The sequence below is a fragment of the Aristolochia californica genome, unplaced genomic scaffold, assembly GCF_029961685.1.
Source record: "Aristolochia californica isolate CCGP_79_NKW_82.1479 unplaced genomic scaffold, dmAriCali1.0.hap1 SCAF_6, whole genome shotgun sequence".
NCBI classification, from domain to species: domain Eukaryota; kingdom Viridiplantae; phylum Streptophyta; class Magnoliopsida; order Piperales; family Aristolochiaceae; genus Aristolochia; species Aristolochia californica.
Genome location: NW_027182257.1, coordinates 42,017,452 through 42,081,173, shown reverse-complemented (window position 1 = coordinate 42,081,173; position 63,722 = coordinate 42,017,452). Strand labels below are relative to the sequence as shown.

Below are 63,722 nucleotides of genomic sequence, written 5' to 3'. Positions count from 1 at the left end.
AGCTATTCGGTTAATTTTATCCGATTATTCATTTACAATCTATTTGATAGAATTAAATGGGTAAGACTTATTTCATACCTAATTAACCGATTATCAATCATAAATAAGAATAATTCAGTAAAATTTTATTTAAATAAAGGTATATTTGAGATCAAACATGGTTCGAGTTTCTTTTTCTATTGATTTTTTTATTTTTTTAATGATTTTTTTATACATTAGAGTGACATTGTTCTTACACTTTCTATGGATATGATAATGTGATTTTATAATACTTCTTATGTTTGTATAAATTTTAAAATTATTGTATTTTCATTCCATTTACTTGCTCATTGTTCCTTTTATGCTAGTGAGGGTGAGCTGGCCGACAAAAGTGGTGGTGGTATGGGTGTGTGGGTGTAGTTCCTCTTTGATTTTCTTTTATTCCAAAGAATCGTTTCAACCGGTGGTCAAACCCTATTGAATCGAGTTTGTTCAAACCCCTTCACTTCATTGAGTTGATTTTTATAACAATTTACAACATATAAGAAGGGTGCATTAAAAGTTTACTCGACAAATAAATTTAAAAATACAAAAACTTTTAAGACTTGCTTTGACAATCAAAGTTAGGAAGTCTAAAACCGAATTAATGGTATGATCCAATTTTTTAAAACTCGGCTTGGACCGAGTTGAACTGGATCTAACATGGTTAAATCCAAGGAAGGGAAAAAATTGGCCTACCAAACCTTTTAGTAGTTGATTAACTACTGAACAACAAAAAATCAAGTATGGATCAAACCAAACTTCCTCCTCTCTCTTCAAATACACAAACAAGGTAAGCATTGTGACCATTTGCAATAGGATGAGTAGAGTAGAGGAAGGGCCACTTCTTCTCTTCACAAGCATGTAGAAACTTGTGAAAGGCCTCATCCACAACCTCTATGTTTTGAAAACAACAAATGTAACAAGTGGACAAGGATCAAGGGAGCTTTGACCATATGCTCAGACAAAGACAAACACACCATGTACCTTATCTTGGTCTCAGGTTTTATAATTGACTCCTATACTTTGGAGTGCATCCATAGGGTTCATCCATTCTGTAGGAGTTTCATGTTGTAAGCAGTTAAGTGGCATGACCAGTTGATAAACTTTCATAATACAAAAAAAATTCTCACTAGTGTGTGTAGGGTTGACCAAATATGTTCGGTCACATTTTGTACTAATCAAAGCTACCCTACAAATCATCCTAAAAGTGAGAAAAAAGATGTCTCATGTTGCCAATTTCACTTGTCCAAAGCTATTTAGTTGACCATTATTTCTTTGACTAGCATCTGTTGTTCATCTTTAAGGCATGGATCAGCCATTTTAGTAAGTTTAGATATAAGAGCTTAGGGCTTCTCCTTCCCTTTGTCAAATATGAGATTTGCTTGGTTTGAAAGAGTATGAGAGAAAAGAAACAAAAGATTTTTGAGTTGTGGATGATCTCTTATTTTATGTCACATACCCTTGTTTCATTTATTTCATTCTACTCCAACCAAAAAAGGTTTTAATCATACTTTATTATCAAATTGTAGTCCACCTACTTTACGTTTTGCATTTTTGCTTGTTCTTACTATTCTTCTCTCTTAAAATCCCCTCCCCAACCCATCTCAACACATTTGCTTAAGTGATACATGTGAAAGTTTTTGTTAGTAAACCCTTCATACTAGTTACAAAAACCCGTATGTACATATCTCTCGTATCCTATTATATCTTACCGATTATGCATAGCCCTAGATGTGCATATCTTGCATATCTTATTATACCTTATTGATCATGCAGTTGTTTAGTTGGGAGGAATTGAGTCCTCCCTTTAGGGGATATGATGTGCTAAGCCGGCCCTGCTTCAGTTTTGCATAATGGCCTTTGGTTAAATTTGACTTATGCCATTTACTTTCATGTAAACTTAAGTTGTTTTAGTCTTTTCAAGGATTATAAGATGGCAAACCTATTGTTCTCCTTTTTTTTCATAACACTATTTGTATTCAAATAACTTACTAAGGTCACTTGTAGTTTGACTAAGATAAGGTAGTTATTAAATTTGTATTTTACACTTTTATTAGATTTTCTGTGTTATAACGAATATGTATCTTCTTTAGGTCATCGTAAATAGGGACAAGTAGGCCTTGATTATGTTGCTTTTCAGGATTTCTTTCTCTAAGTGCTTTCTTTTGTTTGTTGTTTTTTGTCCAGTAGATTCCTCTCCAAATTTGTTGGCAAAGAATAGACTCTCTATCAGTAAATTTCCAAATTCCCTCGTAAATAATAAACTTAGCAACAATGTTCTCCCGTTTGATCTCATAATACTATAAACCCATGTTTTTAACATATAAAATAAAATTGGATACAAGTAGACATCTGATAAGTGGATTAGCTAGATTGTCTTGAGATGAAATTTGATAAACAATAACTTTCGTTTTCTTCAACACATCTCATATGGAATGATGTTTTTTTTTCTCAATATGTTCAGCCTTAGAGGGATATGTAGAATATTTTGTGATAACATTACTAGAAGGGTTATCACATGATCTATATGGTTATTGTCACATAATTCATTTATGTATCATCTTACCTCTTACATTTCCAAGAAAATGCTCCAACTAAAAACATTAAAATAAAACTAAAAGTGGTCTTTCTAGTGTCTAAACACCTTTGATAATCAAAGTTAGAATAATCGATCATCTCCAACTCATCAACTCGATAAGTGCAAAAATATTATTCGATTCTCCTTAAAAAAATGCATTACTAACCCCTTCCCAATGACTTAAACCTAGATTTGCTTAAAATCAATTTGGAACTCTAACAATATAGACAAATTAGGTTTTATACACAACAAAAGCGAATAGAAAATTATCCAAAACAAAAGCGTAATGATATTTAATCTCATCCAATTTATCTCTAAGTTTTTAAAGACAATACTTCTTTATTATTTTCCTATTAACATCATATGAAACTCTGCCCCTTAATAGGACTAGTCATATTATCTTATCCAAAAGAGTATCGATGTATATTTCTTAAGAAAAACTCAATTTTCTCAAATTTTTATCTCGTACAATTTTAATTTTTAGGACATATGAAAAATTTCCCATGTCTTTTATTTGTAAAATAACTACTTTTTTTTTTATCCTCAATAAGAAGTTTATATTATTCTCAACTAAGAGAATGTTATCGACATATAAAGTGATAATTGCAACCTGATCTATTACTATTCAAGTATAAAAGTACTCTTCCAAATTCTGCACAAAAGCATTTCTAATTTACGAACTATTTTGTCAGTTTCTTTGAAAAAAATATACTTGGTTGTTCATAGATATGTTTCTTTATCTTTCCCTTACAAAAAGTTGTTTTGACATTGAATTGGAACAACTAATAATGATAAAATGTAACTAATTTTTGAATGACACTTATCGATTGAATTCAAACAATAAGAGAAAACACTCCATCATAATCTAACCCCAACTTTGAAACCCTTGACCACCATTTGAGCTTTAAATCTTTCTTAATCATTACTATTCCTTTTTCTTAAAAATACCCAATTGCATTATATGCACACCACTAGTTTAGATGCATGCACAAGTTTTCGAATGATTCTTATGCATTAATATGATTTTTTTCCTTCATTGCTAATTGTCACATATCTACATCAACTTCATTTATCACTTTCTCATATGTATAAGGATGAAGTGGATCCTCATTTAGTCTTGTGCTCTCATAATCTTCACCACCATATAAAAAAACTTTTAAATGAGATTGTCACTAGTTTTTTTTTTCTCTAGTTCATCACTTCACTACCTTAGGATATCCCTTTTACTCTAGATAATATGAATTATTTACACATATCAATGCATAAATGGGTCAAATACAGATTGAATAAAGCACCATAAGATTCAATCCATTTAGGATATTTGAAAATAGGGAATTCAAAATCTAAGAAATATTTGAACTATCCAAAATTGACTCCATCGGATAATATTTGAATTTGGATATTATCTGAAAACCAAAATACGGGAAACAAAAACAAGCATAAGTAATTTTTTATAAAAAATCTTTAGTACAAAAAAGATCCATTCTCAAAGTCTTGTTTAGTGTAACTAAAAAAGAAAAAAGAATCCAATATGGTCTGAATTGATCTTTGTAATTTGTGATTATAATATGCAATCAACAACAAACATCATTTTGGATCTCTACCTCATCTTTTGGCATATCCTCTTCAACCATCTTATACACTTCTTTCGCTTCACTATTGGTTTGGAAAAAGGAAATAATCAAAGAGAAAGATATAGAAGTACTAGAAATTAGAGGCTTCAACAACTTTAATCGCTTATTTGGCTTTACTCACACTCAATTTGGATAATCAAAATAGACACGAGATGAGAGAAAAATGTTACTAGGTTCAACAAGACGATTAAGAAAAATAAACAATAAACTCTACTTGGTTGGATGGTCAAAACATATACATGGAAGTGACTCATAATGGAAAAAAGAAAGCCGAAAAAAAAGGAGAAGAGAACATGAGCATAAAGGAAAACGATCTTTTGTTGGGAGCCCAACCTCTATCCTCAAAGAGGATTTTTTTTTTTTTTTTGCTTAATAAAGATAACCTAAAAATAGGAATGGCATAGGTTGGTTTGGGTCAGGTTTACCAAAAGCTGAACTTGCCCTTAACCCAAACTCAAAAAACTCAAAACCTTGAAACCTACCCCAACCTGATCCCCATCCTAGCAAACCCATTCCCACCTCGTCCTTGTAAATCTTACTTAAAGCTGATGCATCCCACCTGATCCCTGCCCCATTTCATACCCCACCCCGTCCTTGTAAATCTTACTTAAACCCGATGCATCCCACTTGATCCCTACCCCATTTCATTCCCCACTTTGTCCTTGTGTGTCAGGTTTGGGGGAACCCATCCCTGATTCAAAACCCATAAGTCATTTTCTCAGCCCTGTCTCTGATATGTAAGGTGAAACAAGAACTTGGATTGTGCACGGTTGGGTTCCCCATGAAACCTGACCTGATGCCCATCAATACCTAAAAATTGCCTATCCTTTAGGTGGATATGAAGGAAATAAAAAATTTTAAAACTTTAAAATTTTGGAGAATGGAAAATCTTTTCATAACAAAAGGAAAATTTTGAATTTGGATATTTATCGGACTTAGATATTTTAGTTTCAATTCTAATTCAAACCCAAAATGTATATCTAATCATATATCCACAACAGATCCATAATTTTTTATATATCCAAAATTTTGGATTGGAATCCATATTGGATCTGGATAATATCTAGGTTTCTTTACACCCCTAACAAATATTTAAGAGCAAGTTCAAATGAAAAATTCTACAATTTCCTTAAATTTGACATTTCGCCCAAATACTCATCATAGATAAATTTATCTTTAGTAAATTTCACATGCCTACTCTCAATGATAACCTTACTCATTGGGTCATACAATTGACATCCCTTAGAATGTTCAAAGTTTCGAACAAATATACTTCTCTTTGTTCCAGGCATCGATTTGTCCTTAGGGCAAGGAATTAATACATGAACAACACATCCACACATTTTAAAGTTGTTAAAACTAGTATCTTCTTAGACCATACCTCGTATTGTGTTCTATTTTGAAAGCACTCTATTTGCAATATAGGTAGAAAGCATAAAGAGTTTTTCCCTAGGAATATGTTGGTAAGTTATCAAGTGACAACATTGATCCAACCATTTGCAAGAGAAAATTATTCATCCATTCAACAACTCCATTTTGTTCATGCGTATGAAACGTGTTAAACATACGAATTATTCCATTAGCTTACCAAAATGTGCAAATAAATTCAAACAATACTCTAATCCTCTATGTGACATGTATTATTATTTTTACCAGTTACATTCTCTTCCTCTAACTTAAACATCTTAAATGAGTCATTCTTATGTAACAAATATACCCTCACATATATCAAATATCCATCTATAAAGGTGATAAATATTATAATCATTTTGACGTTTCACAATTATATGTCTACAAATATTGGACTAAATAATATCAAGAGTATGGTATTTTTTCAAGTTTTTGATAGAAAAAGGCAATTCTATCATTTTACCTATAAAAAATGCAATTTTTACATGTGAGATACTCATCCTTAAGAAATCTACTTAACAAGCCATGTCTAACCCAATTGGCAATCCTATCCTTATTATCCATGAGGTGAAAATGTATTCAATTTATATGATTTTATACATTGTAGCTTGTTTAGAAAGAAGGGGTGGATTTACATGCCTAACAAGTAAAGATATATGTTTTCATTCTATGCAAATTTATAAGAAGACCGAGAATAATAAATCTATTCTTTTTAGGCCTAAAGAATTCCTATCACTTTTTCTTACATGGAGGTGTAATTGACTCGTAAGTCATATGGAATCCTTATTTGACTGACAAAGCTTCATTATATTTGTTTCTAGAGGGCTGGTCCAATACAAAAAGTCGTTTGCAAGACATGGGAAACGGTTGGGATCAACCGTGTATATTTCTAATACTAATTGTTGTGTTTTTTATGACTGGTGATTAACATCAAGTCAATGTAAAAGAGTATGTATTTACTGTGATTGTAAGTGGTAAACATGAAATACTTTTATATAATAAGATTTACTCTTCAAATGAAATTATACTTTCAAGTATGTAGTTTGCCAAATAACTAATACAACTATAAAAAAAACTACCATATTTCAATAAATAATCCACACATATAAGCTTGTTTAAGTGCTCTTCATGAATGAACAAATTTTTTACTCTATAAAAAAAATTATAACTTGCAAAACACGAGTCAACTATTTGCTTAAAGACTGAACAATATTTTCATTTTAATAATGCAATACATAAAACTTGAACTCAAAATATGTGTGAATTTAACCACAATTTACCATTTGATGGTTTTCATTTTTGGTTTACACACTATGGTTCATTCTAAGAAATGATGTTTTGTATATTTTATAATGATCTAGTTACTAATCCATCTATGCGGGTTTATGACCATGTGTACAAAGTTTAACAACCACATCGTAAGGATAGGTATGAGTAAACACGACAGTTATAGATAAAAGAATTTGTAGGAACTTGAATTATAATAATTCGATTTAGTACAAGACAATTTTTATCGAGTAAATTTTTTATATAATAACTTGTTGAAGACAAAGACTTTGGTATTTACCCTAGAACTGGAATTAGCGTATATAAGAAAAATTCTATAGGTTGATAAATTGTAGTTGTGTAACTAATTTGAATCAATGAAGTATATCGGGTTTTCAAAGAGGGGCAAAATAAGTGTATAGTTCTTATGTTATCCATAACATACATACAACTTTATTCTTTCTTGAGTAAAACCTGTATAAACAATGTAACATATTTATGATTTACATGAAGTTTACTAAATTACATTGCTTTATAGTTTTTAATTTATCAAACGCATAAACTTATTATTAAGATTATCGACATGCATAAATGGTTACTTTGAAGATAAAAGGTTAATATAATTCTCTTATTAGTGAATCAAAGTAATATAATTCTTGAAACGCAAATAACTATTAAACCATGAAACACACACTATCGTAAAACAAACAGAGGAAGATCGACAACTAAATCAATTTTGAGAAGAAAAAGAAATTTGATGGTGTACCAATTACTTCTTTGAGTATTAACTGTGAAGAGTTCTAATTGGTTTGTTCAGACCTTTCACTTCTTAAATCATCCAATCATTGATTCAAAAGCTAGAGAGCCAAACCATTGTGTTTTGGATTCTTAATGCCAACAAAAACAAATATCGAAATATGAATCAGAAAAACAAATTATCTGTTCAAAGTGAAACAATAAACTTCTCATGACACACTATGACACCCCCATAGTGACTTGTGCAAGTTGATTCAACTTCGCATGCATATTACGAACTCGTTTGGTCATCAAATTATGTGATTCAAAGACCAATGAGTTTGTATGCTAGATTAGAATTGGATTCTAATGAAAAATCTCCCAAAACTTTAAAGGGTTATCTTAAAAACTCATAAAACTCAATGAAACACATGTTCTACCATGGTTCAGAGTAATGGAGCTTTAAAACCAAAATGCTCCTCAACTACAACACTTCAACGCTCAAGTGAATACTGGTTAGAAAGCTAAACTCCTAAGCTTCCAAACCATCCAAACCTCATTAAAATCCAGTGAGTATGACTCGAGTTAGCTCGAGAGAAAGTAAGGTGAAAAGCACACTCATTTCATGAGAGTCCACCCTCTCAACCCCCATTTATCCATACCTCTCAATTTCGCACATTTCTATCCGTTGATAACTTTTCATCGGAAGGTTTAAATTTAAAATGAAAATGGTGGAGATCCGAGTGAAGTGCCACTTGACCAATCAGCGCAGTCGTTTTAGCCTGCCCCTCTGCGCCGTCGAGTATTTAACAGCTTATGCTTCTCTTCTCTCGTCACGAACGAAGCTCCCTCCTCGGAGAAGTCTGCAGCGCTCTCTCTCTCGTTTTCTTTCTCTATCTGCCTCGTGCCCTTGTTTCTGGTTGCTTCTCTCGTCTCGTGAAACCCTAGTTTTCTTCACTATTTATTTTCGTCTAATGGCGCCGACCGAAGAAGTTGTGGAGAATCAAGACCTTGCCGCTGATTCAAAGCCGGCTGATGCGGTGGAAGAGAAGCCAACGGCCACAGCGAAGCCGAAGAAGGCGAAATCTACCAAGGAGCCCAAAGCTAAGAAGGCTCCAGCAGTGAAGAAGCCTAGGTCTCCGCCGTCCCACCCTCCATATGTCGAGGTAGGTGATGGCTACTTTTAGTTAGATCTCTTTTACAATTGTGAATGTGTTGAAATCTAAATCTCGCTTTCCTGCTACTGGATACTTCAGATGATCACTGAGGCGATCACTTCATTGAAAGAGCGCACCGGATCGAGTCAATATGCTATCACGAAGTTCATCGAGGACAAGCACAAGGATCATCTTCCTTCGAATTTCAAGAAGATTCTGCTCTTCCATTTGAAGAAGCTCGCTGCAGCTGGGAAGCTGACGAAGGTTAAGAACTCTTTCAAGCTCCCTCCAGGTCGCTCTTCCGCTCCCAAGCCCGCTGCACCTGCTAAGCCGAAGACTGCTGCCAAGACGAAGCCGGCAGCTGCAAAGGCAAAACCTGCTGTATCTGCTAAGGCTAAAACTGCTGCGAAGCCTAAAACCGTGGCAAAGGCGAAGGCTGCTAAACCGAAGACAGCTGCAGCGAAGTCAAAACCCGCGGCTGCGAAGCCGAAGCCTGCGTCCAAACCGAAGGCGACTGCTAAGCCAAAGACTCTCAAGTCTAAAACTGTTGCTAAGCCGAAGCCGAAGATTGCAGCTAAGCCCAGACCAACCAAAGCAGCAAAGACTTCCACCAAGGCTTCTCCTGGAAAGAAAGCATCTCCAGCCAAGCCGGCCGTGAAGAAAACCCCTGCGGCGAAGAAGCCGAAGAGTGTCAAGGCGTCAACTAGATCTGCTACCCAGAGACGCGGAGCCAAGAAAACAAGAAGTTAAAAGACTGGGCTTTGGATTCGCTGGTTGTGTAAATTACTTGGTGTGGAGGGCAGTACTGGGAAAGGTGATGATGGAAGAAGAAAGTTTGTAAAACAAAAAACTTTTTTGCTTTTTAATATTTTCTTTTGTTTGTAGGGAATTTATGATTTAGTTTTTTCTTTTTCCTTAGTGATGGGGATTGTTCGTATTTGTTATGATCCTCTCGAGGGTGTAATGGAGAAGGAGAAAAAGTTCATTAGCAATGCTAATCCCCTCGTTTCAAATTTCGTAAACATCTCTGGTTATCAGTGTTTAATACTAGAGTATTGTTTTAATATCATCAATGCGATTGGTTTGATTTCTGGAACTGTCAAGTTTTTACTCCCGTGATAGCTGAAGTTTCGATGCGCAAGCTTGATCATGATCGTGCTTTGCTCGTTTTCTTTTTTACTTTGAAATTTCTGTGTTATTATACTTTATATCGTGTCGTTTGCTCCCAACTTTTGACGGATCTCTCAACTAACATGTTCCTGTAATGCATACTGATTCGGAAGGCTCCCGCATTTGTGATTGTTTGGGTGGCATTGCGTGCCTGTGATTAGATTTGGTGACATTGCGTGCCTGTGATTGATTTGGTGACATTGTCGTACCTCTTCCTGATTCTACTTCAGAACTTATCTGTTACTTCGTATATATCCTTTTTCTTTCCATTGCTTGTGACTAGTTATCATTTATCAATATAGTTTATCATGCGTAGTTTGGAGAGTGAGTGAAAAGTTCATTGTATGCATCTATAATGTAGTAATATTTGTTTTTCTTTTACCACACAGACTTAAATATCGTCAAGATGTTTTCTTTGAATTGCTTCGATGTTGTTATTGTTGTTCTTGTGCTTCTGTGTAGTTACTCTATTTCCCTTTAAACATATTGCTTATCTATAGTTTTTTCTTGTTTATGTTAGATCCTTCATTGCTGATGTAATTTTTTTTCCTGTAGGGTCGTTGATTTTACTGTTGGAGAGGCTAGGGCTGGGGCTGCTTCGGTTCCATGCAGGTACTCTAAATATGTAAAGGAAATCTGTGGGAATCTCTGACGGCTAAGTTGCATTTTTCTTGATAAAATAAAAGTTACGTTCTAATCAGATTCTTTGTTCTGGAATAAGAAAAAATGGCTCACGTCTTGTTGAAGTTCTATTACTGATCAGTAAGTGGTTTTCAGTGGAACCAAAGCAAAGATTTTGTTTCATCATTTTTTGAGGACAAGTTTAGGTCTAAAGAAAAGTAAGGCAGGACTACTGCGTAGAAGATATCTTTTGGAAATCTCGAGTTGGTAAAATCAATTGAGGCTTGTAAATGGTTATAAACTTACAGCAGAACTCTGAGGAAGGTGGTTTCATGTTGTAGCCGTATTATGTGGAGTATGCAAGATAAGGAATTTAGACATATTGGAAGTAACAATGGTGCAGCAAGGAGAAGCTCATGAATTGTTTTTAGATCTTAGCATGCAGTTATTCTTCTTCTCTCCATAAACGTGGGATGTATTCATTCGAAGCGGTTTTACTCAAATGATCATGATTCGGAGGGTATTTTTGTTGCCACTTTTTATAGCATGCTAGTAATGATTGGTAAACCTATTTTTACAACTGACAGGGCAATTGAGAACAAGAATTTGCAATTACTGTTGCTGGTTGGATACAGTCAAGATTAGCTAATCCTTGTTTGGTAAAGAATAATTGTCACTGCTCTCTAGCTTACAGCATCAAATACCTCCAGTTGTCTGTAATTAAAATGTTCTCATATGATGATTTTTCTATTTTATGTAAGTGTCTCATCAATGCCTGCTTGGACTGGGTGGTCGGTGCTTTTGCAGTCAGAAACGCCGGGACGTGTGTAAATTGGTCAAAACCATGTTGACCAGGCTGGGTTTGCTTTTTCAATCGATGAAACTGTTGACCCCAAGCATGGTAGGGGAAGGAGTCCATGTTGACAGTTGGGGGGGGGGGGACCACATGGTTATTTTTGGAGGGCGAGAGGGCCCTGCCATAGCAGCAATCAAGAGCAAGTGTCCACGGAAATCAGAATTGCTGAGGTGGAGGAATTCTCTCTTTGTGAGGAGTCAGGTGGAGACTTGGCCAGCAATGTCATGATTTGGAGCGTATTTCTGTTGCTAGTTTAGAGTGTGTTAGTGATAATTGAGAAATCATATTTTTACAACTGCAAGGGCAAATTATAGCAAGTATTCAGAATTACTATTGCTGGTTGAATACAATCAAAATTAACAAATACTTATTTGGTAAGGAGTAATTGTCACCATACTATTTTACTGAGGGGCATAAGTTTATTGCACCTATCAATGACAACTTTGGAATCTCCTTCAATGATAAGTGGACTTGAGAATCGGTCTCGGAGGATCTTGAGGCCCTGGAGTAGCCCAACAAGTTTAGTGGAGGTGGAGTCGGAGATGCCCGAAGGACCGGCGAAGGAGAGGAGGAGGCTGCCGTTATTGTCGTGAATTACTCTGCCAAAGCCGGTGGGCCTAGAGCAACCAAAAGGACTGCCTTCGAAGTTAACCTTGACGTAACTGGGGGGACCGCATGGTCATTTTTGGAGGGCGAGAGGGCCCTACCATAGCAGCAATCAAGCACTAGTTTCCCTGGAAATCAGAATTGCTGAGGTGGAAGAATTCTTTCTTCGTGAGGAGCCAAGTGGAGACTTGGCCAACAATGATTTGGAGGGTATTTTTGTTGCTAGTTTAGAGTGTGTTAGTGATGATTGAGAAATCCTATTTTTACAACTGCAAGGGCAAATTATAGCAAGTATTCAAAATTACTGTTGTTGGTTGAATACAATCAAAATTAACAAATACTTATTTAGTAAGGATTAATTGTCACCATAGGGGGCAAAAGTCTATTGTACCAATCAATGATAACTTTGGAATCTCCTTCCATGATAAGTGGACCTGAGAATTGGTCCTGGAAGATCTCGAGGCCCTAGAGCAGCCCAGCAAGTTCAGCGGTGGTGGAGTTGGAGATACCGAAAGGACTGGCGAAGGAGAGGAGGAGGCTACCATTATCATCGTGAATTACTCCGCCAAAGCCGGTGGGCCCAGGGCAACCAAAAACACTGCCATTGAAGTTAACCTTGAAGTGACCAAGGGAGGGGCAGGGGGACCACACGGTCATTTTTGGAGGGCGAGAGGGCCCTGTCATAGCAGCAATCAAGCGCCAGTTTCCATGAAAATCAGAATAGCTGAGGTGGAAGAATTCTTTCTTCATGTGGAGCCAGGTGGAGACCTGGCCAGCAATGTCATGATTTGGAGGGTATTTATGTTGTTAGTTTAGAGTGTGTTAGTGTAATCCTAGTTTTACAACTGCAAGGGCAAACTATAGCAAGTATTCAAAATTATTGTTGCTGGTTGAATACAATCAAAATTAACAAATACTTATTTGGTAAGGAATAATTGGCACTGACTCACTATACTATTTATAGAGGTGGCATAAGTTTATTGCACCTATCAATGACAACTTTGGAATCTCCATCAATGATAAGTGGACTTGAGAATTGGTCCCGGAGGATCTTGTGGCCTTGGAACAGCCCAACAAGTTTAGCAGAGGTGGAGTTGGAGATACCCTAAGGACCGGCGAAGGAGAGGAGGAGGCTGCCATTATTGTCATGAATTACTTCGCCAAAGTCGGCGGCCCTGGCAACCAAAATCATTGCTATTGATGTTATCCTTGAAGTGATCAAGGGAGGGGTGGGGGACCACATGGTCATTTTTAGAGTGCGAGAGGGCCCTACCATAGCAGCAATCAAGCGCCAGTTTCCACGGAAATCAGAATTGTTGAGGTGGAGGAATTCTTTCTTCATGAGGAGCCAGGTGGAGACCTGGCCAACAATATCATGATTTGGAGGGTATTTTTGTTGCTAGTTTAGAGTGTGTTAGTGATGATTGAAAAATCCTATTTTTATAATTGCAAGGGCAAATTATAGCAAGTATTCAAAATTACTGTTGTTGGTTAAATACGATCAAAATTAACAAATACTTATCTGGTAAGGAATAATTGTCACCATACTATTTACACGGGGGGCAAAAGTTTATTGTACCAATCAATGACAACTTTGGAATCTCCTTCAATGATAAGTGAACCTGAGAATCGGTCCTAGAAGATCTTGAGGCCCTGGAGCAGCCCAACGGAGGTGGAGTCGGAGATACCCAAAGGACCGAAGAAGGAGAGGAGGAGGCTATTGTTGTCATCATGAACTACTCTGCCAAAGTTGGTGGGCTCAGGGCAACCAAAAGCGCTGCCATTGAAGTTAACCTTGAAGTGACCAAGGGAGGGGGGAGGGGGGACCACATGGTCATTTTTGGAGGGCGAGAGGGCCCTGCAATAGCAGCAATCAAGCGCCAGTTTCCACGAAAATCAGAATGGCTGAGGTGGAAGAATTATTTCTTCGTGTGGAGCCAGGTGGAGCAATGTCATGATTTGGAGGGTATTTCTGTTGTTGGTTTTAGAGTGTGTTAGTGATGATTGGGAAATCCTATTTTTACAACTGCAAGGGCAAATTATACCAAATATTTAGAATTACTTTTGCTGATTGAATACAATCAAAATTAACCAATACTTATTTGGTAAGGAATAATTGTCACCATACTATTTACAGCTATTGAGAGTTTGTTACACTAGATAATTGTGTTAAGGAATAGTCCCACATGGATTACTGAGTACAAAGATCTTGAGTTTATTAGTTGGAAAAGAGGTTTCCTAAGTTGGCTAGTCATTTTGGGATGGGCATTAGACCCATCTTCACATCGTATCAGAGCAGGTACTCATATGTGGGCCTGTACCTAAAAACTATCTACTTGTAGAGCCACAAAAGAGGGCCTACACCTAAACTATCCACTTGTAGAGCCACAAAAAAAGGCTTCCACCTAAACTGCTTATTCCGAAATTATCTACTTGTAAAACCACAAAAGAGGGTCTACACGTGAGAGGAAGTATTAAGGAATAGTCCCACATGGATTATTGAGTACAAAATTTTTGAGTTTATTAGCTGGAAAAGAGGTTTCCTAAGTTGGCTAGTTATTTTGGGATGGGCCTTGGACCCAATTTCACAAATTGTACAAGTGATTTAATTTTTCACACATGTTTTTGGAATGACATACCTCCAGCTATATGTAATTAAAATGTTCTCTGTGGTGATATTTCTATTCTATGTTGTGACTAGGTTCTTTGGCTCAAAGGTCACGTTGGGGGTTTTATTAAAATGTCATCTGTGGTGACCTTTCTATTCTATGTAGTGACTAGGGTCTTTGGCTCAATGGTCACATAGGGTTTTTTTACTGTGAGGTCTCAGGTTTTTTATTCTATGTTGTGTCGTGTGTGTATGTGTAATCAACATTCAAAAAAATCTTTCTATTCTATGGAAGTAACAATATTGTCAGACCCAGATTATTCTAGCTAATTTGATGCATTTGCTAGATCAGAAACACTGATGCATTTGCTAGATCAGAAACACTGACCTGTGAATGGTCAAAACAAGATTGGTTGGGCCATGTTTATTGGTTTATGGATGAATTGGCTGACCCAGTTTTCTGCAGCTTTAGAGGGGGAGAGTTATGTTGTCAATCTTATCCATTTATCATTGATTAAAACGGAATAAAATTTGTTAATTTTGCCTGATTACCTATTTACTATTTATTAAATGGAATAAAAGTAGGTAAGGGTTATTTCGTACTACCCGATTATGTATGAGTAATTCATAATATTTTTTATTTGAGCTAATGTATGTTTAATACATGATTCAAGTGTTATTTTTTAAGGATTTTGTGATATTCTTTTAGTGATTTTGTCATGCATTAGACATGAGACTGTTCTTATGCTTTTTATAGGATTATGTATTTTTTATAACTTTTGTGAATTTATAAAAAATTTAAGTAATTTTTGTTATTATTCTATTTATTTACCCAATTACCTGTTCTACCATTCTATAAATAGGTAAATAAATAGCATATGGAATAGTATATTCTGTGTAACGGTATATCACATAGCAAATAGGTAATACATAAATGGAATGGCTTATTCTGTTCCATTTACATGCGGTTTACACCCCTAGGGAGGAGCCATTGATGTCTGATGTACTTGCTTGCTCCTCTCTGCTTCAATGTCTGTGAGGGAGGGGCCTCTGCTCACTCCTACAACCAAAACTGAAGGGTGAAGGGTCGAGCTTCTCTGACCCCAATCATTTTACTTAAAAATTTTTAAATCAATTTATCATGTTGATGACCTCATCACTGGTTGAACCACTGGTCGAACCTGGTTGAAGTGGGTTCATCTTGACCTGGTCACTTCACCAGGTCATTGCTTAGGTTGGGTTGAATAACATTGGTATGGAAGGGTTATGGTGCTAATATGTGACCATGAGTATTTGTAGCTTCAGAAATGTCTCCTAATGCCTTGATTTTCTTTCCTCTGCAATCCAATATCATCAGGTTATCTTTCACTTTTGACTTATTATGTGAAATATGACCGTGTTGTGTTTTTGTCTCATAGAAGGTATTTGAATTGTCCATAGGAATCTGTTTTCGTCTTCCCTTTCTGTTGTTGTCAGCCATGATTACAGTGCAGTACTTTTTTGTGGAAGGGTGTATTCAGTAAGCCAGAAGTCAAAGTGGGAAAACATATACAATCAAGGAGGGGGGACTCCTAACAATGAGGGATCGGAGGATGGTCTACTCTATGGCTAACAAATCAGCTACACTATTCACTGTTCGATGAATATGAGTCCAAGTACATAATATTCTTCTCCAAATCTTGATTTTCATGAAAGCAAATCCAATGATGTCAAGGAGGGTCCTTCTTTCTTGAGCACCAGCTAATGAGATTACTGGAATCACTTTCAATATTTATTCTGCCATGAAAAACTACATTCCATGCCTTAAAACCTGGATTTCAGCTGATGGAGAGTATGAAATAGGAGGCCAGAATCTCTCCTCTTGATTCCAGAACATTATGACCTTGCTTTCCTTTTCTTATTGTGCTGCCGTAGTAATGTAGTGTATCTGACTTGAAATCAGCAACATATTTCCTTTGATGATTTGATAATCTATCACCAAATTTTTTATTTCATCTTCGTATGAGCCTATTAGTAGACGCGTGCATTGTAGTCGTGCGTGTTAGCAGTTATTCTTTGTGTGCCATTTTGGACATCTTTGGGTTTGTTTTGTCAACTTATTGTTCTGCTGCTATTTTATCATTGTCCAAGAGTTCTTCTCCAAGAGGATGAAAAACTGGTAGAAAGTTTTTCTCAAAATAGATTGAAATAGTCTAGGCAACTTAAGAGGCGGTTGATATGTTCCTCTATGCTTTGCATGGACTTTGTCATGATAATTTCCCTGGTTTACATGATTCTTGCATGGTCCAGTTCCGTTTTTGCATGTTCTGCATGAACTTTCTTTCCTCGTTCTTACCAGTTAAGGACAGATGCTAGTAAGTTTGTAAGTGGTAAGAGGGCTAGCGTGAAAATTCAAACATTTATCAGTAAAGTCAATATGACCAGATTGATTGCAGACCTTAGTAGGAGTACAAGGTTCCTTGAAAAATGATTCTTCTCTTTGGTGCAGTGGAATTCATTTGGATCTACTTTTACATAGTTCATAGCTTCTCTTCCCGTATGGATTTTTGCATGGATTCTTTGGTTATTTGAAAAAATAAATATTTTTTCTAAAAGATTATCAGGGACTGGTTAGAAGCTTTCATTCAAAACTAGACAATCAGTACAAAGACAAGAAGTAATGCTACTTGATCTTGATGTGCGACAATTTCCTGCATGATTGTTGGCCATTGTTTTATACTGGGAAAATGAGAAAATGAATGGGAAAATGAATGCATGCTGTGTCAAGTCACAAGGTCTAAAATTTGTTTCCTTTATTGTCAAAAGATTGAATTGGGAAAGTTTGTCTGCTCACTTGCTATGAGATAGTAGACGAGCACTTGACTTGGAAAGATTTTCCTCAAACATGGCTTTTTATCTCTTAATGAAGGTTGTCTGTGGTTAACTGATTTTTGAGTTATCTGCATAATTTCGGTGCTTATATAAACATCAAATGGTGTTAAAAAAGTGTTAATGCCTCTTTCCACTTCTCCGTTTCATACCTCATTGCTCGTTCATCTTTCTGCATGTCTCTGGCAATCAAATTATAAGAATGATACTTGTTTGTCTTTGGTCTGGACCACGAGCTAAACAACATTTAATTCTTGTACGTATTGTCTCAGCCATGAAGCTAAGGTGAGATACAGATTATAGATAAATTCCTGTTCAACTGAAGCTTGATATGGTTCCTACAAGGCTGGAACTTCTTGAAATGGAAGGAGAGACACAAGAAAAGTTTCAAGTTTGACAAGGAACAGAGAGCATTTAAGAAATAAGATTCTGTCATTGATGAAGGAGAATTTTAATTGGCCATGTTTTGTTAAGGTGTTGATTATGATGTTTAGTATACCAGTAAACTCACTTGGTTGACATCTTTAGAAAAGATTCAGGATTGGAATCCTGACATTTATTTTTAGAAGAAAAAGATGTAGGATTAGAAAGATCCTGTATTTGTTATTTGGAAAGAGACCTCTTAATTGTGGTCAGTCATTTTGTGATGGCAGTTCGGGACCACGTAGGTACTTTTCTCCTGACGTTCTTCAGCCCCATTAGTGCTGCCAATAATGCTGAAGCTGAAATAGGGTATTAGTCCAAGGTTAGAAGCTATATAAGCAGAGCTGCTAAAAAAACAAAAAGAAAGGCTGTAAAAGGAGAAATTCTCAGCCCTAGTCCTAGTGACAGGTGACTCAGCCATTGTAATCCATCTGGATGAAGGAAAGTGTTCTTCCTCTATGACAATCTGGTTATATATTTGATGAAGTCAAGTTATATCATGGTAGCACACAAATTACTTTCTACAACTATATAACCTTGTTATTGCATTTTTTAAGGAAATGATGGGAATGTATTTTTTGTAAAAATACATCTCCAAGGACCATTAGTGCCTCATATTTCCTGAAAAACACTTTTAAGGCAGAAAATTTGTACTTGGAAAACTTAGTTGAAACAAATTATTTTCTATAACTATAATGTTTTGTTAGTGATTTTGTTTTTATGGAAATGTTGGAAAAGTATTTCTAGTAAAAATATGTAGGACTATTAGTGCCTCATGTTTTCAGGAAAATGTTTTGCCTGAAAATTCTTACCAAGAATCTTTTTTGGTAAAACAATTTTTGGCAAAAAAATTGCTTTCTGCAATTATAAAGCCTTGTTAGTGTATTTTTTGTGCTGCATATAATATCTCAGATGTCTTGGCTAAAGAGAGTGCCTCTAGGCCCTTCTCATCTGTTGTAGCTAAATCCTTTTCTATTCTTGTATCTTTGCAAAGAAATAAAAGCCAAACCATCGTTTGAAGAAAAGTTTTGTGATGGACCTGGATCTAACTTGAACATGATCATAGAGTGTGTAAGGATGTATATGGATTGGTTCGGTGTGGGTTATTTGAAATCCCCCGACCTGGCATCACAAGCCCAAACCAGAAACCTGTCCCTATGGTAACTCTGACAAGGTTGGAAATTCATCATTTCTCCACTCTATTCCTAACCTCCCCCACCCTATCCCTGCTCCATCCCCATGGTAACATCCCTGGCCCATCCTCGTGACAACACCCATCCTTGATTTTTTAAAACACCCTCATTTGTAGTAAGTATATCTTTCTCTCTTTTTTTTAAATGTTATTCATGTATTGCTTTAAGTGGGGAGACTTTAAGTGTCATTTAGTTTTTGGCAAAACTATTTTTGTTTCCTCTAACACTGTCTTTAGTAACCTTTTAAATAAAGTTAAAAGGGCAGTATAGTAGTAAGACTCCACGGGTTGGGGTTAGCAAAACTCGTTCCTGTGTCGAATTTGCATGTATTGTTTCGCCTCTTCCCGGCCTTGCTTGGGGGGGCTCCCAGTTGAACTTCCCCTTATCCTGCACCCCTAAGAGCTAGTATATGTGGTCTCTACTTAAAATTATCTGTGTAGGAGTTACAAAGGAGATTTATATTTGAGGGGCAGTTACAAAGAAGGCTTTACATACGATGGGGGAGTGTTTGAATATTTTCACTTAGATCCAGGATTAGAAAGATCATACGCTTACTGTATAGAAAGAAGTTTACACACTTTGGTTTGTCATTGGAATGGACCTGGACCTAACTTGAACTAATATATCAGTATATTAGGGACATATAATTTGGATGCTGAAGGTGGAGAAGATGCTTCAAGTCTGCTTATCCCTCACAGTATGATATTGAAGATCAAGCCAAATGACTTATCATATAGTCTGTATCAATCTATTTTGGAGTTGTTTTGTCATGTGATTTGATGCTCCTGAGTAAATGATATATGAACCAACAAAATTAGAAAAAAGAATACGTAAGGTAGCCAAAGTAGCTAGTGTACAGGTAGGGACTTAATTACCAGAAGAATAATCTCTACAGGGATGTTGTGGGTAGCCACTGTAAATGTGAAAATGTAGCTTGAGAGGCTCTCGCTGAAGTAAGATGAAATGCCGGCACCAGACAGTACTGTGATTCTTTTCTGGTACTGCATACAATATAAAAATGGTCTGGCAGTGGTTGCTTTTAGTAATACAAAAATGTCTGCACAAGAAGTTTTGATGTACTGACTTGGTTCAGGAGTAAGTCACTAGCCAAGTTTTACTTTAACATAAAAATTGGGCTGACTATGTTTTTTTGTTTTAGGTCCATGCTTGCAAGCAGCCACCCTTCTCTCTTATTTATTAATCATAGCGAAAGATATACAACATTCTGCCAATGCTGTTTGGGATCAGTTAACCCAGAAATTGGAGTTAGAGAATTAGATACATGCCTCATGAGAATGTGCATTAAACAGTAACTTCTAACATCATTTATTTGATTGTATGGATCTTTGAGTTGATTCAATGTAATAGCCTGCTTTGTTTGGATATTTTCTTGTATTTTAAGGCTATCTTTCCATGAATTTACACACGGAATTCTCTGCTTTCTTTTCTGTAGCCATAGGTTTACTGGTGATCTTTTCCTCCATTAAGTAGCTCTCCATTTCACCATTCAATACTCTTGGGAAGGTCTTTGTTTATGGAGTTTTAGTTATGTCGGTCATCTTGGGATCTATTCTGTACATGTTGCATCATCCAGGGTAGAAATCATGGGAGAAAGTATCTAATTTGAATCATTAGTCTAGATAACAGATAATTTGGCTATGTAGGTTAACACTGTTGAGGTGGTGGAAATAAGCGGAGGTGGTTTGCTTGGGGAAGAGGACACAATGAGGGACGTGGTGGTGCTGGTCAGTAAAGACATCGTATACAGTGTGGCAGTACAAGTCATACAATCGATGCCTGTTGGTCTGTGCATGGAAAACAAGATTCGGCAAAAGCAATTCAGCTTCAGGAAATTCCAGGCATTCCAAAAAAATTAAAAGCTAATTTCTTTCATCTTCCAGCACTATGTCAGCTTTATAGGTATGTGCGCCTCTTCCCATTTTCTTCTCCCATTTCTTGGGTCAATGATTGAGGGGCATTTAATTTTTTTTTAACTTATGTGGATTTCATTAATACGTATAATGCAAATAGGCCAGAAAGACAAGCCTAAGATATTAAATACTAGAGAAAGACGAGATGCCCTTCACTTTACCAGCTGATCAGATAGCTATTACTTGCAAAATTTCAGCCCCAATCTAATAGGTCTGTTCCTTTAGCTGATGGTTCATAGCCACAAATTCATGGCTCTGGCTTTTTGCATATCACATTATGTCATTGTCTAATGTTTTATATGTACCTCGAATTCCACTTAGTCTTTATTAGTTAGTCAAATAAAAAAAAAACTTTTAATTGCTCTGTCACCTTCTTTCTCTTCAGTAGCCATCTCTTCCTGCGTTGCAACGTTAAGGTTCATCCTTAAAGTCAGTTTTAAACTTATAATGTGAGTCATGTCAATGAAGGAAGTGTCTTTGAGTGTTCTTTCCGCCAAGGGATGATAGAAAGTCTTTTGAGTCTTTTTTTATCAATATATCTGCTAATAGTCTTTTTTAGGAATATATCTACTATTGGAGATTGTGATTAGGGGTGGCTTAAGTCGAGCCGAGCTCGAACCTGCATATGTTCGAGCTGGGTTTGATTTAAATACTTTGAACTCGAGTTCGAGACCTCTAACCTAAAATTGGAAATCGAGCTTGAGTCCAAGAATTTTTAAATGGTGTTGAGGAGGTAAAAGACTCTCCGGAAGTATTTGGGACAATTGAGGCATTGTTTTGGGGAAGAGAAGTGGCAAGAAGTGAAGGTGGTATATTTTCTTTCTCAAAGGAATTATGTTACAAACTTTGTTTTTGTTTTTTTTTTAGGGGGAACTATGCTGCAGACTTGTTGATTGAAATAAGGCTGGTTGGAGCAAAACTAACTGATACTGTAATTAAAAAGAACATAATCTACTTGTTGAAGAGATTCCATTGTTAAATGACAAGAACAGTAGCTTTGGTTATGTTAAAGTGACAAGCTCTTTCTTTGTATAACCCGGATTATTTTATGTAGGCACCTCAAAAGGCTGTATGTAGAATTTTAATCACATAGCCATATGGAATTGCAAGTTTCTCTAATGTTGATTATACAGTCTCTAAGATAGATTAAGAGATTTGCTCACCAAGGCATTGCTAAGAAGATATTTACCTGATAATTTCTCCTGCTGCATTGAAATAACAGCTCCTATTGAAGCAGCAACTTCGATTTAGATGAATTGGATTTTATGCTCGTAGAAGCGGAGCTGCAACTAATGAGGCCGGATAGTCAGTTAGAAGATCAAATTTCCTGCAACTATTTTGCTTTAGATCCATCCGTTATGATAGTGAAATCTTGTTGCAAGAAAGTTACAGGTGGGACATGGCTTTGGTGACACAGTTTAAGAGTTATCTGAATGTACAATTTGTCAGCCATATTCCTTCGTTGGAGAACGATTTTGTTCTCAATTGTGCCCGCCCCGTTCATTCAATTTAAAGAAGGGAGAAGAAAAGAGGAATGATTGATCTTGAATTTCAACTGGGAGTAGAAATCAGGTTTTGGGATTGTGGACTTAGAAGTTGATTTTCTGTGCGTTGGATGGCTAGCTTGAGTTTCCCTTGGATGGCAGCTCTTGAAGAAGCCAGGACAACGTCGAACCAGATTGAGCCGGATCTGTTCATGGGATCGTCCTGTCCGTAGAGTTCTTCGACTGAGCAGGCTTCCTCGTTCAACAGGCTCACTCTCTTCAAACACTCGATCTCATCGGGGTCGACCAGCAATTGATTGCTTCCGTCTTTCCGTCCAATTTTCTCAAGCCAAAGCATAATCGAGTTAATCAATTGCATGGATCCTCAGGCTTCTAGGGCTGCAAGTGGAAAAAAGAAAGTCTAACCTTCGGAGGGCCTCCCATGCTGTTGGTGCAGAAAAGCCTAGCATTATCAACCAGTAGACAGTAATCTGGGAACGCCATGGCAAAGCTCTTATGCGATTTCAGCTGCGACTTCACCCTGACAGCTCTGCCCATCAGTATCGCCCTCCTGCAATTTCCTAAACAATCGACTAAGCATCACCAAATCACTTCATTGACACCATTTACCTACACAATAACAACAACAGCACGAAAAATTATCACCTGATGCCCCTCACGACCGCAAGGTAAGCATCGCAGACGACTCCGACGAGTTCTATCCTGTAAGGCTTCCTCTTGTTCTTGACCCTCTCTTCTTCTTCTTCTTCCGGGCTTTCTTCCACCCTTTCCCAGTAGTTCTCGACGAAAGTTCCATCCTCGCACACTTTGTATCCGATCCCCATGCGGTAGCGTTGGCGATGAACGTTCCTCGCCATTGCGATCGTCTGTTCGACGAAAGGCTCCCATGAGAGGGTCGAGTCCAAGATCACGTCTCGCCCTTCGTTCAGTGCCGTTACGAGGAGAGAAGATGCTGCGTCTGTTGATGATTGGTGTACCTGTTTAGAGTTTATTGCTTCAATGGTTAACAAACCCGGGAGTCGAAGAATCAGCAAGCCAATTTGTGCGGATTGATGAAAAACGAACGTGCTTGAGTACCAGTTCTGCCGTCTGGAGCATATCATGGTGCTCGCCTCTGGAGCTGAGGGCTCTGTAAATGACGTCTGTCTCTTTGAATGCGTCCGCCTCCACTATAACAGCATTTGCAGCTGCGTCCGACCAGAATGGACTGTACCCACGCAGTCACGTTTGTTAATCATTATTGATGAAAATCAAGGTGCACAATCGCAGAAGTTTATCTTTAGACGATGATCTTACTACTTACTCCTTGAGGATGTCCTTGAGGACGGTGCTCTTCCCGGCGCCCATTCCGCCACCCATTAGCAGAAGCATGGGGCTCCGCTCGCTCAACGCGGCTGGTACCATCACCTCTGTGCATTCAGATTCGTCGTGGGAGGATTTCCCTATTGCTTTCATCTCTTCCACCAGAGTGGAGAACAATCTTTTGACCTTCAGATCCTTTGTCACCTTCTCGAACCGTTGCTTCCTAATCAAATTCATATTTTCATCCTACTTTGAATTTTTTTATAGAAGGAAGAGAAAGAGTAGCTACATATTAGAGAAGATTCTCACCGTGTCGCTGCCATGACAATATCTCTAAGTTTTTTCTGTTTGTGCGAACCCGCATCCAGAATCTGAAGAGAGAGGGGTATGTCACAGAAATTCTGTTAGAACTGCAGAAACAGTTGAAACTACAGAATTTGGAAGAGTTTATTTGCTCACTGGAATTCCTACCCGAGTGATAACGAGGGAAGCATGAGACCAGTGATATGCGAAGTATCCAAGAATGCATCTATCCAGCTCATCTAAAAGCTTCGTATAGAGAGCATCTGCATCCCGGTCATTCGCGAAGAATGAATAAATGTTCTCTTCATGTCCCTTAACTTTCCGCAGATAATCATATGCCAGTTTGCCCAGCTGGGGACACTCGTTCACCCCTGCAAATCCTAATTGTCTAGCTGCAACAAAGGAAAACGATTCGTAGAAGCGATCAGCATAAGATAACTAGTCTCTTTCTTAAATCGAAACCATTAAAAAAGGAAAAGAACCGATGGTCGAATTTTCAAAACGAGCAGAGGACCGAGGAGGTCGGATCGAATTACCTACATAGCTGGAGAAATCTTCAAGTTTATCGACACGTCCGGACTTGGTCAAGACGAGCCGAGGAACGGGTTTCTTGTCTCTCATAGTTCGATTGAGACGTCGACGGAGGTGGATCGCAGTGGCAGCGGCGAGGAACCCGAAGGAAGAGAGTGCGAAGATCTGGAGGAGGATGAGGCTGCCATTGCTGCCATCTATGAAAAGACAGAAAAAAGAGAGAATTTGTGTTGGGTTTCATGGAAAGTCAGTCAAAGAAAAACACGATGTGAAACACGTTGTAAGCTTTTCTCACTCTCGCCTTTCCGCATGAGTGCTGATCCAGACTGTGGAGGCCGTGAATGGGTGAAAGAAAGAGGTGGAACAATTCCACTAATGTGAGTTGATGTGCCCGCACTGGGTCAACAGCATTTTTCAAGGAAGGAAGAATGAGAGAAAATTACATGAATGCCCTTCTCCCTCCTTGTAAGAAAAATATTCTTTATTAATAAAAATATTTTTTAGGAAGAATGAGAGAAAATTACATGAATGCCCTTCTCCCTCCATGTAAAAAAAATTATTTATTAATAAAAGTATTTTTTTTAAAAAAATATTATATTTAAAAAACTAGTTAATCAAATTCTATTTTTATAAAACTCAATATTTTCAGCCCTTCTCTAATGGACTCTTTTAAATACTGGTCCAAGTTGCCAAAATGACATGGTTGGCCTTGTTTAAATATAAATTCAAAAATTATTAAAATGATTTTTATATGAAGAAAGGTCATTATTCATTTTCTCTCTTTCATTAAATACTCTTAAATAAATAATTAAATATGTATATTTTTTATAAATAAATGCAAGGGAAATTAACTTAAATATATTTTATAATTTTATGTTGTTTTAAATAGAATTTTATACTTAAATTATACATGAATTACATGACAATATATGATAATTAGTAAAAAATTAATAGTTAAAGTTTTGAGGAAAATGGGTAATTTTTTGAGGTCCTTAAGGGCCTTGTTTGGAACCGACAGAAAAGAAAAGAAAGGGGAAAAAGTTAATTTTTGTTGTTTGCTAGTAGAAAATCGTTGAGAGAAAAAAAAAATGATAGAGAAAATCACTTTCTCTCACAAAATGATGGAATTTGGTGAGAAAAGAAAAAAAATAGAAACTTGTGAGAAAATTTTAATCATCAAAATTTTAAAATATTTTTAATTTTCATTTCTTTTTTATTTTTCACGTGTATCCAAACAAAAGAAACTATGTTTCTCTTCCATTTTCTCTCTCATTTTCCATGGGCGTCTAAACAAGAGAAATGAAATTTGTTTTCCTTTATTTTATTTTCTCTTTCTCATTATTTTCTTCCTTTAATTTTCCTTCCACTTTTTGTGTTTCAAACATAGGACCTGTTTGGAGCCCATAGAAAATAAAAGAAAAAAAATGAAAGAAAGGAGAGAAAATTATTTTCTGTTTGTTGAATTTAGGATCCCTTTTCTATAATTCTGAGCAAGTGAAAGAAGAAAGAAAAAGAAGAAAAGGGAAGAAGAGTTCTCGGGTAGAGAGAAGAAAAAATAAAAGAGCAAAGAGAGAGGGAGAAAGTAACTCGAGAATGAGATATATAATTTGATGAATTCCGAATTACAACTCCTCTATTTATAGTAGAGGAGGTTGAGTCCTTATATAATTAGCCTTTCAATCCTAATTATAATTCCTCTAATTTTCCAAGGGTAGAGAGAAATGAAACTTATTTTCCTTTATTTTATTTTCTCTTCCTTTTCTTTTCCCTCCACTTAATGTGTTTCAAACATAGGACCTATTTGGAGCTCATAGAAAAGAAAAGAAAAAAAAAATGAAAAATGAGAGAGAAAATTATTTTCTATAGTTTGGCAACAGAGAATCATTGATAGAAAAGAAAATAATTTTATCTTTTTGTTAATAAATTTTCTCTCACAAAAAGATGAATTTTGGATAGAAAAAAAATAAATAAATTAAAATATTACTATTTTTTTTCTTTCATTTTTCACGTGTATCCAAACAAGAGAAATTATATTTTTTTTATATTTTCTCTCTCATTTTCCACCAGCATCCAAACAAACAAAAAAAAAAAAACCTCTTTTCTTTTTCTCTGCTTCTTCTCTCCACTCTCTGTATTCTAAACAGAGCCTAAGTGGATCCAATAAAACTGACATGTCTTATTAAATGAAACACAATACTTCCATATTTGTGTTGGTATACAAACAATAGTTCCTCTGTTAACAACTTACAGTCATATTTCATCACAAAAAAAACAGAGAACAGAAACTTATTTTATATCAGAAAGCCCTATTTTACTTTCTACAAGTATCCAAAAACCAGAAAGTTACAAAAATTCCATTATTCACACACTGATTTTAAGACATCATTTTTACCATGGAATAACCACTACAGCATTTTGGTAACTACCAAACCCACCAAGTTCAAGAGAAAACAAAATAGTAAAATCTTAGAATAATTTTTACACTCTAAAGGCCATGTTTCCATTTCTCCACAAGTTTCATACTTAGATCTTCTGCAGAGGGTAGCTTGCCATCACCTTGCTGCATTGCATGCCACCATGCTAAAAGCTCTTCCTGTAAACACATTAACACCTTAGAAAGGTGACCACAGCAAGGAGAGAGAGAGAGAGTAATAACAGGAAAGATGGGAGATACTTATTTGTTATTTAAATAATCATTGTCACGTATCGTTCTGAACAAAAATAGAATTAGCCAGGTTAGTAATATACCTCAGTGAAGTCTTGGTTAGATACGGAACGACTGTCCACCAAACATTTCAAACCGCCCACATCTACAGAAATGGGAGACTGACAAGTTTCAGAAGATTTTTCGTGGTCTACCCCTGTAAAAAAACCCATTAGTTCAGGGAAAAAAGATGTCACAAAGAAAAATAAACTGCAGGGGCAGAAAAAATTGACCCATCCCAAGAGCATGCACTGAAATGAACTGAACTGAACTGAACAATAGCCAGGTTGATTTGATCTGAAGGTGGTGATCTAATTAATTATGACGTTGGATTTTGGGTGAACAACCATACCCTGTTTCAAGACCAACGACGTGGAGCACCCATGGCCATTAACAAAAAATTAACTGAAAATAAAAAATGAAATCAGAAAATATATGAGACTGGAATCAAGATTTTTCAACACAACTTTGTTCATATGAGGAATTTGTATAATTAAATAAACAGTAGTATGTAAGATAGAAAATCATCAAAGACCATAACTATAAAAGCTTATATCCCTGATAAGCAGACAATTATTTTGACAAAAAAGGAAATAAGATAAAAAATCCTTTTGCTGTATAGAACTATCACTATTTAAGTTTATTAGCATAAGCTCACATATTAAAACTTAACAACTATAATTGTTTTTACTCTTCTATCTTCACAATTGAGACAATTAAATTAATCTAGTTTTAGGATTATCGTTTTTCATTTAAACAGTGTTCTCTATTTCAAGGTAATTGTAGTGCAATATTTATGAGGCTTTGTCTGTAACCATTCTCTTAACTGCATGAACCTAGACCCTACTTAAATCTGGTCCGTCGACGTTGATGTTTTCACTTTTCAGCCATATATATAAACAGGTTGGATTTTGGTTAACCTGATTATGTAAGAGTTCAAGTTGTTCAAACCCTTCCAGACACACTGATTCATTATTGTTGATTCCATAATAACAATAGAATAAACCTTAGTTACAGAGATGCATTTTGAGGAATTAAATGAATCACCTACATTTCTTGCAATTGGTTAACAACTATGTTCAAGAACTAAAAGAACTTCCGCTAGAAGTTTCGTGACTTAGGCAGAAGAAGAAGAACAAGTTTGTGAAGATGAAGAGAAAAGTAAGACAGCTGAACAAGAAAATGAATGGGTAAGAGTCTGTAAAATATACCACATATGCAAGCCACATGGTAATCTGTACCGCTTAGTCCTTCCCCCCACTTTCCAAGACGTAAACGGAGAAAAAAGCCTTCAAGACGCAAGGTAGGTATTGGATATTTTGTCCACCTGTATATTCATAACCAACTCATAAACTGCCTGAATCAACTTTAGTTCAATAGCTAACAGTAAAAAAATCTAACATCAACCATTTATGCACAAAATGGTATGTGTCCTCAAGAAAAGGCGTGTGTAGGTGCCTACAATCAAAATGGTTATAGGTAATATCATGTAGGAAGAAGAACCACTGGAATGATTTGAGAACCACTGGAATGATTTGAGCATTCAACAACACCCCCCCACCCACCCACACACACACACACACACACACACATACACACACACACACACACCCCATAAATCCACATACAATATAACTCATAGAGCCAAAAATTGAGTTTAACATTAGTATTATGATCACCATGTTGCACTTTATCTTTTTTTCTCGGGGGAAGAAAAACTGTGAGTTTGAAAAGAAAAAAAATCTGATCATTTAAATTAGTATGCGAAGAGAAAACTTTAAAAGTGTTTAACTAGAAAAACATTCCTGATGTTCAAAGGAATATAGTCATCACTACCAGAGAAGGGCTTCATTGTTAACTGATGGTTGAGACTACCAAATTTCACTATAAAGAATCAAAATAGTAACCAAAACTCTTGCATTTGCCAGTTTCATATTGTTGTATTTATCACATATCTTCTTCCTTTTCTTAATGAATTTTTTTCTCATTTTGTTTTAAAAAAAAAAGTAACCAAAACTTAACTGCAGGTGCCTTTGCCGAATTACTATGTACCAAACATTATGAAAAAAAAAAAGGAGGAAAAGAAAGTACATAATAATTGCAGATGTCAGCTTTTCTTCAGTCTCATGGCCTTCTCTTAATCTTATATTTCTTAATTTCTGTTAGAAAGCTTGTAATTATGCTAGTCCAACATGATGGACACAAGCAATTCTCAACTTAAACAATCACAAAACAGATTTTTGGAAATTTCAACCACCTCTCTCAAAGGAGTCCCAAATTATTTTTCATGGTCACAAGCTTGCAAAAGATTTCACCAGAGATTTAGCTGATCACCTAACTGAACCTCCTCCTACCATTGATGAAAAAGAACAGAGTTACAAGAAATGAATAAAAGAAGGCACCTTAGTCTTGAGTTAGCTTATTAATAGCATGGAAATATCAGTCTCTAGCAATGTTTTTCATCTCGATACGGAGAAAGCAATCTGGGAAACCTGTGCTAAATTTATACTCTACTACTGATAGCCTTCAAAGAATTTATGATATTTTTCAGGCAATGTATAACACCAAGCAGGGGGATGATTTAAATGAGTACTTTGCTTAGTTCTGGGGTCTATTTCTAGAATGGAAAATGGTGTAGCCATACTCAACAAACATTGCAGTTTAAGAAAAGCAAAGGGAGACCTTGGTAGCTGCTATGAATCTTGACAATCTGAACCCTAAGGGTTTTTCCCCCTTGTTATGAGGTGTATTATGGCAATGTGGAAGAAACGCTTAACATAAAGTCATAAGCATGTGAGGGGGTTGGCATTCAATCCTTACCATCCTCTTGTTTCACAAGCTCTCTCCTCTCATTCTTTCTTTTTCTCTTTGTTTTCTTTCCTTCTCTCCACACTCACACTCTCTCCTCTTTTCTCTTTTTATCTCTCTCAACTCCTCTCACTCTAAGCTCCAATCATGGCTTAACCCTAGAAATTGGCAATTTCCTCCAAGCAAGATTCCCTTGATGTTTAATCCACCTATCTTCATATATTCCAGATGGTAAAGAACAATCCATTTGCCTGGGCATGATATGCATTCTCTGGATGCGGAAACATCAAGATATTTAGAAAGTGTGGAAGAATGAATGCAACTGATTTTTGGATACAATAATCAGAATAACATTAACAGAACCCTCTTATTGACTAACTCATTATATACATAAAGATAAACATCAATAGAGAACATACCTGAGAATATCAATCCGAGACAAACGAAGTTGCCTAATTGCTTCAAACAATTCCCTCGGTACAGCTGGATTCTCCCTCCTTTTAAAGGGTATAGTATGACTTCCTAGCACTTCATGATCCTCAGAACATGACCCATTAGGAGTCGAAACATCAGCACAAACCGCAATGTCCATAAGTCTGGATTTTTTCCCTTGAGAGTCAGTATATGAAGTGACATGTTTATGTAGACAATTATTTTCCTCATGTCCTTCAAGTTTATTTGAAGTTTTTTTAATATGAATGTCCTGACTGCGTATCACTTTATTTTCCAATTCACCTGAAGTTTTTCTTGATGATGCATATGGACAAGCAATTGCCCAATGATTCAGCTGAAAGCAGCGAATGCATAAGCACAACAGATTATCTTCTCCATTATCAAAGTTTAAGGTTTTCAAAAGATCCTCAATATCGGATTCAAGTATCCCAGTGCAGTCCTTCAAGGTGTGATCATTTACACCACAAAAGAAACAGATTGTTGTTTTATGTCCCGTATCATCTTTTGATTTGCAGGGTATAATGTGTCTCAAGGCATCCAATTTCCTTGCAAAAATAGATGTCATTCTGTCCAAACTCTGGAATCTTTGTGAAGGTAAGATGGGGTATAACTTAGATGTGAACTTCTGATCCAAAATGGTTCGTTTAGAGCCACATGTACCAGTAGGAACACCCTCCAAACCATCTTCTTCAACTTTTTCTATTGTGTTGGCCAATATTTCAGATCCATGATGCCCCTCCAAATTGTTCTGCTCCTCACAGTGATCAAGACAACGGTTTGAGTAACTAACAGTATTGACAGCTAGAGTAAGATTTGCATTGCATTGCACTGAATTTGGAGGCTTCTGATTAAACCGAGTCATCCATAGGCTTTCTGAAGGGGTTTGTTTGATGGTTACTGAGGCTGAAGACCTGCCTGTATCAACACCAGCAATATTATTAGCTTCTATACAGCCATCAGAGATAGAATTTTTCCCACAGGACATTTGGGAAGGGGACCCACTTTTCCCAAGCTTTCCATCCTCGTTACAACCATTACAGTTATCTACAGAATTGTTCTCAGCTATCACTGCACCAGTAGAAGAAATATTTGGTATATTTGGAGAAATATCCTTCGAGGTAATATCAGGTTCATGTAATTTATCTTTTACTTCATTGTCCACCCTCCCACTTCCACTGTCACTCAGTACCCTTCTTGTATCATTGATTTGTTTTGTTTCTTCTCCCATTCTCTCATCCTCTGTCCTTAAGCTTGGGCTATACAAAGCCTGGAAAACATTCTCAAAACCAGTTTTTTTGCAGTTTCCATCTTGATTTTTACCATTTGATGCAGAAAGAGAATGATGGTTTTCATATCTACTCTGAGCTGGTCTAATTACAACATCCAAAGAGGGATTCTCACCATGATATAACTTTGGAAGTCTATTAGTCATATTTGATATCCAATTTATAAAAGAGCCACTTCGTCTTTTAATCTTCTTACTTGCACTGAGACACTGCTGATCGATGCTACAAGCTCTCTTCCTTGAAGAAATTATGCCTCCATTATTAGAACTTTCAACACTTACTTTGCTTTCATTCTTCTCTTCCGAAGAACTTTCCTTAATCTCAGTGTCACATAAAGCTTTCCCTTTATCTTTCTTCAGTTTGGAAGATGTTTCCATGAGAACCCTGTCAGCTAATGCAACTGAATAACTTTCCTTGGTCTCAGTGTCGCATACAGGTTTCCCTTTATCTTTGTTTAGTTTGGAAGGAGTTTCCATGAGAACCTTGTCAGCTGGTGCAACTGAGAAGCTTTCCTTCATCTCAATGTCACATATAGCTTTCCCTTTATCTTTCTTCAGTTTGGAAGGAGTTTCCATGAGAACCTTGTCAATTAATGAAAGTACCTTTTTATTCTCTCTGTCTGCATCTCCATTGCTCACATCTAGTTTCGAAGTTTGTACCACATTTTCATTCCAAAACTCCAGCCCCTCGAAAGTTTGATTCTTCATGCTGTTGGCAGATGATGCTCTACATTTGTTCTCTTCTTCACTCAATGGAGCTGTTGGTGAGATATCTGATGGCCTTAGCAGGTGCACATCCACAGAACCAGCATCTCTGTTTTTCTCAAATGGATCACCACACTTCAATTCTGCTTCCACCTTTCTGGCATTTGGTTCCTCTTGTCTAAGCATAAGTAAACCCGAACCCCTTCCATTGCTTAGGCCTGTAAGAAAGCCAACATTTATTTGACACAGGGGGTAGCAAAGAAAATTTCTGTACTTAGTTTCAAAACATCCATACCTGGAGTACTTGTATCAGGCAATCCATCCTTGTCAGTTTTTTCCCTAAAGGTATCAATAGTTTCTTTAGTATCTCTAAAGAAACTTGGAGCCGTCTCTTCGGTGACGTTAATATCTGCCCCTGACACTGTAGAATTCATCTTCATGTCTCCACAAGCTTCTGCAGGAGGAAAATTCTGCAGGATCAGGTGTCTGATTGAATCTTTTTTTTTTTTAATAGACTTCCTGATGTGAGAAAATTTTCATGGAACATGAACACAAAAATAGAACGACTGAGATAAACAAGGATTTATTGAAATATTTCTTACCACACCCACCAACACTCTGCCCTCTCCCTAAAAAAAAAAAGCCCTAAATTAAAAGGAAAAAAGAAAAGGATACACTTACTTTGACAACTACTTGATTGGCTGCATGGAGTGACTGCAAAATTATGAGCTAGCTTCGAACTTGGATTATCAAGAAGTTCATTTCCTGGAGTTGTTGTTGATTGCACTAAGGTTCTTTCAGTAGCTCCACTACTATTAGATACCTTATCAGTAATACATGGGGGTGGTAATACCATCATGCATGCAGATTCGGCACTCCACAAGAAAGATGACATTTTTTCTAATAAACCACAATCAGTACATTTGAGACTCAAACCTTTATGTGGAGTCCATACCAGTTCAGAAAGAGGATTGGTTGTCACATTTACAGTCCTGTCAACCCATGAAATTGCATTTGCACCTGCACCTAAATCCATATTTGATTGATTTAGATCACACAGATCAGCTGAACCTAGAGAAGGTCCCAATTGCGTGATGGGATCTTCTCCATTAACATTGGCTGTATTTTTACTTTGAGGGGAGAATTGTTCAGTGGGATGCTCTGTAATACAAATGGGACTGAGAGCAGTTCTATCCACATGGGCACCCATCTTGTGAAACTGCAAAAGATAAGATAAAATGAGAAAGCAGGACAACATTTGGAAAAAAGGAATAGATGTGCACCTTAAAAGTGAATGTGATTGAAATACACAAAACATCCACAACTTATTGAATAGAGTAAATATACAAGCATGCACCGAATATCATAATGCACGAATGGCTATAAGACCAAATGACAAAGCAGGAGGACATCTTGAAAAAAAAAGTAATAAATGTGCACCTTCAAATAAATGTGATTGAAATAAATGAATTATCTAGAGCATATTGAATAGAATAAAAATATAAACATGCATGGAATATCATAATGCATGTATGGCTTCTAACATACAAGGGCATTAGCAGGTTGGAGTCTCATAAGCAGAGACAAAATGTGACAGAAAGCAAAAACTACTTCAGATTAAATATGACTGCAGTCCAGGCTCAATGTTGAAGGTGCAAAAAACCATTAGGATGGCCGTTAATCTTTTAATTGTGTTTTGATTGGATAGCGTAGAGCCAATGAATGCATATCTCAATCACGAGACAGACAGAAAGCAAACATCTGTTTGAATATTTTATGCATCATGCTCTCTTATTAGACATCTGTTTGAATATTTTATGCTTCATATTTTCTTATTAGACTAGAAATAAAGCATGAACATAAGCCATCATTTTCAACAAAAAAATGTGTACTCCATGCGCACAGAGAAAATGGTCTCAACCATTAACTTCAGGGTATTAGGATCAGAATTGGAGGCAAGGTCCACAGGATGTAAAAAACTCAACTTGACACAGGCATTTTGGCAGTTAGGGGTACAAAAAACTACCACAATGATACAAGAGCAGATGATAATGGTACCCTGAAGACTCTCAGTGAAAAAATAAAATTAACTAAATAATAATAATAGTAAATAAATAAATAAACTATCTAAATAATAAGAGACTAGAAAATACCACGAAAAGTGCAGCAAGGGAGATCAATACTAGAATTATGCTCTGTACAATAGAACTATTAAGCAAGGTAAGAGTGAGACTTGGTCAAACTTTGCTGGTTGTGAGCGACCAAATAGCCATTTTCATGAAGCAAAATTTAATAGTTCTGAATGATCTTCTCAGTATTACAAAGCTGTACCCAGTTATGGTAAATAGTTATACAACTTTGACAGGCATGAGGTACCAACACAAATCAGATACTCATGTACTTGGTTAGTTAATGTCCTCCCTCATTTTGTTATATAATAAATCTTTTTAGGTGTTAAGGTCATTTTTAATTTCTTTGTGAGGCATATAACTTGGTAGATGATTAACGACAACAAGATAGAGAACATGATTATGTTAAAAAGCACCAAATATTTTTGTGTTAAGTGATTTGGTTGCTATAGGTCTTGCAAACATTTGAATTAAGCTTCTTGGTGACTAGTAGTAGTACTTTCCTGGGATGAGGAGGTAGTTCAAGGGGAATGCGTGTGAGATTACAATTTCTCATAACCTGGAAAAAAATGAATAGAAAACACATTACTGACCTATCATCAGCCATTCCAACTTGGTGGGGAAATTGGGCAGCCTTTAGAGGCAGCTAAATTCATAGTGGAATGAACCCTTTCTTCCCAAGTAGAAGACAGTTTAAAACATTGATCATGAGAAAGGATTTCACAAAGGTGATATGAACTTAACTCATCAGTCAGATAGCATGAAGAGACAGCAGGAGAAAGCATCTTACATAACAAGTGCCGAAGGTTGAAACAAGATAATAGCATAGCTTCAATCCAGTAAATTACACAACTGTGGTTCTGGATGTTTATTGATTACATAATTGCTTGAGAACCACTAAAAAATATTCAGTAGTAGAAGCACTCCAATTCATTTCATGAACACAATGATTTCAATTAACAAACAGAAAAAACCATTAGGTAAGAATGAAGTATTGTGGCTTTGTATAAATAAATTGAAGTTAGATATGATGAAATGGTTACAAAATTGAAAAGAAATAGTCTCCAAGAGTCCACAGGGTGTTGAGATTTGACATTGACTCAGGACTTTGCACCAAGTTGGGTCCAAAGGGAGAGGTAATCCATCTGAAACAGACATGCAAATGACTTCAAACATCAAACTATGCTATCAGTATTCCTACTTTAACGTAGTGATTAGTAGCATTTGTTTGACACTGATCTTTGATAAATATATTTTAAGGCTAGTTACGATATAGACTAATCAATCATATATAGCACTTTCATTAACTTTTTTCACTGATCATTGTCACAACAAACATCAGCAGAAAATTAACTGCTCCAACTATCCTTAATCTTTCATTTTTAAAGAGATCAGACTATCCTGTCTGGATTAAAAAGAGCAGCTTTTGGCTGGATTATTTTGCAGAAGTCGCTCCCGCTACAAGAACTTAATTGAATTGTCGGATCTCCCAAGAATGTCTGATTTCAAAATAGAACTCAAGTGATCATTGAACATATTCAACTAGAATAATGCAGCGAAATCCAGAATTTCAAGAACTAGCAATACAAAACCATAATAGAATTTCCGGCTATACCAAACGTCCTAAAACACTGGTAACCCATCCTCCAATCCCAGAAACAGGAAAGGACCAGCGGGCAGCAAAAGACTTTCAGAGAAATAACTGCCAAAAACTGAAATAGAGAAAACCCATCAAAACAAACAACACAATAAAGAAACAGAAAAGCTCGGGAAGTTCTTGCATACCCCTCACTATCGACTCGTATAGTGGGTGAAGCGCTCTTCAAGTCCTCATGGCATCAATGTATGCTGGTTCTCTCTGTCAGACTGTTACCGCATAGACCATTCAGAAAGAGAAATAAAACTGACAAAATACTCGAACAGAAGGGGAACGAGAACAGAGTTTTCCCAGTTCCCAAGCTGCCGAACGCTCTGCACGAGCAGCTATTTTCTGAGGTCCAGGATCTTCCACGTGGACTCCTGTGTACCAGTAACTGCTGCTTGTTCCTTCATATTACCCCAAATGAACCTTGTTTTACTCTTTCAGGTAATGAAAAAGCTTGGAATACGAACTAGCTTTCTTGTGTATATATATTCCAGGGAGGCTAAACAGAGCTGATGTTTCGACCGGTCGTTGATGTTGGGAAAGCAAGCGGCACTAATCATTTCGCCTCTGTGATATTTTTTGATAGTTTCTTTTGGCCGACGCGAAATTGGAGCAGTTAATTTAATTATAGCTTAATCAGCCTTTTGATACACTTCACAGAGATAATTAATCATATCTGACTGCTCTCTTTCAGAAAAAAGGTAACTTTTAGAATCTTTCTCCTAGGGAGCCTAATGGATCAATGAGTTTGACAACTGGGCACCTTTTCTTTCTCTCTCTCTTAAGGCTATGTAATCTATTCAATCATCCACCGGTTAGCCGTCAAAACCATCAGATTTTCTGAGGTAAATCTTCGTGATCTGGGTGTTATATGAATAGATAAATCTTCTATAACTATTGAGCTTCGGCAGCCACCCATGATCAAGTGGATGAGTTGTGAATAGCTGGTTCTCTGTCGTGAACACAAGCGAAGGAGACGTAAACATTGCCTCCTTAAAGGCCAGAAGTCGTACACTTGGTAGTCAATCATTTTCAGCTTGGTGGCAAAGGGTCTTGCAGTACACTGCGTTAGAAGTTAGAACCCTATCATTAAAAATAATGGAATTTAATTTATAGGGATAAAAAAAAGAATAAATGAAGGTTGGTGACGTGAACGTGTGTTCATGAGAGCAGTGACGTTAGAATCCGTGTACATGGAACAGCTTCCTGTAAATGTAGTCGGCATCGACAGTGTGGTGTGAACACTCTGATATTCCCTAGACCCGGAGAAGACTGACTACCTCACAAGGGAATATTAACAGATGGGGACTGACGCAAGCATCAGACTTTTAATGTTTTTGAGTACAAGCTACTCCTGTAAATGGAAAGTTAGCTTAAAGTTGATTACCTCTGCAGATATACGGAGACGTTAAGAGACGGAGAGATCGGAGAAAAACACGATCCATCTGACCTGTTTACTGCTGTAAAAATGCTAAAAATGTAGAAGGTAATATAATGATCACACCGACGTCCCAGCAATAAATACGGCTTCAGATTGTCGAGTGTCCTGTCTGTCCTCTTGTTAATTTCGGATACTGTCAAAAGAAACTTCCTTTTTTCGAGTTATAATGAGGCAAGAAACAATTTGTTGGAACTGGCAAATGAACTCTTCCCTCTGCGAACAAAGCATCGAAGTCTGAACTTTTTCCAGCGGGAGATGAGACGTCTGTCTTCTTCCTTTCGGTAAGAGACAAGAATAGATGCAGTAGTCTTGGGTTCTCGCGCGCCTCGGTAATGCTTCGTCGGAAGCAAGTAACTAACCGAGAAGGGCCTTTTATGGCTATCGGATATACCCTAAAAACAATCATGCATCATCGCCAATTATTTTAACCAGAAATATAGAAGGGATAACCAGGCTTTGCGCTACTACTACTTTGCCTTCCATTAATTGAACCAAACAAACTGAAGCTCCATTTATAGTCGAGAAGGAATTAAGCTTGGTTAAGAAGAGGCATAGTTGGATAATTGAGTGCTGAGTGCTGACACTTTTTCCTCTGATTGTGATTATGAAACCCACCCACTACTACTATGTGGACATCTTTTTATCTGATCTTGGGTCTTGTGGCCAGTTTGAAGCGCTTAAGTGCCACTTGCTCCAAGATCCACCCACTCACTAATGAGCTATTGAGACACAACTCCTAGCCCAAGTCAATCTTCATCAATGTTGGGTTATTTATCTGTTTTGGCTCTATAATCGTATACCAATTTCAAAGCTTGTTGTGAGACACAATTGGGGGGAGGGTCTGGTCTGGCAATGCTGGGGGAGGGCCCCTTGCCCTTGCCAGCTTAGGAAGACAGCTGCAAAGGCAGAGGCTCTTCCCTAATCACCACAAAAAGGGTGTGGGAGGGAAGGTGGTACTGTCCTTTCAAGACAAGAAATTTGTTTGATGGAGATGACCCAAATTGACCTGCAATATAATGCTGGAGGAGAAGATCATTTTCATTATCGTAAACTTATCCCAACTATTTCTCAGTTGGCTGCTACAGGAAGGGATCTCTAATAATAGTCGTGCATTTCAGATTTTAATTGAATGTCTGGATAGGAGTACCTTTTCAATCGAATCAGCTACAGCACTCCTAATGCAGACGAAGGACCAGTGTGGCAGTGAATGAACAATCTTACTTTGCTCTTGTTACTGAAGTTAGTCTAACAAAAGATGAAATTCAAACTATTAGAAAAGTCTATATGGAATGTTAATTTACAGGTTCTGTTAAAGCATTTTCATGCTTTAAAACAAGTGAGTGAGACCTGGTTTGCCTTTATGTGGTAAATTCAAAACCTTTTCCATGATATTCCAAGAGATCATTGAGTGCAGGGTTCACATTCAACTCACACTCAAGAGCCAATGCTACAATTTTTTCTCTGCATCTGCTAGCCCCTACCCACAAGAATTGTTAATTGTCTACCAATAAAATTTTGTATTTCATTTCACTTATTGTGGCGCGAGGGCTCCTGTCTCTTGTTGATATCGTTCAATTTGGAAGTGGAAAAACCATTTTTAGAAGTTTTTAGTGACATTTTTTTTCTTTTTCTTTTCTTTTTTCTGAGAGTTCAGATTCAGTTCAAGACAGTCAGGACCACCTCTCTTAGTAATACCAGAAACAGTTCAATGAATTAAGTAAAAGACAGTACAAAGATATTTGTGTACTACTTTAAGAAAAATAATCATATATACTGAAGAAAAAGGTCATGAATTACAACTTGTCATCCTTACAGGTTAATATCATGTCACCAAAATTGTTAGACAATTAAGTAGAACCAAATAAACTTTCTCCCTTCTACAACTATGGAACTGTCTAACCACAACTATTGCTAAATATGTCACTAAATTGGAGTTTCCTTTGATTCTATTAGGTAATACACTTAACTACAAATATTTAAAATTCTCTTGTGAATGCTTATCCTTCAAGAAAAGATCTACTGTATCCTCTTCCTTTGCTTCTGCTAGGTCCATGGGCTCAGACAAATTAACATATCCTGTCTGCAACAAAGGCTTGTTTCTTTGTCTCTCCCTTAAAATACTATCTGATTTTTTTCATCGGTGTTATGTACTTCTTCCCCAGTGCCAGCATCAGATGCTCCTCTATGCAGGAACCTGCATTGTAATCTTCTTTAAGAATTGCTGTACATGTTTTGTTCTTCAACGAAAGGTAGAAAATGTGGGAATGCTGTTCAAAAGCCCAATAAAACTTTTGTGGGAATCCCAAATACTTCTGTAGACAAAGTAATTTTTTTCTTTCTGCAAAAATGATCAACAAAAAGGCTAAACAGTTCATGAAGAACACCCACCCTTTTCTCTAAAATATCACTGTTTGGGTTAAGATGAGAAGAATCTTCATATGGTGATACATATGGGAGCTCCTGGAACTCTTCCAACCAGTCCGAAATCTTTTGCTTCAGTCTCAAGCCTTTGAAGGAAAGAGAGGGAAAGCCATGTTAGATGACAGTTCCACCTGCCCATTTCTTTTCACAGCATTCTTTTGAATTTGTGAAACTACCTTTGTTTCGTTTTCATCTATAACTCTCATACCTGGAAGCCCCCCATCCATTTCCACAATTTCAGAAGTCCCATCAAGTTTCTTTACAATGTTTTGAAGAAAGTCATTGGATAATCCTAAGTACCACTGCATACCCTGAATTACCTTCATGGAAAGCATCTTCTCATCACTCATCAGCAGCAGCTTTTTTAATCTATTAACAAGATCCAACGATTTGTTACCATAAAACTGCTTGCTCTTCTTCATTGAGATGGATGGCTTCTCTTGTGAGTTGAAATCAAGGGAGATTGTACTTTTCTCCAGTGTATTCTTCAAAGAATGATGGGTATTGCCCGAGGAACCTTGCATCCTTGATGGGAACCTCAAGTTCGTCTCCCCTCTTTGAAATGTCTGAGATGGGAATGGTGTAGCCTGGTTCTTTAACCATACAGGTCTTCAAGGAGATTACTGCTTTCAGTTCTCTTGACTAATTAAGGGCTTCAATGGAGTCATAGTAAGAATCATTCTTCCATTTCATTTTGACATCAACATAGATGGCTTTTTTGATGCAGCATTACAAGGAAGTCAGTGATGGAAAGATGATTTTTCTGATGTTAACCAACTGCGAAGAAAACTTATGGAAGATAATACTCAGAAACCGAAGGGTCTCTCTACCACTTTCAGCTACTGATGGCTCAAACAGTTTCAAGGTACAACTTTGCTAGGATATGAGAAAACAAAGAATCTGAAGGCTGCCTCAGTAGCGTTCTTCTTTCTTAAAAGCCACATGTTGGCTATGATGAAGGCCGGGCGTGGCTATAAGTGCCATCAGGAGTAGCTAAATGCAGGAGGCAAATAACAAAAGTAAGTTGATCTAAGATGAAGACCTCCAGTCGAGCAGGATTCTGAACTTCGGACTACAAAATGTGCTCTAAAAAGACTCTAACTTGTCCAGTTAAATACTTTCATTAACGTCTGTATGATTCATCAGTTACACAGAGCCCAAAATATGATAGCAGACTGACTTCATACCTAGCACAGGATCAAACTTACCACAGAACTGGTTAAGAACTGAATACAAGAACTGTAGGTACAGACATGGTTTCAAAAAGTGCCTTAGATATGGCTATTGTCAAAGAGAAGCAAGCCTGAATAAAGGGCTGCCGTAAATTACACAACCAATTTCGTATATAGCAAATCTCCCAGAATCAGTTACCAACTGCTTGTAACCACTAATTCATTGCTCAAGCCTCAAGCCTCAAGCCTCAAGAGCCAAGAAGAAGGACTACAAAAGAGCTTTAAATAAAAAAGAAGGAATAATGGAATAAATAAAGTCAGAAACTTGCAAAATGCGACTTGTGATCGAGTATAGCACTCATAGTAGTACCCTGTATGTTCTAAAAGCCCGAAGCAAGCACTAGCAAAATTTCGTGAAATTGTTTATCACCTGGTTCGAGGTTGAAGCGGTAGTATAATTGGGATAACTTCTAGAACTCCATGTCAAGTTGGGAAGCACCAGAAAATGGAGGTTAGAATAAAATCTGCAAAAAAAAATTATGCTGAGGCATTGAAAACAGTTAGAAAGAAGTAAAAGAGAAACATAGAGATGCAACCTACGAAGACGAAGAAGATGACAATAGAAGCTTACCAGTGAGGGATTATCCAACGTCGGAGCAAGTGGTCGCTTAGGCGGGCGCTTGTTCAGTTGTTCCTCCCGTCTGCGGGAAGAAATCAGGCAGAGTTCCATCAGATGCTTTAAAACTCAACCCGGGTATCAAACCGGTAATGTCACCGGATCGGGTCGAACCTTGACCGGTCTCAGTATTCATTGGTGAGAGCCCGGCGGTCGAGTGCTTAGACTACAGAGTCTATAGACAAGCAGGCCTCCCCAGGGGCTCTTCTCTCTTCTCCTCTCAGTGCTCAGTCATCGCCTTCCTACATCTTTAAAAATTCTGGCATGTCGTAACCAACTTCTGATTGCTCCGACACAAAGAAATTTTATTTATTTACATATTCTAGAGCCTGAATCTGGAAGAGGCTTTGATGTTACTTAAGTTTGGTGACTCTGGTTCCTTTAGCGATGTTTTTGAGGAAACTGTTAACCGTTTATTTCGCTTCGGATATTTCTGATGTGGTTGTTCTTCTGCTTCTTACCTGCTTCTCTAGCTTCCAGCTTACTGTTTGAAAATTAAAGCTATTGTAAAAGCTTTTAGGATTGATAGACTGCATATTTGCACGGGAGTGATACTGTGGTAATCACCGCCATTCGCACTGAAGTGATGCTAAAGGAGAGCCCTGAGTTTGCTAATTCGATTGAAGATAACGTGGCCGATGGAGGATATGATGTGAATTCAAGTAAGCCATTTTCCAGTATTGTTTTCTTTGTCTTGGTATTTCTAATCGCAGTGGTGTGTTAGTGTTTATTCCCTCTCTCCTCTGTAGTGGCGTCTCGGTGACCTTCATTTTGGAAGATGAGGATTTCACATTCAATTGTGACTTTGAGCGATTTTAATTAAATGACTCTACTAGAAGCAATTAGAAATGACTGCGCTAGAGAGCAAAAATAGATCAAAGATTAGTAGCTAAATACCTCGTTGCTTATGAAATTAACTTGTTCAAAGATTAGTAGCTAAAATACCTCGTTGCTTATGAAACTAACTAGTTCCAGAATGTCTTTGGAATCCCGTGAATCCATCGTGTTGTAATGCATATTCAACTCAATGCAATCTGCCCTGTCCACGCTATTAAGTTTGGTTTCCAAAGTTATTCGCTTTTGTACCAACTGAAGTGTTTGGTGAATGGATGGATCGTCGAGTCGTTCTCAGGCCTGCCCACTGAATCTTTACCTTAAGAAGTCCTGTATCAGTTCTCTAGGTCACAATTTCAAGTCACAGATAACCTGTATAAAGTATACTAAAACCTTCATCATCGTTAAAGGAGCCTTGTCTCGGCCATTTTGTTTTATTTACAGGAATTTTCTTTCTTCATTGTGCTCCTTCATTTGCTACTCCTTTGTTAGTTTACAGGTTAACTGTCATTTTCCCCTGGTTTGGTTCATCATATTTTCAACCTTTCTCTATTTCTCTCACTTGTCCAGTTACTTTACAGCTGACATGATCCTTCTCATTGGTGCATAACTAGGTTTGTGTTGAACATCCATTAGCCATTTCAAATAAGTTTCTTGTGCTTCCTCATCCACGACTGCTACTCGGTTTTTTGATTCTTTGGAAAGATGTTTATTTCTCTTCTCTCAGAGGCCCTTGGTTATGTGTATTGAAAAGCAAGGTCTTATTCATCCGTGAACTTGTTCAAGCCTTTTTGTATCATCAGGCCTTTAAATCCCTCCCATCGATGCAAAAATATCCATGAGCCATTTGAAATGAGTTTCTTGTGCTTCCTCATCCGTCAGTGCTACTCCTTGGTGTTTTATAGGATGTTCATTAATCTATTTATCTATTTTCGTTGGAAGATTTTTTTTCTCCTCTCGGTGACCCTTGGTTGTGTGTATGGCAAAGCAAGGTCTTATTCATCCATGAGCTTGCTCCAGCCTTTTTTAGATCATCAAGCTCTTTAAACTTTGCTGGGCAGTTGACAGTGGATGGTGACACAGTCTTGGTGATAAGCTGGGTAAGCAAAAAAAGCTCCTTCACCATGATACACTTGCTTAATGAAGTTAATGACGTTTTGTCTGAATGGCATATTTCATGGAACCAAAGTCAAGATCAGCAGCTGATGCTCTTGCCCATGCTGGCGTATCAAAAGATTGTTTGGCCTTTGGGCATTCCTATGACTCTAGCTTCAGTGAACCAGATTGTAGCCTTTGTTGTACTCTACGATTTGAATGCTACTCTAATAAAGCTAATTGCTGTTTTTAAAACAAAGCCTCCACCTTATATGGTACGTGCTGTCATGCTCCTGCCTTATGGGTCAGATGCTGTACAGCTGGACATTATGCACCTTTACACACAAGGTCTCAGCACTTGACTTATGGCTCAAGGACTTTCTAGATGGGTTTCTTGTGCTATTTTGCCTTTGGACTCGTGTGCTAATTAGTGCCCTATCCATTCAAACAGAAGGAGTTTGCCGGGCCCAAACAAGGGATCAAAAGAGTACAACAATTATTAGTCCATAACAGCAATGTTAGAGTCCACCCCCTTGCAAGAGATTCAGTCAAAGTGCTTTTTGAGTTAATGAAATGATACTGACATAGGTTACAAATCTATGGATGATACAATCCATAAGGAATTGGAGCATGTATTGGGCACTGAAATATGGGTTACAAGACAATTTTCATATATATATCAGTTGATACAATTGTATAGAAGTCTAAATTAGTTATATAGTGCATATTGGCTGATATGGTTAAAAGTCCATACATAACCAATACATGCATACTCCACACACATACTTAGAAACATAAATAGTTAATTACCCTAGCATGAAATGTGGGTACTCGGTTCACTTTTTATGAACTAATCCACAGAACATACCTCTGAATGCAGAATTTTGCACCTTGGTGGCAGAATTTGGACTTGAACCAATGGATACCTATATCAGTACAAATTGCATCAACATACTCCAAATGGTGAAAGAGAAAGGTTCTCTTAAGGATGCAGCTTCTCTCATGCGCAACGAAAAAGTGTTCTGCATGGCCAATGAATTGGTGGTGATTTACTCAGTTAAGTTGGTTGACTGACTGCTCGTCTGACATTTTACAAACATGACCTTATATCTATTTGCTGTCAGCCTGAGACAATTTAAAAGTGGAGTGCAAGAAACTGTCTTCAGCGGCTGTAAAAGGTCTTCAACATGATATGCTTGCTCTTCTTTAATAAGAAATGATGAGAAGGGGTCATCCCCAGAGTCCACTTTCTTCACTCTTCAGGATTACAGCTGAAGCAGCTCCTTGTAAACTCAAGACAGTCAAAAGTTTGAATCTTGAGACTCCTGAGATTCATTTCAGAAACATAGTAGATTATGGTCATCAGTCTCGACCATCTGATATCAGTAACAAGATTGCCCTTTTCCAGCAAATGCTCCATAGCAAACCCTCACCTCCAACTTCCTATTTTAATGCCATATTGAGCAAGATTGTGAAGGTTAACTGTTTACTAGTTGTTTCACTATGTAGGGAAATGCCTTCCCATGGAGTCTATCCTAATCTCTACACACTCAATATATTACTCAATTCTTTGAGTCAATTACATCACTCATGTTATGGCTTTGCAGTATTTGGGGAAATTTTAAAACGTGGTCTCAGTCCTGACAAAGTCACTTTCAATACACTCATAAAAGCATTATGCATGGAGAAAAAAGTTGCAGAGGCAACGGATGTTTTCACTAAAATTATGGAGAAAAATTTGCCACATGATGTGGTAACATATGGAACACTCATCAAGGGCCTTTGCCAAGTGGGCCACAGTAGACTTGCTCTTAAATTGCACAATGAAATGGCAAATGGTGATGATATCTGTAAACCTGATGTTGTTTCATATAGTACCATCATAGATGGTCTGTGCAAAGATGGCTTCTTTAATGAAGCAATGGAACTATTTACTGAAATGATTGATAGGAGAGTTGATCCCAATGTAGTCACTTATACTTCATTGATTAATGGCCTCTGTGAAGTTGAGAGGTGGGAAGAGGCCACAAAACTTTTCACTGAAATGATAAGCAGAGGGATTGTGCCAGATATAGTGATGTACACCGTCTTACTGGATGCACTTTGTAAAGAAGGGAAAGTGAGAGAAGCATATAATTTGTTAGAACTGATGATTCAAGGAGGGATCGAACCAGATGGAGTCGTTTACTGTGCACTGATGGATGGCTTTTGTCTACAGGGTCTTGTAGATGAAGCACAGAAGATATTTGTGTTGATGAGTGATAGAGGCCACCCGACTGGAGTTGTTTGTTACAATGTATTGATTAATGGATATTGTAGGAGTGGGAGGGTGGATGAGGCTCTGAGTATGTACGAAGAAATGCTCAGAAGTCGAGTTAAACCCACAAATATCACATTCAACACTTTGCTAGGTGGTCTTTGTCAAGTAGGGTATGTTAAAGATGCAAAAGAGCTACTTTTTGGGATGCAAGATTATGGACAAGGTCCTGACGTAGTTACTTTGACAATATTTTTAGATGGCCTTTGCAAGAACCACTGTCTGAAAGAAGCAATGGATTTGTTTAACTCAATTGAAAATTATGGGGTTAAGCCAGATATCAAGATTTTTAATTCAATCATAGATGGCTGCTTCAAAGCTGGGAGGCTGGAAATGGCTAGAGGACTGTATAATGAAGTTTTGGAGAAAGGGTTATTACCTGATATTATAACATATACTATTATGGTCAATGGCCTGTGCAAGGAAGGGCAGCTGGAGGAAGCAGATCATTTGTTCTTGGTGATGGAAGCAAAAGGTTATAAACCAGACGTTATTACATACAATGCACTTCTACGTGGCTTTTGTCAGAAGAATGAAAAGGGTAGGGCAGTGGTGCTGCTTCGAAAAATGGTTCAGCAAGAAATCAAAGCTGATGCCTCCACTGTCCGTTCGGTTATGGATTTGGTCTCAAATAATGAAAAACATCATGACTGTTTTGATCAACTGCCCAGTTTTTTGCCTCCATCTAGTAAGAAGGAAAATGGCTTGACTGTTATTTCTTTAATGCTAGCTCTTGATGACTGTGTGAAGAGTGGTGGTGTCTCCAGCATTATTGATGGACAGATGCTGTGTAAAACCAGCTGAGTTCTCTAATAATATAAGTTCTTCATGCTTTATCCCTAGGGATGCATACTTGTGCATGCTTCATGTTTAGTAGTACCCTTCACTGGGTCTCTTATACCTTCAATCAGTGCTGACTGCTTTTATTTTGAAGTTCAAAAAAAAGTTGATTCAAAACTTCTTACTTTTCAAGAACTTGTAGAGTTTCATATAGTTTCTTTAAAACAAGAACAGACTTTTTAAGTTACGCAAGAGACTTGGAGAACCTCTATCAAATTGCCTTGAGTTCAAATCATTTTATAAATGTCTTTTAGTGGATCAGCTGCTGGGAGGATGGATATTTAAGAACTGCACTACATGTACATCAACTATTAGTAGTCTTTTCCTGTAAAATATTTAAAAATGGTTTGATAAGCATAGAGTGTAATGTCAAAGAATAATTAGTCAACTGGAAACGAATTTGAAGGATAGATTGCCCACCGAGCTAGTGATTTAATCACCATCTTTTCTATGTAGGCTCTTGGTCATAACTTAAATTTTCTTTTTTAGTAGATTTTTTTTCAAATTTTTTCATAAGAAAATGATTGAACTGAATCGAACTAACAGGATTGGTTCCAGTTCGGACCAAACCAACTAGCAAGGTATTCATGTTTTAAGCCAAAAACTGTTTTCCTTATGTGAGAAACCATCCTCTCCTTGGTTGGGGAAAAGTAAAGTCATTCTTGAGTCTCACCGTAATGCATCTCCTTCCTTTTACTCCTTTTTATTTTTCTTTATAGTTTGTTTTCTCTGATCACACAGACACCAGATTCCCAAAATAAAGACACAGGAAACGAAAGGCCAAAATGATAAAAATTATCTAGGGAACTGCTTCCAGATTTTGCAGAATATAAGACTAGCTTGTAAAAGATTCATGTACACAAGTGTCAAACCTGACCTCACAAATCTATAAAAGGCCGACCCCCTGAAGGTTGTGGATCCACCAGAGAACGCATGAAAAAAAACTCTATGAACTGCTCACAGAGTGCAACAGGTGAGCCATCAATGAGCAACTCCATACTAGAAGAATAATTCAAACATATGTACTCAGGTTCTTCTCCACTTTGTAGCAATCCATGCCTATCATCTCCAGGAAAGTTACTTAATTTCGTGCAAGCCTCCTTGTAGCTCCAAATAATAAAGCTTTCCCAATGACTCCTGTATTCAGGCCACAGACAACAGCCACAGCCCCACCAATAAGCAGCCATTTTAACCTGCCACCTTGCTCTATCTTGGGAAAGTCAACTGCTTCAGATTTTTCATCTACTGTGCTGTCAGGGTTAAGAGCATCGCTGGGATTACCAATATGAATCTTTGTGGTACTACAAGCCATCAATGCACAGCGGGAAAGGGCAGTTTCACCCTTTCTTGCAACCTGGTATGCTCTAAATCCAGAATGTAATTTCTTCACGGCTCCCCACATACCATGGCGAAGACCAACTTTTGCCACATCTTTTGGTATACCCATGTCTTCATAATGGAAGAGCATGACTTCGCATGCAGATGATTGACCATCTCCTTTGCGAGATTCTACTGTAAAATAGTCCAGTGAAAACTAATTGATATAAGTTCGATAAATAACAAACCATGGATCAGAAAACCATTCAGAAAAATAGAACAATATAAAAGAGATTAGATTGCAGACCCGCCCTTATGCGCCAGCTTGAAAAGTAAGGTTCAACACGCCTTGGCTTGTCACGCTTTGGAACTCCAGGATATGACATACCCTGCATATTTCAGAAGATCCAAATTTATCTGCATTCTTTTCTCATTCCTCCTAGTAGCAACATGTTGATATATATGGCTGAATGTTGCACAGAAAAAAAATTGGACCATTAACAAGACCACAATTGGAATGCATCAGAGACTTGAAATCGAAAGCTGACACAAAAAAGTGTGATATTCTACAAATTGTATGACAAATTTCCCGATTGCCATGGAATTTGCAAACTATGCATAGATGTAATCCCAAATCATATACAAAAATGTCATAAATTTATCACATAAATTCTAATTTTTTCTTCATAGAAACCTGTATGACTGACCATGGAATCGAATAAAGGGTGCCAGCAGCAGACCAGAGCAAATCTTAAGAAGTCAAAGAATTGGCATTTAAAGGAACAAAATAGTGGTATCACATATCCGGTAAGACAGGACTTGCTTACCTGACCATCTACATTATATATAAGCACTCAAAAATATAAATCTCAAGACCATGCATCATGTATACCACATAAGTTAAAACCAAAAAAAAAACAAATAAAAAAAGAAGAAGACCAGACTAGCCTCTGAAAATAACCCCCTCAAAACATTGCAAAATTGAAGCACCAAGACGATTTAATCACCATAAACAGTTTCATGGCTGTAAAAGTCCTGCTCATTGCCCACCAGCTCAATAGTTCTGAATCATATTCTTCAGAGCTGTGGGTGCAAAATGGGTAATTTCTGCACTATCAACTTGGAATCCTATTGTTGAATACCTGTAAAACTATTATTGCATGATCATACCTTTGTCACACAATAGTAGGTCTTTGAAGATTCCCAAATTCGCCGACCAAAAATGTATTCTCGATCACTGCAGAAAAAGGGGAACTGGAAATAACAGTAAATCCTGGTTAGAGAGAGAGAGAAAGAGAAAGAAAGAGCTTAAAACTACTACTCAACCTTTTTTATCCAGTGCACAATCATTTCCCCAGTTAGAGGGCACTCCTCCAAAGTTTTAAAGTATGCAAGCATGGGATCCCATTTTGGCCGGAAATCGTCATCCCAGAAGAAATCTCTAACTAACTCGGGATTTGCATCCTCAAAAACAGTTCTACTGCGATATATGACAGGGCCCACCTGATAAAACAAAATGCATGATATGCTTTGAATTTGAGAAAAAGAACTTCACAATTTCATCAACAACATGAGAATAATCTACCTCAGGTTCATAACGCCAAGCTTGATAAGCCATGTTTGAGGTGGAGCGATCCATCATATGCTGCCATGAAGACTCCCCGATCTTGCCTTCCAAAAGATGCAGAAGATGCTCCAAGTCTTTATGTGTCAAAATATCCTGCTCTACTTCTGAAGTTTCACTGATGCCGCTGCAGAAAAATATCCAGACAATCAAAGTCGATACCTCGAGTTGCACTCAACTGCAAGTTAAGTCCCCCCCCCCTCCTCCAACGACATTTAGCATATTTTGCTGTAAAACTTTTCTTGCACCTTATTACTTTCATATCGTATTCCATACAAATCAATTTCTATATGTATCTAAATCCTTACTACGAAGCACTATTCCTTTCACCATAAATACACTTCAAGTGAACCTAACAAGTCTCTAGTTCAGTTGTCAGATCCTTTATTCTTATTCCTACTCCTGAGAAATTCTGAATGGAAGAACATTGCATAGGTTTTCAGGACTACAGTTTTTGGACCCGAGGGAATTGCTCCTGTTTTGGGCGATTCCTTCTGAATTGACCAAAGTCCTACATTGGTCTTGGGCAACTTGGATTCCAGGTGACTGAGGTTGGTTCCCTAGATGAGTTAAAAAACCATGATCCGAACAGGATTTTTACTTTTGAAAAGAAGAAAAAGAGTACAGCAGAAGGGTAAAAACACATGCCTGCATTTTGATGAGGATACGTGTTTAAGGAGGGAAAGATGATTAACAACAAGTTTCTCGCAATGAGACCCTTCCTGTGCATATTTACAGATTGCAAAAGAGAAAAAAAAAAAAAAAGGAAAAAAAGAAGAAGCAAAAAACATTTTAGTCACAAACCCTTGTTTCATTTTAATACAGAGCCGTCATGGTAAGCTTGTGATTCTCACTTTTATCATTCACAAAGATAGGGTTGTCTTCCCCTTTTTTTCATTTATTACAGCCGTCACAGTGGGCTAGTGATTCTCACTCCTATCATTCATAATTCTAGGGATATCTTCTGCATAGAAGACAATGCTCTGGAAAATGATCTCAGGCTTGATATCAGCAGCTTTAAAAACTGAGATGTTTCAGCCAAATCTACAGTCATTTCAAATTTTTAACTCCTTCACCCATAAAAATCTATGAAAGTTGGCCTTCAATGTTACTTTTTCTTAAGCTTGTAAAGTTGTAATCGAGATGTTTTCCCTTTGAAATAAATATAATATAGATGTTGAAAAGCAGGTATCTCTCACAGAAAGAAGTATCACACAGAAATAGTTATTAATGGCAGAATCTTATGGGAGTCTCATGGGAGGAAGGCTCAGAGGAGTGTATCAGTTAAAAGTGTTTTAGTTATTTTATTCTTCTATTTATGTTCAATTGTTTAATTATTCTAGGACTTATCTTTAGAAGGTTGGACTTTGGTGCAACTGGGATATGGGTTGTAATCTGATTCTACTTAACACTCAGGAATAGTTATTAATGGCTCAGAAAGAAGTGTCACACAGAAATAGTTATTAATGGCAGAATCTGATTTCACTAATCCATGTGGGAGTATTCCTTAACAATTATAAATAAAGGCTCACTGTACTTTGTTATAAGCAAGTCAATGAATTATTTCTCGTTTCATAAATTCAACAATGGAAGCAGGAATTCTTCGTGATAACAGCATAAAGCAATGAGTAGGGTTTAAAGGAGGAATTGAGAGAAGTTAGAGTAGATACTAGGAAGTGTTACCACAGGTTGAGAGAGAATCAAGGGGTCTGCCAGACCCCTCTTCTGTTAAATATGATTCAACTTAAGCAAAAACAGATGGAAGTATAGAATTAGCTTTCTCTCTGGTACAAAAAAATACATATTTCTAAGCACATAAAACAGTTAACTAATAACATAAGATGAAATATAGCTAAACTAGATTATGAAAGAAGACATATGACCAAACTACCCTCAGACAATAATCTCAAAACTGCCCCTCAAATTGGAGCATATATACAAAAAAACCCTGAATTGTTAAAAAAAACCCCAAAGTCCCTATTTATCAAGATCTTTAATGAAAGAAGTCACCAAGCTGATCTGCTGGAAAAAAACACAAAGCAGGATTTTTTTATTTAACTCGTGACTGTATTTCTAATGAAGAAACAGTCCACTTCGATGTGTTTGATTCTCCCATGAAACATCAGATCATTAGCAATGAAGTAGTTGCATCATGCTCACATCCCGCCACCATAAACTCTTTAACTGCAAACCTACTCTCATCCCTAGGGCACTCCGCTCTTCTTGGTTGAACCCTCGAATCATCAAAGAATTGGTGATGAGTTCATCCATCACAATTCCAAGATTTAAATTCAAAGGATATTAAATGCAAAACCACAGCCGAGCAGGATACAATTCATGGGAAATTCTTTAATAATCCCAGAGATGAATAGCAGCCTACTGTGGCTTGAACTGAATTATAAATCCTCATATCTGCAGGTAATGCATTGCATACATGGTGTTGCAACAGTTGGTTGGTCATTTTGGATCATCTTGAGATGTTCTACGTCAAAAGTAAAGTTTTTTGGAAAGAAAGGACCTTAATTGATGCTTTTTGTGCTCAGATTAGCAAGCCAAGGGCATACAGGTGTCACTAGATGTAGTTGCTTTTTTCGGAGCAGTAAGGCATCATTTTTCATGCTCTAGTTTGAGCATTTGTCAAGATGATAAATATTGCTCCTTTGCTTGTCAGAACAGAAGCCTTCTCACTGCCTTCATGTGCAATTCTTCTAGGTGGAGTTGTAAGCACGAAGTAGCACATTTTGGCAGTTGCATCGTTGTCATTCTAGCATGTATTCTGTGAGCATGAGCCTCTGCCTTTGCTTTGTCATTCGCTTGCCTATACAGCTTTTGTTCTGCAAGCATCACATGCTTTCTCAATTTGTTCTCCTATTGTGAAACACACATTCTTATATCCTTCTGGATTGGTGACTTCTTCAAATGCTCACCAACATGTCACCAGAGCCCGGCCTTCACTGCCTCTTGGCTCAAAGGCAATGCCTGAGGGTATACTTGGAAGGACTTTGTATGTAGCTTGGGGGAGATGCTACCCTTGAGGTGGAGGTGACCATCACACCAATGCACCAAACTTAATGAAAAATGATCTTGTCCATTTTGGATGTGACTTTCTTCTAGAAATGCCACCACTTTACATTGTCCTATAGTGGATCCTTTGCAATTTTTTAACAAACATGGGGTTTGCAACGACCAATTTCATCTTTCACATCAACTATGAGTTGTCCTTGAGCTGCTAGTTCAAAGATTTCAACTTTCAACAGAAAGCATTTTTCTGTTGAGAGACCAACTATCAAATGGGACTCATAGTAGTTAGGACTGTTAATCTTCACAACAAACATGGGTTGCATTGGTTCAAGTTATCATTGGTTTGTTCAACAACTTGTCCACAGTCATCTAGCATACTGGCAATGTCGATATCAAGAAAGGGATAAGATTTCACCTATCTTTCTTTGAAAGAAAGCTTTTAATTCTTTCCAGTTCTCGACATCTTTATATTGTCGCCTCTGTTGTGTTTCCCCGTGATTTAGTGGGTACATGTGGGATTTCTTAGGAGATTCTCTTCATGAAGCTTTGGACTCATTCTTTACTCATTTCACCTTTTGGTTAGGATCATCTACAAGAGCTTTCCACACAGCTTTTAGTTTGATGAGGTCTCCAACATTGTGAGTTTCTCTTTTTTGACAAAAAAAACTCTTGAAAATTGTTGGGCTCATGGTTAAATAAAGCAAACCCTAGTGCATTCCTCAATGTACCTATCTGTCTCACTCTCCATAGATAGATTCATGTTTTCTCTGTAATTAATCACCTATTTCCCTATCCTAGGTCTCCAATTTGGTAAGTTTAGTCAACATCACTAGAGCACCGTAGAAGCTACACAGAAACTCAGGTCCAACTGCTCCCCATCTGCATGTTTGAATTGCTTCACAAGGAGATTGTTGCAAATCTGAATGACACAAGCAATGAGTTCCTTAGAATTTTCATCACTGTTGAATTGTTGGAACTTGTCTGGATGATATCTAGTATTATCTGGAGTGTTTGAATTCTCTTGGTAGGGCCTTACCCATGGCTGTGCTACTTGCATGGCATTGAAGAGTGGATTATTGCGAATGATACTTATGGTGATATTTATGATGATTCTGTTGATAGCATCTACTGTTAAGGGTGTCCCCTGCTGTTAGCTGAAGTTCTCCAAATGTTATATGGAGATCCAACAACAAAGTGGTAGAATTGTTAGTGAATGCTTGCAATAGAGTAGGAGCAATTTGGTTGGGCTGATTCTCCCAAATTCTGTCTTGATTCAGTACCTCTAAGAAGAACCTGCTCATCTCATCTCTTCATTGTCATCTAGACTGAGATACTCAAGCAATTTTTCCATGCCATCATAGCCATAACTTTGATAAAAAAAAAAAAAATCATGGGCCAAAGCCACTTGGGGAAGTGTGGATGATTGATGTGTGCGTCAAAGAAACAAAATTAAAATGCTCTGAAAATTGTTTGATGAGGAGTTCTCATCGTCCATTTTGAAGTGACATAATCGGTGACAACACACTTGCATTGCTTTGAAGCCTGTGCTATCAACTAGCTCACGACTACACCGAGTCTGCCAATTCATCTTTCAAGGGGAAACTATATGGTTGATAACTTATATGTCATCAAATGGGGGACTGGTCCTAAAAAAATAGTTGAGCATATGTTTGATGACATGACTTTCATTAAAAATGCAGTTGTCAACCATGGTCGGCAACAATTTGGGTCTGATGGCTTTATGCTCGAATGGTTGGAATGTGAGCTTCTAGTCCTGATCTCATAGCTTTTGTTCTCACCATGAGTGGTTTGAGATCTGCAGCCTTAAACTTTGGAAGGGTGGAGAAAGAGATGAGAAGTAAAGATACCCCACTTGGGCGTACTAAAAATGTTGGTAGCGTAACTGCAAATGAAAATGAAGGTTACAAAAAACCAAAGACATAAGGTCCAATCTTCATATCTAGTCAGATTTGATCTCCATAAACAAATTTTGTTGATCATATACTCGAACTAACAGCTTGATTTCATCTCATTGTTTGGTTAGTGACTAGATTTGCCATTGGTCACCATATGAGATCTGACATGGAAGCCTTCGTCTCATGCTGCCCTTGATAGATTCAATGAAGCATCACAGAGTGTGGTAGAATTTCTGCTTGTTACTAACTCTGTGACAAGATTTTTGCAGAACTTCAAAGGCGTCTTTAGAGGGGGCTGAAAAAGTGCCGTTCCAAGAGAAGCCACCCCTGTTTATGGACCAAGGTGGGTGGTTAACCACCCACTTTTTCTCCTCCCACTTGGTTTTCTTCAATTTTTTACCAATTCCAACCACATGTCACTCCATGGAAGGGTTACAAGTGTTTCGATATGATGATTCTACAATGACACATGTCACTCCTAGATGAGTTTGTGACACTTTTGGGTTGTAACACTTGAAGGGTGGGACCCATCCCTATAGCTATGGTCCAAAACTGTCAATAATGGTCCAACATGACCAGAGATCTGATCTAAATGTCCAATCCATCCATGACAATGGTCTAGCGCTTTTGATTGCATCACAACCACTGATTGAAATTTGTGATCTTGAACCATACTTTTTTCTTATGTCTTCAGTTACTTATCTTAAAAAATATTCATATTGTCCCCAACTTCATCCACTAAACTAATGACCAGCTTAGATAGTAACAAACCTCAACAAAGCATTTACTATGGGAAAATCATACTGCAAAGGTGCTTCAAATATATGTTCGCCCTAAAATATCTCAAGAAAGACTAGGAAAAAAATAGAGATGCAGCTGTAGCTAAGTGCAGTCTAGTTACATTTTAAGTACTTCAGTTCTTCACATAATAGGTCATTTAATTAAAGCTAGATGAAGGAAATCTGAAATTTGCTTGCAAGTAATTTTTTTGCAGGCTCGACATGAGCTATTAATCATGTCTCTATGATAAAATGATGGAATTACACTCTTAGAAGTTGAGGCTATCTAAAACAACAAGTCATCATCTTGGTTCAGAGGAGGCCAGAAGTTCTAGTTACATCTACTATATCCACAGCAATAAATCAGCCATTGAATTTTATTTTATTTTTTGAATGTTGATAATACACAGAAACTGCAGGATAAGCTTTCTATAGGTCATATTTTCTCGTGTTTGGGCCTGATAACACGTAGACATCTTGTATTTTCTAGTGTTTGTAAATATTGCATATTGTTTTTTGTCTTTCCTAAAAATATGGTGGTTTAACATTGATTACTGTGAATTGGTCCTCGGCTCATTGGCCGGGGTGGGGGCGTAATTGTTAATCAACATTAAAAACAAAAAAAAAAAAAACTTTTGATTCTCGGTTCCCTTGCACGGAATCCCAACAGCTAGGCTGCACTTTGGTTAGACTGCTTTCAGAAATCAGAGAGATTGTACCCTACCATATCTTCAGATTTACTTATAAATAAAGAAAAAATTGCCAACAAATTACTTCCTCCTATAGACTGATTTCATATCCAGAAAATAATCAGAGTTCGCATTAGAAAGGCTTATCTTTAACAGTCATACTCCACAAGGGATTTTTTTAGAAAACGAATTGAAAAATAGACACAAGAAAGACAAAGCAAGACCAGATTTTTACAAATCATTTAAATGAAAATTAAAAACCGGGTAACATTAACAAAAAAAATAACCTGGCACGGCTACAAACTTCTTCCCCTGACCCGCCAGCGGCCGCCGCACCCGTGACGGCGAATGTTTTAGACCCACCCTCTTCCTTCTCTTTAAGATTAGACCAGAGCTTCCGACAAACTGAAAACGCGGAGAATGCAGTGAAAGCCAGCCACAGACGGCGGGCCCCAAATCCCGGCGGCGCGGTCCACAAAAACCTGAACCTGCTCCGGAAGCCGAGATATACAAGCCCGGTCCACCGCGGCCGCCACGACCATCCGATCACTAATCCGATCATCACAGCCAACCATATTGGGACTGCACAGAGCAAAATGTCGACGAATGTGTCCACAACGGCAGGCCTCTCAAAAAATTTCAAAAAATCGCCATAGATTTCATCCATTTTTCTTCTTTCTGGCCGTATTCGTTTTCGTTGGAGGAATCGATGTACAGAGTAGGGAAGCTAAAACGTTATGTTCGGATCCACTAACCGAACGACATGGATCTCTCAGGAGAAAGATCCAAGAGGTTCGGCTCCTGAATGAAAGAGATCAAGCGGGGGAAAGAGAGAAAAATGGTGGCAAGAGGAGGGAAAAAAAGGGATTCTTCCTCTTTTTTGGCATAATTGTCTCATAAAATAAGATTATGACGTCGAGATAAGTGGATGAGTTGGGATTTTACTTTGATTTACAGAACGAACGGATACGCGTATTATCTGTTCATACTGTTTGTTTCTTACGTTTTTACAGCTGATGCGGCGGTTGTCGGGTGACTACCAAAGATTTAGTACTGAGACAAGCCATGTTCACACGGCAATTACGTGGTCAAAAAGAGTTCACATGGTACCGTCTTATGGGTCCCATCGCTGGGCCCGGAAGCGTGTACAACTACGTCCGTTCCACCGCGTCTATTTCGCAGTTATTTATTTGAAGAGTCGAACAACGCGCGATCGCGCGAGGGGGATTTTATAAAAATAAAATAAAGAAACTTGCCAAATTCTTACTTTTATAATATTTAAATAATCACTCTTAAATTAATATTTAATCTACAATTAAAAGTCATGAATATAAAAAATAAATAAATAAAATATTTTTATTAATAAAATAAGATACATTTTTGTTTATCTAAATTAATACAATAATGACAAAGTATAATAAAAATATTAATTTAACTAATTATAAAAAATAGAATACTTAAAATATGTTTACTCTAATATACTTAATTGAATTCTTACTTTTAAAATATCTTAATTATCACTCTTAAATTAATAATTTAATATAATATTAAAAATCATGAATATAATAAATAAATAAATAAAATATTTTTTAATTAAAATAATATGAATATTTCCATTAAATTATAACTGAATTAGTTTAGTCTCAGCATAAAGCGTCGAGCGAAAATAAATTCAATAGTCCACAATGAAGTGGAATGAATTCCCCCTGCATTACAAAGTAGAAAGAATTACATTGAAGTGAAATTACACCATTTCATTCTCTTAGGCAAAAATCATGGAAAACTGATTCAGCCCGATTTTCCGAATCAACCACTTGAATTGCGCGATGCGCGTTACTTCTTCCCCCCAGGAAAGGAAAAAATTATCGTCATTAGCTATTCTCCTCTCCCTCTCCCACAGCCTTCGCCTCCCGACAATTTTTCTGCCCCATCTTCTTCCTCTGGTCTTCGCTCTCTCTACTTCCTCTACTTTCTCTACTTCTCTCGTCGTCTCTCGTTTTCGCTCTTAGTTTTCTCTCGTCATCACTCGATTTTTTTTGCCTCATCTTCTTCTTCTCTTCTACGCATCTCCTCTCCATGTCTCTCTCAGCCTCACTCTTCCTTCTCCCTTTCTCGGCCTCCCTCTCTTCTCACTCTCAGCCTCCCTCTCCCTTCTTGTTCTCGCTTTTCTCTTTCCTCCCCCCCTCCCCGATTTCCTTCGATTTAACCTATTCCGGTTTCAATATCACTTCACTTTCACTTCCACTCTCCACTTAGTGCACTAACGCTTTTGGAGTGTGAAAGTGAACTACACGGTGCACTAACATGCCCTCATATGAAATTCAAATATATTAATTAGTGGCTCAAGACATTGAGAAAGTCATAACAGAGAACCGCACAAACACCAGAAGCTACTCAGTAATCATACATAATCAATTTCCCCGTTCTGTTTTGTTGGATGATAGAACCAGCCCTCTTCTAAATCATTCAATTTCCTCCTGCATTGCTGCTGCAAATTAAGAACCTACTGGAATTAGCAAATGGCAGAGCAGAATAAAATCAGAGGATTCAAATGGACGTGGATGGAGAATCACAGATGATACTGCTGCTGATGATGATTTAGAACAACTATTTGGAACCTTACATGATCGAAATACAGGCTATCTAATGAAGATATTAATAAATAAACACACCTTTTAACAGTAGGAAAACCACAGCCTGCTTTTCTACAGAAATGACCTTCCTGAAAACCTTTTTTTTCATCTTAACACTTCTTCCTAAAACAACAAAAAACAACTATGTAAGAATTGGTTCAATTGACTTCTTTCCTTCTTTCCTCTTCACATATGCAACAAAAGAAGACAGTAATGCATCTCAGATCCATATGCAGATCCTGCATGAATATCACCCTTTAGCATGAAACTAAATAAAGAAAAACTTACGTTTTGTCAATTGTAGTACAAAACTGCTTAAAGTCAGTTTCGTATAGCTCTTTAGTATGCGGTAGCCTCAGCAACAAGCTCCTGCTGTTCTAACCCAGGAAAGTTTCCAATGTCATGCCCATCGATTGGCTGAAAATTATTATGTAAACCAACTGCAAAATCATCTGAGTGGTTTTCACCAGTTCTCAAGTAATCTGCAATCTAAACAGTATGAAGACAAAATTGCAAGACAAATCAGACCAACCAAGAACAATAACGAAAGACACGACAAGATGAAATTTTTTTAGATTCTTGTTCACGTTGTAAAGAAAGTCGTGAAGGCAATTGAGGAGCATATTTTCTCACATGGTCAGCAAGGGCCATGCCACTTAAAGCTGCAGCTTCTAAATTGGAACCTAGTAGCCAGTCACCACAAATACCAGCTCGGCCTAGAGGATCAAAGATGCAAGGCACTCTTGGAGTATTAGTTGGAAGAGCAGCACCCCTGCATGTTCATGAACAAAATGACATCATCTATTGCTTAGACAAAGTCGGTCTGAGGCAGTTCATACCATAACTGCAGCCGTGTATAAAATGGCCTCTGAAGTGATCCTTTAGATAATCCAAGAGCAATTTCCACACCATCAAGCATGGCTTCCTTCACTCTCTCTGATGTAACTTTTGGGACATTTTCCTAATCAAAGTACATTCAAATAGTCTTAGCATTTCAAAAGAGAAGTTTTCTTATGAAACCTATATGGAAAATTGCAGCATTTTCAAACTCATGTTCATATGAACGGATAAGCAACCTGTGGAACTTTGTTTCGTCTTCCAAAAGCAGCGGTGCTAAAAAAGGTCCAACAATAGGGCCCAGATTGCTGGAGAGGAAATAACTTCTTCGTGTTATTTGCCATCCATGAAACAGCATCAACCCCTTTTACAAAAGCGCCTTCAAAATGAACTTTAGCGATAGAAGCTGGAAGGGGAAGAGGGTCTTCAAATGCTGCAAGAAGTGCCCAGATAGAACTTAGCTCCAGTCTCTACAGAAACCAAGAAAAACGAAAATATAGTTGGTGCAACATCTCATTCAAATTCAAACTGATCAATTATTGAAACTAAATAACTCGACTTATAATTTGGGTTAACCATATAGTGAACCCAGAACATTTCTACCACCTTCATCTGTTTTGCGATCAGTGGTAAGCCAGATGAAGCCAGCAAACGATTTGCACATTTTCCTGCAAGGGCAAGGGACACAGCATTGTTATCGGACCATACTAATATGGAGAAGAGAGATTATCTGGTTTCAAAAATATTAACTACACATAAAATATGTCTACAGAAGATTTCCCACAGATGGTATGTTTCTAGGTGTGGGTCTTACATCGAGTTAGTGTGGTCTAAACCATTCGATAGTGACTGGAGATGCAAATTAGTGATGCACATGAAATTAGCACAACTTAGACAATTCAAATTAAATTTGACTGAACTTCTTGCCTTTGCATCTTTCATAAGAAAAGGTTGGTGAGTATGCGTATTAACCCCAACCTCTTGGTTGTATGTTAGACAAAACACAGTGTATACTAATTACTAATAAGTCAAAAAAATTATCTAACAACAGCATATTTTACTTCTTTATAAGGTTATGCATGAATGCAGAAGAACAGTCCTAGGTACAATTAATTCGAAAGGAACCAAGAAGAATATGATTTACCATTGTGTGCAATAACAATAGCATCAAATTTGCCACGGGGCTTTCCATTCTCACTCAGGTGCCACATCCCATTAAAGGGCTCAAGTTTACTTATCCAGGAAGGCCTCACCACATTGACCGTGCCAGCCTGCAGCAATTGTCAAAAGTGTCAGTCAGAGGGCATTACCTAAACCACTGGAAACTAAGAAGTTCAGGAATACGGTTCTTAGAGACTTAATGACAAGCTATCCATTTATTATCACAAATAGAGATAAGCATCATTACATGTAACTATTAAAACCAAGCTAGTTTTAATACCAATAAATGTCAACATAAATGATGTAGACTGTAAGATAGTTAGAGAAGAACATAATGCAAAACATGAGCAATTCAAATATTAGGGAGAGAATGATATTAAAAGGATGAAGCCAACAACCGACTGAAACTAAAAAATGGGAATACATTTTGCACACAGAGGGGGACTCCCTGACCAGCCAAGGAGAAGTCACCTGAGTCAGAATAGAATCTGCAAGGGGACGCATACCATTCACAGCCACGTATCTTTTAGATGATGACTGCAAAGGAAGGTAGTGACCACCTGCCTCCAGCTCTCCAATGGGTCCCTCCCACTCACGAAGAAGACCCTTGTCTACCCATCCATCAACCAACTCACCAAACCGTAGATCAGTTACAGTGAAGAACTGAGCTGCATGGTCGAAAACCAAGGGCTGAGGGTCCACAATCCTCGTCCCCATTCTACCTCCCAACCCGTGCACCCCCTGACATACAAAAGAACATTTATTGTATAATCAAAGCATATAAGAAGACATAAATCACAGCAGGTCATTCGCGAATAAAATAGGGAGAAGGAAAATTAAAAAAAGAAAAGAAAAAAAAAGAGATAACTTTTTAAGTCTTAACAGAGGACATAGGTACTAATGGACCCAGAAGAAAACCAACAAAAAGTTCAGCTCAACAAATCAAAACGAGAAGAGAGCAAAGCAAGGCATCCAGAATTAAAGACTCCCAAAAAATGACAATTTTGTAAAGTGATATTAGAAAGGAAAATAAGTCTCCAAACTAGTAAACCCAACCCTTGAATTTGACGGAGGGAAAACAACCAGAAACCGACTGCAATTCACGTAGCAAAAGCTTGTCAAACCATCGGCAAAGCTCACCTAAGACCACTTACAACCAAAATTACTCCCATACAAAACCATAATCATAAAACACGTAACGAAACAACTCGCCAGCCCAAATTAAACGAAAAGAAAATAATAAACTCACAGTATCGAAGACGGTGGACCGAACTCCCCTCCTCTCAAGATAAAGTGCGCAAATCAGCCCTGACATTCCGCCGCCAATAATTCCCACCATGGGATCATCAGCAATCGGGTTACTGAAAACAACCTGCTCCTGTGAAAAGCTCTTCTTAAGGGCAGACCGCCTAGAGGTACCGTGAGAGCTCCTTCGAGGGTTTCTCCGATTCAATTTGTTGCCGGGCACTACATTTCTACTGTCAGGATTGTCGTTACCGGCAGTTCTGGAATATTCAGCTGTAGATATTAAGGTAAGAGTTTTAAGGGTTCCGCCGGTAATGGGATTCGAGAGTTTGGAAGGTTTGAAACTTTGGAAGAAGAAAGAAGTGGGAACTGTGGCTGAAACCATAGTAATGAGTTACTCGAGTGGTGTTTTTGGCCGGAGATGGGAAGGGAGTGGTGATTGTTGCCGCACTACTGCAGACAGTTCAGACAAGGCTGAGGTTATTTTCGACATAAGAAGCTTCCTAATGAAGTAGGCCAGCTTCATTAGGATAAAGCCCAAGCCCAGGAATCAAGTTTGGCTTAATGGAATACCCGGGTTTGAATTCGAATCCACCCCCTGAACCACCGTCTGCTTCCATGCAGGCAAACCGGAAAAGATAGCAAAGAAAAGGAAAACAAAGTGGCTTAAGCATGTGGATTTAAATCTAAATCAGATTACAGGATCCAGTTTTCCCAAGAAGCTTCGCTTGATTTATTTCTACTTTTCTTCCTTCCCCAAATTTCACTTTAGCTTTAGCAGCGGCAGCTCTGTTTTTGCTTCCCATTCAAGCTTGGAATATCACCGCCTGTGCATGCTACAATATTGCTGAAGGTTCTCTTCTCCACTCTCACCAGACGCCACCTTCCCTTTTCCTAAGTGGGAAGCAAAAGAGAAATCCTTTCCTTGGGAATAAATCTCATTGTCAAGATCCTTAACTAAATCAGACCCTTAGAAAATTAAACCTTAATTATAGTATCAAATGATCACTCTATTAAAGCCACCACTTATCTGTAACTGTTCATTCTTGTCAGTTCCCTAGAAGGGTAATGTGGGTGATGGTGTTACAGTGATATTTTTCCTTTCGAGTTCGAGCTTATTTTTATGTAAAGTTTGGCAATGATCAGAGTGAAAGACATAGTGAGGAGAGGTGTGGAAAGATGACTCGGAGGCATCTGACCCAAGAAAGAATCTCTCCCCACCCTCACGTATATAGCCACCATGAAAAAATACTGCAT

General features: G+C 37.5%; 6 protein-coding genes, 1 long non-coding RNA gene and 1 pseudogene across 14 annotated transcripts; 3 read left to right on the top strand and 5 right to left on the bottom strand.

The window, feature by feature from the left end:
- The first annotated feature begins 8,492 nt into the window (after positions 1–8,492).
- On the top strand, positions 8,493–9,897 carry LOC137934640 (histone H1-like). The gene is made up of 2 exons (XM_068779091.1): positions 8,493–8,810; positions 8,901–9,897. Exons 1-2 carry the CDS (start codon positions 8,619–8,621, stop codon positions 9,549–9,551), a joined length of 843 nt encoding a protein of 280 aa, XP_068635192.1. The 5' UTR covers positions 8,493–8,618; the 3' UTR covers positions 9,552–9,897.
- Positions 9,898–10,524: 627 nt separating this feature from the next.
- Positions 10,525–22,202, top strand: LOC137934086 (uncharacterized). The gene is made up of 3 exons (XR_011109156.1): positions 10,525–10,583; positions 20,811–21,066; positions 21,945–22,202. It is a non-coding gene; the product is annotated as an uncharacterized lncRNA (long non-coding RNA).
- Positions 22,203–22,219: 17 nt separating this feature from the next.
- On the bottom strand, positions 22,220–24,955 carry LOC137935434 (calmodulin calcium-dependent NAD kinase-like; the record flags this gene model as incomplete). The annotated part of the gene is made up of 8 exons (XM_068780087.1): positions 22,220–22,904; positions 22,988–23,132; positions 23,228–23,559; positions 23,660–23,789; positions 23,886–24,107; positions 24,194–24,255; positions 24,356–24,579; positions 24,724–24,955. Coding segments are annotated over 8 exons (1,623 nt in total), but the record flags the coding sequence as incomplete, so codon positions are not given.
- A 1,991-nt stretch (positions 24,956–26,946) lies between these two features.
- Positions 26,947–36,846, bottom strand: LOC137935052 (uncharacterized). Of its 5 annotated transcripts, XM_068779695.1 has the most exons (8): positions 36,588–36,846; positions 36,418–36,514; positions 33,629–33,892; positions 32,969–33,127; positions 30,650–32,891; positions 28,634–28,749; positions 27,467–27,579; positions 26,947–27,311 (listed from the first exon to the last, which is right to left on the bottom strand). In XM_068779695.1, the coding sequence occupies exons 4-8, from the start codon at positions 33,111–33,113 to the stop codon at positions 27,204–27,206; spliced, it is 2,724 nt and encodes a 907-aa protein (XP_068635796.1). In that variant the 5' UTR covers positions 33,114–33,127; positions 33,629–33,892; positions 36,418–36,514; positions 36,588–36,846; the 3' UTR covers positions 26,947–27,203. The 5 variants fall into 5 exon arrangements, 4 of the variants coding, with proteins under 4 accessions (XP_068635796.1, XP_068635797.1, XP_068635794.1 ...); XM_068779696.1 differs by lacking the exon at positions 36,418–36,514; XM_068779693.1 differs by lacking the exons at positions 33,629–33,892; positions 36,418–36,514; positions 36,588–36,846 and adding an exon at positions 33,355–33,622.
- A 2,874-nt stretch (positions 36,847–39,720) lies between these two features.
- LOC137935433 (protein WHAT'S THIS FACTOR 9, mitochondrial-like) lies at positions 39,721–41,452 on the bottom strand (annotated as a pseudogene).
- A 1,000-nt stretch (positions 41,453–42,452) lies between these two features.
- LOC137935020 (putative pentatricopeptide repeat-containing protein At1g12700, mitochondrial) lies at positions 42,453–47,278 on the top strand. The gene is made up of 2 exons (XM_068779642.1): positions 42,453–42,819; positions 44,967–47,278. The coding sequence occupies exon 2, from the start codon at positions 45,303–45,305 to the stop codon at positions 47,205–47,207; it is 1,905 nt and encodes a 634-aa protein (XP_068635743.1). The 5' UTR covers positions 42,453–42,819; positions 44,967–45,302; the 3' UTR covers positions 47,208–47,278.
- Positions 47,279–48,029: 751 nt separating this feature from the next.
- Positions 48,030–57,470, bottom strand: LOC137934307 (uncharacterized). 2 transcript variants are annotated; one of them, XM_068778591.1, is made up of 6 exons: positions 56,877–57,470; positions 50,146–50,311; positions 49,887–50,063; positions 49,731–49,814; positions 48,868–48,949; positions 48,030–48,755 (listed from the first exon to the last, which is right to left on the bottom strand). In XM_068778591.1, exons 1-6 carry the CDS (start codon positions 57,254–57,256, stop codon positions 48,325–48,327), a joined length of 1,320 nt encoding a protein of 439 aa, XP_068634692.1. In that variant the 5' UTR covers positions 57,257–57,470; the 3' UTR covers positions 48,030–48,324. The 2 variants fall into 2 exon arrangements, with proteins under 2 accessions (XP_068634692.1, XP_068634693.1); XM_068778592.1 differs by having other exon boundaries at positions 48,030–48,752.
- Positions 57,471–58,927: 1,457 nt separating this feature from the next.
- Positions 58,928–62,925, bottom strand: LOC137934881 (uncharacterized). Of its 3 annotated transcripts, none has more exons than XM_068779447.1 (10): positions 62,470–62,925; positions 61,692–61,961; positions 61,204–61,330; positions 60,666–60,727; positions 60,299–60,529; positions 60,062–60,183; positions 59,856–59,994; positions 59,511–59,711; positions 59,262–59,345; positions 58,928–59,092 (listed from the first exon to the last, which is right to left on the bottom strand). In XM_068779447.1, exons 1-8 carry the CDS (start codon positions 62,848–62,850, stop codon positions 59,562–59,564), a joined length of 1,482 nt encoding a protein of 493 aa, XP_068635548.1. In that variant the 5' UTR covers positions 62,851–62,925; the 3' UTR covers positions 58,928–59,092; positions 59,262–59,345; positions 59,511–59,561. The 3 variants fall into 3 exon arrangements, with proteins under 3 accessions (XP_068635548.1, XP_068635546.1, XP_068635547.1); XM_068779445.1 differs by having other exon boundaries at positions 58,928–59,077; XM_068779446.1 differs by having other exon boundaries at positions 58,928–59,074.
- Between the last annotated feature and the right edge of the window lie 797 nt (positions 62,926–63,722).

Coding starts and splice junctions, on each gene's coding strand:
- LOC137934640 (XM_068779091.1), top strand. CDS start 8,619: ATGGCGCCGACCGAAGAAGTTGTGGAGAATCAAGACCTTGCCGCTGAT. Junction 8,811..8,900: donor CCCACCCTCCATATGTCGAG/GTAGGTGATGGC, acceptor TGGATACTTCAG/ATGATCACTGAGGCGATCAC.
- LOC137935052 (XM_068779693.1), bottom strand. CDS start 33,568: ATGTCATCTTTCTTGTGGAGTGCCGAATCTGCATGCATGATGGTATTA. Junction 33,128..33,354: donor CCAATCAAGTAGTTGTCAAA/GTAAGTGTATCC, acceptor TTCCTCCTGCAG/AAGCTTGTGGAGACATGAAG. Junction 28,750..30,649: donor TCTCGGATTGATATTCTCAG/GTATGTTCTCTA, acceptor ATGAATATACAG/GTGGACAAAATATCCAATAC.
- LOC137935020 (XM_068779642.1), top strand. CDS start 45,303: ATGATGAGAAGGGGTCATCCCCAGAGTCCACTTTCTTCACTCTTCAGG.
- LOC137934307 (XM_068778591.1), bottom strand. CDS start 57,256: ATGGATGAAATCTATGGCGATTTTTTGAAATTTTTTGAGAGGCCTGCC. Junction 49,815..49,886: donor TTGTGCACTGGATAAAAAAG/GTTGAGTAGTAG, acceptor TGTTATTTCCAG/TTCCCCTTTTTCTGCAGTGA. Junction 48,950..49,730: donor CCTACTATTGTGTGACAAAG/GTATGATCATGC, acceptor TGAAATATGCAG/GGTATGTCATATCCTGGAGT.
- LOC137934881 (XM_068779447.1), bottom strand. CDS start 62,850: ATGGTTTCAGCCACAGTTCCCACTTCTTTCTTCTTCCAAAGTTTCAAA. Junction 59,995..60,061: donor TATACACGGCTGCAGTTATG/GTATGAACTGCC, acceptor ATGAACATGCAG/GGGTGCTGCTCTTCCAACTA. Junction 59,712..59,855: donor GCATGGCCCTTGCTGACCAT/GTGAGAAAATAT, acceptor CATACTGTTTAG/ATTGCAGATTACTTGAGAAC.